Source organism: Procambarus clarkii, chromosome 1 (assembly GCF_040958095.1).
Source record: "Procambarus clarkii isolate CNS0578487 chromosome 1, FALCON_Pclarkii_2.0, whole genome shotgun sequence".
NCBI lineage: Eukaryota > Metazoa > Arthropoda > Malacostraca > Decapoda > Cambaridae > Procambarus > Procambarus clarkii.
Window position 1 is genome coordinate 54554458 of NC_091150.1, and position 72089 is coordinate 54626546.

The 72089-nt window shown below is 43.4% G+C and overlaps 1 protein-coding gene across 1 annotated transcript; it reads left to right on the top strand.

Moving 5' to 3' along the window:
- Window positions 1-12500: 12500 nt before the first annotated feature.
- On the top strand, window positions 12501-59412 carry LOC138363465 (uncharacterized). Its single transcript, XM_069322709.1, has 3 exons — window positions 12501-12519; window positions 15304-16694; window positions 59167-59412. The coding sequence occupies exons 1-3, from the start codon at window positions 12501-12503 to the stop codon at window positions 59410-59412; spliced, it is 1656 nt and encodes a 551-aa protein (XP_069178810.1).
- The last annotated feature ends 12677 nt before the right edge of the window (window positions 59413-72089 follow it).

Here is a 72089-nt window from a genome sequence, read left to right on the forward strand (position 1 = left end):
ATATATATATATATATGTATATATATATATATATATATATATATATATATATATATATATATATATATATATATATATATATATAAAACTTAAAACTCACACCCCAGAAGTGACTCGAATCCATACTGCCAGGAGCAATGCAACTGGTGTGTACAGGACACCTTAATCCACTCGACCATCACGACCGATCAAAAGCTGATGGTAGCCGAGGCTATTTTGCCCATCAGCCCGTCGGCACTCTGATGGTAATCTTGGGCATAGTATTTTATCAAATCACCTCATTCTTTGGGGCACACGTGAGGAACACAAATACGAACAAGCCTGAATGGTCCCCAGGACTATATGCAACGGAAAACTCACACCCCAGAAAAAAAAAAAAAAAATATATATATATATATATATATATATATATATATATATATATATATATATATATATATATATATATATATATATATATATATATATATATATATATATATATATATACAGTTAGACTCGGGGGGGATAGGTATTCTCAAGGCGACACAGTTAGCATTGCCAGCATTCTTATCCTCGACCAGTGCAACAGGTGAATTAGTTAAGGAAATACTACCGGAACACCTAAGAGACTCCATTGAGATTCATGATCCCAAATTCGCGGAAGGAGCCGGTCAGTGGGACACTCTCGTCAACTCTCATCCTCGACCGACTTTTCCAAATGACTGCAAACAGTCCAAATGGGATAGCCCCATAGTGGAGAACATCGCCACATCATTGCTGGAGGCAGCTTCCAGGAAGGACAAAGCGCGTCTTCTAGCTGTGCAAGCTCCCCATGCCGGGGACTTCCTGTTGGCAGTCCCTAATTCCGCCTTGGGCACCCGCCTGGACCATCGGACCCTAAGTATTGGTGTTGCTCTGCGCCTTGCCGCCCCTATCTCCACCGAGCACCGGTGTATTTGCGGCCATGCACGGGCAGACCAATACGGCAGCCATGGTCTCATCTGTCGTAAGACACAGGGAAAGATTGCCAGACATGAAGCAGTCAATGACATCATCAAGAGAAGTTTGGCTTCAGCTGGGTGCCCAGCACAAAGGAAACCTCAGTTGTGCAGGCCTGACAACAGCCAAAAACGCCCAGATGGAGTCACCCTGCAGCCGTGGAGGGAAGGTAAACAGGTCGTGTGGGACTACACGTGTGCATCCACATTGGCTGATACCTATCTACCTTATAGCGCAGCTGAGGGAGGCGGGGCGGCCACCTTCAGGGAGACCCAGAAAACTAACAAGTACAGGGACCTAGAACGTTGTTACAGGTTCGTGCCAATAGGCTCTGAGACTCTGGGCGCCTGGGGTAAATGTGCACTTAAGTTCCTGAAGGAACTGGGCGAGGAACTCATTGGGAAGACTAGAGACCCAAGAGCGGCCAGTTTTATGTTCCAGCGCCTCAGTGTCGCTGTTCAGAGGGGATATGCGTGCTGTATCTTGGGTACGCACCCGACCCCCGAGGAGCTGGACGAGGTCTTCGAACACTGATTGTTATATAAGTGTGTGTTTTCTGTAAACTGTAGCATTGCAATAAAATCAAATAAAACAAAAAATAATAGGGGTGGTAGGAGAGGAAAAGATTAAAGTATTCAGTGAGAATCCACAAGGTCTTCTCTGAACACTATTTATATTCTTCTTCGAGGATGTGGGTCCCTTTAATTAAACCAGTGGAGGTACCCCTATATATATATATATATATATATATATATATATATATATATATATATATATATATATATATATATATATATATATATATGTCGTACCTAGTAGCCAGAACTCACTTCTCAGCCTACTATGCAAGGCCCGATTTGCCTAATAAGCCAAGTTTTACTGAATTAATATATTTTCTCTATTTTTTTTCTTATGAAATGATAAAGCTACCCATTTCATTATGTATGAGGTCAATTTTTTTTATTGGAGTTAAAATTAACGTAGATATATGACCGAACCTAACCAACCCTACCTAACCTAACCTAACCTATCTTTATAGGTTAGGTTAGGTTAGGTAGCCGAAAATGTTAGGTTAGGTTAGGTTAGGTAGGTTAGGTAGTCGAAAAAACATTAATTCATGAAAACTAAGCTTATTAGGCAAATCGGGCCTTGCATAGTAGGCTGAGAAGTGAGTTCTGGCTACTAGGTACGACATATATATATATATATATATATATATATATATATATATATATATATATATATATATATATATATATATGTCGTACCTAGTAGCCAGAACGCACTTCTCTGCCTATTTTGCAAGGCCCGATTTGCTTAATAAGCCAAGTTTTCATGAATTAATTGTTTTTCGACTACCTAACCTACCTAACCTAACCTAACCTAACTTTTTCAGCTACCTAATCTAACCTAACCTATAAAGATAGGTTAGGTAGGGTTGGTTAGGTTCGGTCATATATCTACGTTAATTTTAACTCCAATAAAATAAAATTGACCTCATACATTATGAAATGGGTAGCTTTATCATTTCATAAGAAAAGAATTAGAGAAAATATAATAATAAAGGAAAACTTGGCTTATTAGGCAAATCAGGCCTTGCATAGTAGGCAGAGAAGTGCGTTCTGGCTACTAGGTACGACATATATATATATATATATATATATATATATATATATATATATATATATATATATATATATATATATATATATATATATATATATATATATATATATATATTTGATGGTTACAAGATATACATGGGTTGATACAAAAATAATAATGCAAAAAGGTGCTTAAAGGTTATGGATCTCTTGAAAAACACAACAATGGGAAACATTGATGAATGTCACAGACGGGTTCGATCATTGTTGCAAGTCAAACACTTCTTCGAATTCCTCTGAAGTTGGACTAGTGCCCAAGACGCAACAGGCATTTCCCCTCTGAATCGCAACACTGAGGCGCTGGAACAAGAAACTTTTTGCTCTCTGGTCTTTTGTAGCGCTGTTCAATTTCGATCATATATATATATATATATATATATATATATTCTGGGGTGTGAGTTGTTCCCTCCCTTGTTCGCATATATATATATATATATATATATATATATATATATATATATATATATATATATATATATATATATATATATATATATATATATATATATGTATGTATATATATGTATATATATATATATATATATATATATATATATATATATATATATATATATATATATATATATATATATATATATATATATATATATATATATATATATAGTTCCCATAGCATCTGAGACGCATGGCCCCTGGGGCAAGAGTGCCTTGGGATTTCTCAAGGAATTGAGTTCCAAGCTCATTGACGTCACCAGAGACCCAAGGGCTTCCAGTTTTTTGTTTCAGCGCCTCAGTGTGGCGATCCAGAGGAGAAATGCTTGCTGCGTCCTCGGTTCCTGTCCAGAAGCGGAGGAGCTTCAAGAGATCCATAACCTTTAGGCATTTGTCTTGTATGTTTTGTAACCTTTAAATACACAATAAAGGAAAATATATATATATATATATATATATATATATATATATATATATATATATATATATATATTGGTGTATACTGGCAGCAGGTTTTCTTTCAAACATGTTTCATTGAATATGACCGCATATTCTGTATTTATTATTTTCTGGTTTAGGGCTTCTATCCCTCTAACTATTTTCTTAGCATCAGGGCTTAATTGGAATAGGAGTTCTCCAAAACTCATTTTCGTACTTTTAAGGTGAAGAAAAGAAGTGATTTACTATAGAGTGTATTACACTTATTTGTATAATTTGCACGACGTTTCGAACCTCCATGGTTCATTCTCAAGTGAACAATCTTACAATACTAGTTGATTTTATACCCGCATTAGGTCAGGTGATAATACAATGAAGGTGAAAAACATGGGGGGATACATAAGGGATAAACATAGGGGCTGCAGAAGGCTTATTGGCCCATACGAGGCATCTCCTATCTAAACACAAAGATTAATCCAGTGTAATTGGCCTGTTATGTTGGACATTGTCTTCTGTGTTGGCATCGATATGTTCTTGTCTTGTCCTTACTCTCATGGTGGGTAGAGTAAATAGTTCCGTGATTTGGGTGTTCATGGTAGGTCGCTCTATTCTTATGTGAATTGCCTCAAGAATTTGTAATCTTCTTGAATCTTGGGTTTTATCTATTATGCAAGTATTCTTGTTCAACATTTCTCTTGTTAGAGTAATGTCATGGGCTTGTCTCATGTGATTCCTAGGGGCACCAGATTGAAGATGGCATGTCAAACGCCTCGTCAGCTTGGTCGACGTCATACCTATGTACTTACATTGAAGGTTACATCCTTCGTGGGGGCGAAAAAAAAACCAACAGACAAAAACCAACTGTATACTGCCGTTATGTAGATGACATATTCGTAATAGTAAAAGACTCAGATGAACTAATTGACCTAAAAAGACACCTAGAGAGAGAGTCAGTACTCCGATTTACACATGAAAATAGTGAAAATAACAGTCTGCCATTCTTGGATGTACTAATAACAAAAACAGGAACCTCTTTAAGCACCAACGTATATACCAAGCCCACCAACATAGGATTATGCCTGAACGGTAGAAGTGAGTGCCCCCAAAGATACAAAGCCAGTGTTCTCAATGCTTATATTCGTCGAGCGCTTACCCACTGCTCTGAATGGAGCAACGTGAGTAGAGAGTTTGAAAGAGTAACTCAGGTATTGGTGAACAACGGATATAGCAACGCGGAAATAAACGCTGCTATAAGAAGACACTTGGACCGTTGGTATAATTCAGAACCTAGAACAGAAACTACAACACCCCCAATAAAATTATATTACAAATCAACCATGCACAGTGAACATATAAAAGAGGAAAGAATAATGAAAGAAATAATCCGTAAAGGAGTAAAAAGCACTACTCCTAACCAAAACATAAACCTGATAATATTCTACAAAACCAAGAAGACTTCCGAACTCCTTATCAAAAACAGCCCGAAGCCGACGGAGAACCCTCTACAGCAGTCAAGCGTTGTATACATGTACACTCGCCCCCACGAAGGATGTAACCTTCAATGTAAGTACATAGGTATGACGTCGACCAAGCTGACGAGGCGTTTGACATGCCATCTTCAATCTGGTGCCCCTAGGAATCACATGAGACAAGCCCATGACATTACTCTAACAAGAGAAATGTTGAACAAGAATACTTGCATAATAGATAAAACCCAAGATTCAAGAAGATTACAAATTCTTGAGGCAATTCACATAAGAATAGAGCGACCTACCATGAACACCCAAATCACGGAACTATTTACTCTACCCACCATGAGAGTAAGGACAAGACAAGAACATATCGATGCCAACACAGAAGACAATGTCCAACATAACAGGCCAATTACACTGGATTAATCTTTGTGTTTAGATAGGAGATGCCTCGTATGGGCCAATAAGCCTTCTGCAGCCCCTATGTTTATCCCTTATGTATCCCCCCATGTTTTTCACCTTCATTGTATTATCACCTGACCTAATGCGGGTATAAAATCAACTAGTATTGTAAGATTGTTCACTTGAGAATGAACCATGGAGGTTCGAAACGTCGTGCAAATTATACAAATAAGTGTAATACACTCTATAGTAAATCACTTCTTTTCTTCACCTTAAAAGTACGAAAATGAGTTTTGGAGAACTCCTATTCCAATTAAGCCCTGATGCTAAGAAAATAGTTAGAGGGATAGAAGCCCTAAACCAGAAAATAATAAATACAGAATATGCGGTCATATTCAATGAAACATATATATATATATATATATATATATATATATATATATATATATATATATATATATATATATATATATATATATATATATATATATGCGAACAAGCCTGAATGGTCCCCAGGAAAATATGCAACTGAAAACTCACACCCCAGAAGTGACTCGAACCCATACTCCCAGGAGCAACGCAACTGGTATGTACAAGACGCCTTAATCCACTTGACCATCACGACCGGACATAATGAGGTGATAGCCGAGGCTATTATATATATATATATATATATATATATATATATATATATAAGCTTTATATGCTTCTATTTTCTTATTCTCGGGATTGAGAAGATAAATCAAGTTATCAAAATTCATGGTAAACAAGCTCTAATGATTATTGAATGGCATATTTACTTCAACATTTCGTTCCACTCTGAAACATCTTCAAGTAAGGAATGAATATAGAAAGGATAGGAATTATCAGGGGAAAGCATTCCGACTATATAGCACTTGGAAAGGGTCAGGATAAGGATTTGGGATGGGATGAGAGGAAGGAATATTGCCCAACTACTTAGATGGTCGGGATTGAACGCCGACCTGCATAAAGCATGTGAAAGGGGCAGTTGTGTGTGTGGGGGGGGGGGCTAAGGTGAAGAAATCACACAAAGGTGAAGAAATGGGGGGAATAATTGGGATGGATGCCAATCAAGCACTGGGTATGGCGGTGGGCGGGGAGAATTCAGTTGAGATATCGTTATCCGGTGATGTATGGTGAGGTCTGGGTCTGAGTGTAGGCAAGGTGTTGTATGGTGAGGTCTGGGTCTGAGTGTAGGCAAGGTGTTGTATGGTGAGGTCTGGGTCTGAGTGTTGGCAAGGTGTTGTATGGTGAGGTCTGGGTCTGAGTGTAGGCAAGGTGTTGTATGGTGAGGTCTGGGTCTGAGTGTAGGCAAGGTGTTGTATGGTGAGGTCTGGGTCTGAACATTGGCAAGGTTTTGAAGTCGCTATTTTGTATATTTAGGGTGGGTTCTTTTTCTATTATGAGTATAGCTTCCAGTATTTGCTGTCTTCTCTGGTCAGTGGTGGATGCCATGATGGTTGTATTGTCTACCAGCATGTTCCTAGCGAGTGTTGTGTTATGGTACACTTTACATATGGTTCCTAGGAGGCACTGCAGTTTGTAGATGGCGGGTCAGTCTTCACGAAAGCTTTGTGGTGGTCATACCAATATAAGTAGAGCGAAGGTGACATCCTTCACTGGGGCAGTAAACTGGTACACCATGTTTGCTTTTTGGAGAAGGTTGTATTGTTTGTTGGGGTTGTTCTTAAGTATTAAACCAACAGTCTTTTTGTTTTGTAGTAAATAATGAATTCGAATCTTTTATTTGGGGCTGTCGGTTTCACTCCATTTTTAATTATATTTTTAATTATTCTTTCTTCAGTTTTATACTGTTAGCTCACAGTGGATTTGTAATAGTTTTATGGGAGGGTGTGTTTGCTGTTGTGCGTTGTTGTTTTCTGTTATTCCATTTTTCTAAATATCTTCTGATATGGGTGTTGACTTCTCTACTCGTGTGACCGTTGTTAATTAATACTTGAAGGGTAATTAATACTAAGTAATCAATAGTGGGTCAGGTTAGTTATACCATACGGACCAGTAGGACGCCAGAGAGGTCCGGCAGGACGCCAGAGAGGTCCGGCAGGACGCCAGAGAGGTCCGGCAGGACGCCAGAGAGGTCCGGCAGGACGCCAGAGAGGTCCGGCAGGACGCCACAACGACACTTTACGAAGTCACGTGACCAATTACGATACCACGCTGCCCTGTACGACAGAACATGACATTACACGACGCCATACGATTTTCAACGACGCCACTTTACGAAGCCACACGACCATGCACGAAGCCACACGACCATGCCCGAAGCCACACGACCATGCCCGAAGCCACACGACCATGCATGAAGCCACACGACCATGCCCGAAGCCACACGACCATGCATGAAGCCACACGACCATGCCCGAAGCCACACGACCATGCATGAAGCCACACGACCATGCCCGAAGCCACAGGATCATGCACGAAGCCACACGACCATGCACGAAGCCACACGACCATGCCCGAAGCCACACGACCATGCATGAAGCCACACGACCATGCCCGAAGCCACACGACCATGCCCGAAGCCACACGACCATGCATGAAGCCACACGACCATGCCCGAAGCCACACGACCATGCATGAAGCCACACGACCATGCCCGAAGCCACAGGATCATGCACGAAGCCACACGACCATGCACGAAGCCACACGACCATGCCCGAAGCCACACGACCATGCATGAAGCCACACGACCATGCACGAAGCCACACGACCATGCATGAAGCCACACGACCATGCCCGAAGCCACACGACCATGCATGAAGCCACACGACCATGCACGAAGCCACACGACCATGCATGAAGCCACACGACCATGCCCGAAGCCACAGGATCATGCACGAAGCCACACGACCATGCACGAAGCCACACGACCATGCACGAAGCCACACGACCATGCACGAAGCCACACGACCATGCATGAAGCCACACGACCATGCCCGAAGCCACACGACCATGCATGAAGCCACACGACCATGCATGAAGCCATGCAGCCCTTTGGAAAATAATTTTCGAAAATTATACATAATTTTGCGTTTAGCCACGCCTTTAACAGGTTGGGTGTTTTGATTATATTGGGAATTATGCTAATTTACAGTACGGGAGTGAAGCATTCGTAGAGATGGGATTCGAACGAAGGAAGAGAGTGAAGAATATTTCGAACTCAATTAGTTGTGAGCCACATGTAAAGTTTTGTGGGTTTTTTCATTCATGCAAGATTGAAGAGCATTGATCGAAGAGTCAATCTTCAATCATTTGAAGATCGATTGAGTCCTCATAAACTATTACCTCATTCCATTCAAACGCCTAGCCCCCTCCAGACACCTAGCCCCCTCCAGACACCTAGCCCCCTCCAGACGCCTAGCCCCATCCTGACGCCTAGCCCCATCCTGACGCCTAGCCCCCTCCAGACGCCTAGCCCCATCCAGACGCCTAGCCCCATCGAGACGCTTAGCCCCATCCTGACGCCTAGCCCCATCCTGACGCCTAGCCACATCTAGACGCCTAACCCCATCCAGACACCTAGCCCCATCCTGACGCCTAGCCCCATCCTGACGCCTAGCCCCATCTAGACGCCTAGCCCCATCTAGACGCCTAACCCCATCCAGACGCCTAGCCCCATCCTGACGCCTAGCCCCATCCTGACGCCTAGCCCCATCTAGACGCCTAACCCCATCCAGACGCCTAGCCCCATCCTGACGCCTAGCCCCATCCTGACGCCTATCCCCATCCTGACGCCTAACCCCATCCAGACGCCTAGCCCCATCCTGACGCCTAGCCCCATCCTGACGCCTATCCCCATCCTGACGCCTAACCCCATCCAGACGCTTAGCCCCATCCTGACGCCTAGCCCCATCCTGACGCCTAACCCCATCCAGGCGATAGCCCCCTCCAGACGCCTAACCCCATCCAGACGCCTAGCCCCATCCAGACGCCTAGCCCCATCCAGACACCTAGCCCCATCCAGACGCCTAGCCCCCTCCATACGCCTAGCCCCCTCCAGACGCCTAGCCCCCTCCAGACGCCTATCCCCCTCCAGACGCCTAGCTCCCTCCAGACGCCTAGGTCCCTCCAGACGCCTAGCCCCCTCCAGACGCCTACCCTCCTCCTGACGCCTAGCCCCATCCATACGCCTAGCCCCCTCCAGACGCCTAGCCCCATCCATACGCCTAGTCCCCTCCAGACGCCTACCCTCCTCCTGACGCCTAGCCCCTTCCTGACGCCTAACCTCATCCAGACGCCTAGCCCCCTCCAGACGCCTAACCCTATCCTGACGCCTAACCCCATCCAGACGCCTAGCCCCCTGTTTTTAGGTGAAAAACACTTTGCATACGATTTATAATTGATGACATTCGAACATTGCTCAAAGAGTGCTTCGTTGCTGACGAACTCTGTTCGAATCGAAGCTCTGTAAAGGCTTCACCGACGTGAAACAAATCATTAACAACAGAGCCTATAAACACCTAGTCTCACCAAATTTAGGCCTAATTATACGCCAAATTATAATATATAATAATGCTAACTTATATTTTTTAATTTATCGGTTTTAAATAAGCTTTACGTTAACATTAACGAATGCGGCTTTGGGGTCAGCCGCTGCATGGACGAACCTAACCAGAGGACGGACTGGCGTAGAACACCACCACCACCACCAACGTGTCCAGTCTGTGGCTCATCTACATGGTTTAATGAACAATTTAGCGGCAGAAAATGGGTTTACTTAAGTTTGGGATCTATTCGGCCAGCCAGCCGTAGATCAAAGCACCAGACGAGGCTTTCTCTCAAACATGAAAACAAAAATGTATTAAAAGTAAAAAAAAAATTAACTGAGTCGTTAAACTATTATTATTATTATCCTTGAGGCCTGATTTATTAATATTATGGTGGGTTTTATTCTCTCGTTCTTAATTAACAGTGCGGTTGTTGGATTATATTTACACTTTTTTAATTATCTACATAAAATTTTTAATATATACTTATACATACATATATATATATATATATATATATATATATATATATATATATATATATATATATATATATATATATATATATATGTATTATTGGATGTATACTTGAAATCTTTACCGCTTCGAAGCACAAGATTAATTATTAAAAAAATCGAGATAAATTTATTCATTTTTCCCTAAAAACATACAAAAATTCTATATACATACTCCCCGTGTATTAAATGTTCGCTAATTTAATTATTATCTTATAAATTAATTAAATATAGCTTATATATAAATTATTACAATTAGCTAATGGCATATTTTTGTCCTAACTTAAAATATTATTCACAACAGTATAACTTTCTAGGGACACTGTAAATTATTCATCCCTTCATCATAAACACAATGGTCAAAATCCCTTGAAATCGGTCGCTGTTCACCTGTTTATGAACTGAAATATATTATACATTATCCACGATTACTTACGTTCAAATTTTTTTCGAACTGTGCTTCGCTGACAACCTTTGTTCGAACCACAATACTTTAAATGCTTCAAATACAGATAATCACAAACAGAACCTAAACACCTAACCTAACCTAAACACCTAAGCTAACCTAAACACCTAACCTAACCTAAACACCTAAGCTAACCTAAACACCTAACCTAACCTAAACACCTAAGCTAACCTAAACACCTAAGCTAACCTAAACACCTAACCTAACCTAAACACCTAACCTAACCTAAACACCTAACCTAACCTAAACACCTAACCTAACCTAACCTACCCCTAACTATATATAGACTTTAATATGTAATATTACTTTATACAGGAGAAGAAACTTATTTTTCATGCACAGTGCACAAATAATGCGTCCTAGGAGACGCTGTTTTAACAAACCTGGCCTGAGGACAGGTGTTAAAGTGTTTTTTATTCATAAAACAACCCGTTCTCGGATCAAGTCCATTCCATCCAGCGGACGACCCCAAAAACGCAGTCATAAATTTTAACATGCTGTTCATTCAAAACAGGAATTTTCTCAAATATAAATTAATATTATAATATATTTGCATATTGTGCATATTTATTCACTGGTTAAGTTAGGTTAGGTGTTTAGGTTCTGTTGGCGATTATTTGTATTTGTAGTACGTGGGTGAAGCATTTACAGCGTTGTGATTCGAACAAAATTCGTCAGTGAAGAACTTGTTCCGGAAGTGTTCGAACGTCATCAGTTGTTAGTCGTGTGTAAACCGTTTTTCATTCATAAACTGGGGGTTTGGCGGGTGCATGGAATGGACTTTGGGTCTTTGTTTGGAGGACGGATTGCATAATATCGGACGTTTTTGCTGGTTTAACGAGCATCTGTTCAATGTTCACATAACCTTTATTTTGAGAGCGGGCTGTTCAACTCTCATAAATAAACAGAGAGCTATACCCCGTTGCTTGGTGAATACACTGAGAGCTGACTTAAGTACTGGTCTATATACAGGAGTACATTATTCTAAATAACTCAAAAAAACTCCTGTGGTGTTCCCAGCTCTCCGAAAGGTTCACAAGAGCCCAACCTCAGACCAAACACTCCCACCCTCGCCCCAGCAAGGTGTTCCTAGTTTGAAACTGTTCCGTAAAAAGCCAGAGAGACTCCAAGACGCACTAAGCCCCGAACCTTTAGACTTCCCAGAAGCCACTCCTGTAACTTACTCCTCAATAAACATGGCATGGTACGTAATTTAGCCGATACTTCTCAAGCCATGAACTAGAGAGAAAGGGCCAACCTCCCGGCGGGATACATATATTGCCTCGCACACTGTATACTTCCCCCTTAAACAAACTGCACCAACCTACGTGTCTGTAGTTTAGAATCCAGTGAAGTGAATTAAAGACGATTTTTTAAATTTGTTATTTATTTAACGTGAAAAATATATAAAGTGTTGAACAATACATAGCCTCTTATATCAATGGCCTACACACAACTATAAGACTGAATTGCCATTGCCAAATGTTCAGAATGAAGATCAGAAAGACTGCCAAAGCGGTTCTGGTGCAGTTTGCGAGCCACGTGTTGAGTGCCCTACACCTGGCAACTGTGTCATGATGCCTCACGAGAGCCATTGTAAATAGAGAAGCAAGTTCATTTCAAGATATAATACGCGAGTATTTTGATGTATGGGTATACTAGTGTATGGGTATACTAGTGTATGGGAATACTAGTGTATGGGTATACTAGTGTATGGGAATACTAGTGTATGAGTATACTAGTGTATGGGTATACTAGTGTATGGGTATACTAGTGTATGGGTATACTAGTGTATGGGTATACTAGTGTATGGGTATACTAGTGTATGGGAATACTAGTGCGGGTATACTAGTGTATGGGTATACTAGTGTATGGGTATACTAGTGTATGGGAATACTAGTGCGGGTATACTAGTGTATGGGTATACTAGTGTGGGTACCCCGCTGTGCCCGGTCTCCCTGTATCCCCCCCCCCCTATTCACCCCCTCTTTTTCCAATCTCCCCATCCTCTTCTTCCCTTTTATCTCCTCCACTTTGTACTTTTCCCAACCATCCTCCCTCCCCTTCGCTCACCCTCATTTGCCTACCCTCTCCCCCATTCCTCCCCATCTTCCTACCCTCCCCATCACCCCCTACCTTCCAACCAACCCCCCCCACCATCTCCCTACCCTCCCTACCCTCCCACCCCTCATTTACCCCATCTTCTTACCCTCCCGCCTGACAGCTAGGTGGACAGCGCTTCGGATTCGTTGTCCTGAGGTTCCGGGTTCGATCCCCGGTGGAGGCGGAGACAAATAGGCAAAATGTTTCTTTCACCCTGATGCACCTGCAGGTAAATAGGTACCTGGGAGTTAGACAGCTGCTACGGGCTGCTTCCCGGGGGTTGTGTAACAAAAAGGAGGCCTGGTCGAGGACCGGGCCGCGGGGACGATAAAGCCCCGAAATCATCTCAAGATAACCTCCCCCCCCCCCTAAATTTTAGTTAAGATTAACTAAAAACTCCAGGGAAGTCGCAACATCCACCAATCCCCCCCAATCCCCCAATCCCCCCCTTCAATTCCCCCCCCCCCCCGACCGGCCTATTTCCTTTCCTTACCCCTAGACCATTCCCCCCCCCCCCTTACATATTTTTCGTGAGGCTGGCCCCAAGCGTCTGTTTTTTTAATTTGGCGCAAATAGACCTTCTCTCTAATAGTTAAAGATAATATAATACATACTTATGTATATATTGTTTGCGCAAAGTTGGAGGCTAGACGCTCGGCCTTGAATTTACGAAGTCTTATATGGTCTTCACAGTCCATATAAGAAGTCATCATAGGGTCTTCAAATAAATCGGGCGCGTGATTTCCGTAGAGTTTTCTGTGAACTTTTCTGAGTGCCGTGGGAAGTAAATTACAGTAATGAAGATAATGAGTGGTGGAGATGGTTATGGTGCTGATGATTGCATATACAGTGAAGATAGTATATAGTGAAGACGTAAGAAGAGGGGGTTTACATTCTAGTAACTCAAGGAGGTTTAGTTTCCCTTTCTGGGAAACTTTCCACTGAAAGTTTCCCAGAAAAACATCACGTCAGGCAGGTGTACCACCAGTGCTGCAGGTGTACCACCAGTGCTGCAGGTGTACCACCAGTGCTGCAGGTGTACCACCAGTGCTGCAGGTGTACCACCAGTGCTGCAGGTGTACCACCAGTGCTGCAGGTGTACCACCAGTGCTGCAGGTGTACCACCAGTGCTGCAGGTGTACCACCAGTGCTGCAGGTGTACCACCAGTGCTGCAGGTGTACCACCAGTGCTGCAGGTGTACCACCAGTGCTGCAGGTGTACCACCAGTGTTGCATGTGTACCACCAGTGCTGCAGGTGTACCACCAGTGCTGCAGGTGTACCACCAGTGCTGCAGGTGTACCACCAGTGTTGCAGGTGTACCACCAGTGTTGCAGGTGTACCACCAGTGCTGCAGGTGTACCACCAGTGCTGCAGGTGTACCACCAGTGCTGCAGGTGTACCACCAGTGTTGCAGGTGTACCACCAGTGCTGCAGGTGTACCACCAGTGCTGCAGGTGTACCACCAGTGCTGCAGGTGTACCACCAGTGCTGCAGGTGTACCACCAGTGCTGCAGGTGTACCACCAGTGCTGCAGGTGTACAACCAGTGCTGGAGGTGTACCACCAGTGCTGCAGGTGTACCACCAGTGCTGCAGGTGTACCACCAGTGCTGCAGGTGTACCACCAGTGCTGCAGGTGTACCACCAGTGCTAATGAGTCATATTTGTATGTTAATGTGAACTCTCGTCAGAGGTACACACTGTACCTGTACTCGTGTGTACTATCACAGAGGTACACTCTGTACCTGTACTCGTGTGTACTATCACAGAGGTACACTCTGTACCTGTACTCGTGTGTACAATCACAGAGGTACACTCTGTACCTGTAGTCGTGTGTATGATCGTATGAAGTACATTCTCCGAAGCTTTTGAGTTAATTGAAAAAGTACATATTTTCTCTGGTAGTGCTGTTCGTCATGAGATTAAAGTACCTATGATGAGAATCTATCTCTGAAATCTATATATCATTTTTAACTCTATAATCTCCCGGAGATTCGAACCCAGGCAACCAGTTAGTCTTATCATCAACGACATTGGTACTCAGACCACTGCATCACCGATTGTTTATAAGTGCTAATTGGCCATGTGATCTATCTAATAGATGATCGCCGGGACAGACAAGACAGAGTACGAGTGCTGTTGATGGGCAGACCCCTGGCGACCTGGGTTCGAGTCAATTAAGGGGTCATGGAGTTAGTGATATATGTGCTACCTTAGGTGTCAGCCAGGGTGGGTACACGTGTGTAGACCCACATTAGCTGTCTGCCCCTCTTCCAGATTCATCACCGTGGTTCATCACACTGGTTCATCACCGTGGTTCATCACACTGGTTCATCACACTGGTTCATCACACTGGTTCATCACACTGGTTCATCACACTGGTTCATAACCGTGGTTCATCACACTGGTTCATCACACTGGTTCATCACACTGGTTCATCACACTGGTTCATCACACTGGTTCATCACACTGGTTCATCACACTGGTTCATCACACTGGTTCATCACACTGGTTCATCACCGTGGTTCATCACACTGATACATCACCGTGGTTCATCACACTGGTTCATCACACTGGTTCATCACACTGGTTCATCACACTGGTTCATCACACTGGTTCATCACACTGATACATCACCGTGGTTCATCACACTGGTTCATCACCGTGGTTCATCAGACTGGTTCATCACCGTGGTTCATCACACTGGTTCATCACACTGGTTCATCACACTGGTTCATCAGACTCGTTCATCACACTGGTTCATCAGACTGGTTCATCACACTGGTTCATCACACTGGTTCATCACCGTGGTTCATCACACTGGTTCATCACACTGGTTCATCACACTGGTTCATCACACTGGCTCATCACCGTGGTTCATCACACTGGTTCATCACACTGGTTCATCACACTGGTTCATCACACTGGTTCATCACCGTGGTTCATCACACTGGTTCATCACACTGGTTCAGCACTGTGGTTCATCACACTGGTTCATCACTGTGGTTCATCACACTGGTTCATCACACTGGTTCATCACACTGGCTCATCACCGTGGTTCATCACACTGGTTCATCACCCTGGTTCATCACACTGGTTCATCACCCTGGTTCATCACACTGGTTCATCACCCTGGTTCATCACACTGGTTCATCACACTGGTTCATCACACTGGTTCATCACCGTGGTTCATCACACTGGTTCATCACCGTGGTTCATCACACTGGCTCATCACCGTGGTTCATCACACTGGTTCATCACTGTGGTTCATCACACTGGTTCAGCACCGTGGTTCATCACATTGGTTCATCATCCTGGTTCATCACACTGGTTCATCACCCTGGTTCATCACACTGGTTCATCACACTGGTTCATCACCGTGGTTCATCACACTGATACATCACTGTGGTTCATCACACTGGTTCATCACACTGGTTCATCACCGTGGTTCATCACACTGTTTCATCACCGTGGTTCATCACACTGTTTCATCACCGTGGTTCATCACACTGGCTCATCGCCGTGGCTCATCACCGTGGCTCATCACCGTGGTTCATCACACTGGTTCATCACACTGGTTCATCACACTGGTTCATCACACTGGCTCATCGCCGTGGCTCATCACCGTGGCTCATCACCGTGGTTCATCACACTGGTTCATCACGATGGTTCGTCACAGGGGGGTTGGCACCCTTTTGTTAGGCCAAGTCCCCGGCCCCTGCAGGGCTCACCTCAAATGCTTTGATGACGACACTAATTACTGAGGAATTTGCATACAAACTGCCTTTTGAGCTTACGTATAAGGACTCCGGATTTTCAATTTACATACAAAACTGGTCCATCGACTCGGGGCCGTTAATATACAACTCACGTTGATCCGAGTTAAAACCTTCCTTGGGCTCGTTTCAAAAGGAAGGTTTTGGCCTTCAAAAGGCCTTAAATAGGCCTGCAAAAATCCATTCGACTTGCAGATACACAACATATATTCCTCAAATGACCTTGATATTTATATATATCAGGCCAGTGGTAACTTTGAATGAAGGGAAGGGAATGACGGGAGCCGGTCGGCCGAGCGGACAGCACACTGGACTTGTAATCCTGTGGTCCTGGGTTCGATCCCAGGCGCCGGCGAGAAACAATGGGTAGAGTTTCTTTCACCCTATGCCCCTGTTACCTAGCAGTAAAATAACCTGGGTGTTAGTCAGCTGTCACGGGCTGCTTCCTGGGGGTGGAGGTCTGGTCGAGGACTGGGCCGCGGGGACACTAAAAAAAAAGCCTCGAAATCATCTCAAGATAACCTCAAGAAGGGAATATTGTAGGCCACGAATGGGGAGAATTATAGGCCTACATCATCCCGCGGATTCGCGACTTGATAATGGATTATAAAGCGACATTCGTCATTGATATAAGCATCCAAGCAATATAGCAGGAGTTCTATTACTCTCTAATGGATGTAACCCTTGAGAGCCGAGTAATGTTAATCTTGGTCAATTAAACTGCTCGTGCTGGCATTACTCAAGAAGTAGTTTGGGTGTAGTTTTCCGAGTTCATTACAACTTGCTGCCTGGTCTCAACCTGTTGTGTTGCATGTATTAACAGCAGAACTGTCTTCTTTAAGCTTAATGAAATAACGAGTCCAGGTGAAAGCATCAGTTGGTATATAATGATTGTGTATTAATATAACTGAAAGAAAAGGCAGTTTAAGAATAAGTGATATATTGTAGTGTTATAGTGTTTAGTGGTATAGTGAGTCTGAGCTGTAAATAAGGCGACTTGTCAGCGGGAAACGCATGGTAAACTTTGCTCTAGACTTAAGGTTATCATTAATTTTCTGAGATAAAGGGATGCTTTATTGACTGTAGAATTCAATTACCTGGTACTTGACTTGTGTTTCCTAAGGAAGTGTGACACACACAACTCTCTCAACTGCTGACTCTTAATTTGCACACTATGTTAACATTGTTTTGTTTCATTTTCCGTCATTTAATTGTTCAATATTTTTTTGTTTCAGTATCGAAAGAACTAAAACATTTTGAATAGTTATTTAGAATAACAATGATGTTTCTTCACATCACTAACACATGAAGTAAAAACTTCAACGCACAAAATCACCTTTAGTGCAATTTAAAAAAAAAACAGATGAAATCCTGCAAACGAAATCATGAATAATTTCCGTTCCTGCAAAGTGCAATGGATTCAGAGAACACTTATACTCAGTGATCTGCACAGCTCTTCACTTGTTCAAAATACAGCAATTAATAATAATAATAAAAAAATCTGTTCAAATGGACGGCCCCAAAAGTCCTTGTCGTGAGATATTTATTGACAAGTGTCCACAATAAATTGAAATGGTCTAATACATTAATCAATATAGCATTTCAAACAAATAATAAGTGCACAAAATTTTCATAATATCCAGTAAAACACACACACACACACACACACACACACACACACACACACACACACACACACACACACACACACACACACACACACACACACACACACACACACAAAATGGACAACCCGTGGCAAGAAGAGCATTACAGCTCAATCATGCCAGTTCAAACACGTGGGTACAAATAGATGAGCAAACACACACAAACACACAAACACCCACACTCACACACACAAACACCCACACTCACACACACAAACACACACACTCACACACGCAAACACACACACTCACACACACAAACACCCACACTCACACACACAAACACCCACACTCACACATAAACACACAAACACCCACACTCACACATAAACACACAAACACCCACACTCACACATAAACACACAAACACCCACACTCACACACACAAACACCCACACTCACACACACAAACACCCACACTCACACACACAAACACCCACACTCACACACACAAACACACACACTCACACACACAAACACACACACTCACACACACAAACACCCACACTCACACACACAAACACCCACACTCACACAAACACCCACACTCACTCACACAAACACCCACACTCACACACACAAACACCCACACTCACACACACAAACACCCACACTCACACACACAAACACCCACACTCACACACACAAACACCCACACTCACACACACAAACACCCACACTCACTCACAAAAGGGGTAACTTGATGCCATTATCTGACAAGGCATTCACTGGGGCTATTTGACAAGGAAGCATTGTCATCTAATCCTGATCAGCATTCACTGGTCTTAATGTAGCCCATAATTTCCATTAAGCGAATTTGGGAACGGATTTGAGGAATAGTTCTCAGAAGATCGGCTGCTGTAGTTACTCCTTATTCTTGTGTCCTCCCTGGAATAATGTTATTTTAATGAAAGTTTTCATATATTGTTGGGGGTGTCATCTTCGGCATGTATTATTGCATGATATGTATGGTTGTGTATGCTTGCTTGTGTTGCATGTATGTAGGTATGCGCATGTATGTGTCAATGCACGCATGTGTCTCTGTTTATGTATGTGGTACACACACGTTGCTGAGCCACAGCAACCTTCCCTGTACCCCAGTCCTCCCTACCATTCCCCACTCCACCATCTCCTCTTCCTTCCTATCATGCCCCACTTCCCCTGTCCCTTTGTCCTCCCCACCATTCTCCATTCCCCCCATCCACTCGTCCCCACCCTCCCTTATTAGTGCAGGGGGTAATGATGTTGGACGAGTTAGGAGTGAGGAACTAATACAGAGATTCAGGACAGCCATTAAATTAGTTAGAAGCAAGGGAGGAATCCGATCATATGTGGCATTCTTCCAAGAAAGGGAGTGGGAAATGAATGGATGTCGAGGGCACTTGGTGTCAATTGCCGGCTGGAAAGATATTGCAAATCAAATGCAATATCTTTCATAGACAACTGGGAACGCTTCTATGGAAGAAATGAAATGTATGCTCGTGATGGGGTGCATCTATCGAGGGCTGGGGTTGTTGCTGTTGCGAACTCGTTGGAACCAGTGGTTAGAGGTGTTTGTTTGGGTTTAAACTGTTAGTAGATAGTGGTATGGGAATTGATTTGGAGGAAGGAGGTAATAAAAGTATGTGTTCGTGGGAGAAAAGAATTGGCAAAATGATCAGGGAAAGAAAAGGGCCTCAAAATAACAATTCACTTAGGGTATATTACACTAACAGTAGAAGTCTAAGAAATAAAATAAATGAATTAAATGCTCTTGTCTGCACAGAAAAAATAGATATTATTGCACTTACCGAAACGTGGATGAATGTAGAAAATAGAGAACTATTAGCTGAATATCAAATAAATGGATTTAAACTATTTCACACAGATAGATATATTAGACAAGGACAATTTGAAATGTAGTCTCAAAGAGGGAATCAAAACTGAGCCACACACAGAAAACATTTGGATAGAATTAAACGAAAAAGCAAATAATATTATAATAGGAGTTATATATAGGCCACCAAATTTGGACAGAATGGAAGCAAAGCATCTATGGGATGAAATATCTAGAGCATCTAGATCTAACAGTATTTATGTCATGGGTGACTTTAATTTTAGTGGAATAAACTGGGTGAACAAAACAGGGAATAGTGAAGCAGAAGATTTTCTAGAATTAATTGACGATTGCTTTCTTACGCAACACATTAAGGAACCAACGCGGGAAAATAATATTTAAGATTTAGTATTAACTAACAGGGAAACACAAATTAATGACATCGAAATAGGGAGTGAGCTAGGGAACAGTGATCACAAGGTAATCAGATTTAGCATAGAATGGAATAGACCTGTAGGAGAAAATTCTGTTAAAGTGCCAGATTTTCGAAAAGCTGATTTTAATAACCTAAGAAATTTTTGGGGTCAAATAGATTGGAAAGTCTTGGGTATGGGGTGTGGGCCGGTCTTGGAGCGAGACATGAACCCAGCGATAGGTGACGTAAAAGGGGATTTCGATGTGGATTTAATATATAACTTATTTAAGAATATTCTAAACAAAGCACAGGAACGTAGTATACCATACAAATTGAATAGATCGAATACTAATGACCCAAAGTTGATAACAAATAATTTAAAGAACCTTATAGGTAAAAAGAAAGCTTGGTACAAAAGGATTAAGAATGGGGAAGTCAGTTTAGAACAGGAATTCATACAACTGGTTAGAAATGTTAAAAAAGAGATTAGGAAAGCAAAAAGAAACTATGAAGTTCGCATAGCAGAGCAAGCAAAGTCAAATCCTAAAGGGTTTTTTCAGTTATATCGAACTAAGACTAGGGAAAGGATAAGTCCATTAAAATCTGAGACAGGTCAAATAACGGATAATGACACGGAGATGAGTAGTATTTTTAACAAATATTTTATATCAGTATTTACTAAAGAAGAACTTAACAATATGCCTTCAGCCGAACAAGTCTATGTGGGTGGGGATGAGGACAGGTTGACTAGTTTAGTAGTTAGCAAGGAGGATGTAATTAAACAATTAGAAAAACTAAAACCAAACAAATCCCCAGGGCCGGATGAAGTGTTTGCCAGGGTGCTTAAAGAATGCAAAGAGGAGCTTTCCGAGCCACTGTCTACCATATTTAATAAATCAATAGAGTCAGGCAGAGTGCCAGAATCATGGAAGGTAGCTAATGTGGTACCAATTTTTAAGAAAGGAGATAGATCACTTGCGTCAAACTATCGGCCAATTAGCCTAACGTCTATTGTGGGAAAGTTACTTGAATCAATAATTGCAAATACAATTCGTCTCCATCTTGAAAAACATAAATTAATAAATGACTCGCAACATGGTTTTACAAATGGCCGTTCATGTTTAACAAATTTGCTAACTTTTTATTCCAGCATAGTTGAGGCAGTTGATAGTGGTAAGGATTGTGATGTTTTGTACCTTGACTTTAGCAAAGCTTTTGATACAGTGCCACATGAAAGACTAATTAAAAAAATAGAAGCTCATGGTATTGGGGGTGCTATATTAAGTTGGATTAGGGCATGGCTATTCATAAGAACATAAGAACATAAGAACAAAGGTAACTGCAGAAGGCCTATTGGCCCATACGAGGCAGCTCCTATTCTATAACCACCCAATCCCACTCATATACTTGTCCAACCCGTGCTTGAAACAATCGAGGGACCCCACCTCCACAATGTTACGCGGCAATTGGTTCCACAAATCAACAACCCTGTTACTGAACCAGTATTTACCCAAGTCTTTCCTAAATCTAAACTTATCCAATTTATATCCATTGTTTCGTGTTCTGTCCTGTGTTGATACTTTTAATACCCTATTAATATCCCCCCGGTTATGTCCATTCATCCACTTGTAAACCTCTATCATGTCACCCCTAACTCTTCGCCTTTCCAGTGAATGCAACTTAAGCTTTGTTAATCTTTCTTCATATGAAAGATTTCTAATTTGGGGAATTAACTTAGTCATCCTACGCTGGACACGTTCAAGTGAATTTATATCCATTCTATAATATGGCGACCAAAACTGAACTGCATAATCTAAATGGGGCCTAACTAGAGCAAGATATAGCTTGAGAACCACACCAGGTGTCTTGTTACTAACGCTGCGATTAATAAATCCAAGTGTCCGATTTGCCTTATTACGAACATTTATGCATTGATCCTTTTGTTTTAAATTCTTACTAATCATAACTCCCAGATCCCTTTCGCAATCCGACTTCGCAATCACAACACCATCTAGCTCGTATCTTGTAACTCTATCATCATTACCTAACCTCAGAACTTTACATTTATCAGCATTAAACTGCATCTGCCAATCCTTTGACCATTTCAAAACCCTATCTAGATCAACTTGAAGTGATAGTGAGTCCTCCTCCGAATTAATTTCCCTACCGAATTTCGTATCATCGGCAAATTTGCAAATGTTGCTACTCAAACCTGAATCTAAATCATTTATATATATTATAAACAACAGAGGTCCCAGGACAGAGCCTTGAGGCACTCCACTTACAACATTTTCCCACTCTGACTTGATTCCATTTATACTAACTCTCTGTTTCCTTTGGTATAGCCATGCCCTAATCCAGCTTAATATAGCACCCCCAATACCATGAGACTCTATTTTTTTAATCAGTCTTTCATGTGGCACTGTATCAAAAGCTTTGCTAAAGTCAAGGTATACAACATCGCAATCCTTACCACTATCAACTGCCTCAACAATGCTAGAATAAAAAGATAACAAATTTGTTAAACATGAACGGCCATTTATAAAACCATGTTGCGACTCAATTATTAATTTATGTTTTTCAAGATGAAGACGAATTTTATTTGCTATTATAGATTCGAGTAACTTTCCCACAATAGACGTTAGGCTAATTGGTCGATAGTTAGACGCAAGTGATCTATCTCCTTTCTTAAAAACTGGTATCACATTAGCAACTTTCCAAAACTCTGGCACTCTGCCTGACTCTATTGATTTATTAAATATGGTTGACAGTGGGTCACAAAGCTCCTCTTTGCATTCTTTAAGCACCCTAGCAAACACTTCATCCGGCCCTGGGGATTTGTTTGGTTTGAGTTTTACTATTTGTTTAAGAACATCCTCCCTGGTAACTGCTAAACTCGTCAACCTGTCCTCGTCCCCACCCACATAGACTTGTTCGGCTGAAGGCATATTGTTAAGTTCCTCTTTAGTAAATACAGATACAAAATATTTATTAAAAATACTACTCATCTCTTCATCACTATCTGTTATTTGACCTGTCTCAGTTTTTAATGGACCTATCCTTTCCCTAGTCTTAGTACGATATAACTGAAAAAACCCTTTAGGATTTGTCTTTGCTTGCCCTGCTATGCGAACTTCATAGTTTCTTTTTGCTTTCCTTATCTCTTTTTTAACATTTCTAACCAGTTGTACGAATTCCTGTTCTAAAGTGACCTCCCCATTTTTAATCCTTTTGTACCAAGCTCTCTTTTTACCTATAAGGTTCTTCAAATTCTTTGTTATCCACTTTGGGTCATTAGTATACGATCTATTCAATTTGTATGGTATACTACGTTCCTGTGCTTTGTTTAGAATATTATTAAATAAGTTATATATTGAATCCACATCGAAATCCCCATTTAAGTCACCTATCGCTGGGTTCATGTCTCGCTCCAAGACCGGCCCACACCCCATACCCAAGCCTTTCCAATCAATTTGACCCAAAAAATTTCTTAGGCTATTAAAATCAGCTTTTCGAAAATCTGGCACTTTAACAGAATTTTCTCCTACTGGTCTATTCCATTCTATGCTAAATCTGATTTCTTTGTGATCACTGCTCCCTAGCTCACTCCCTATTTCGATGTCATTAATTTGCGTTTCCCTGTTAGTTAACACTAAATCTAAAATATTATTTTCCCGTGTTGGTTCCTTAATGTGTTGCGTAAGAAAGCAATCGTCAATTAATTCTAGAAAATCTTCTGCTTCACTATTCCCTGTTTTGTTCAACCAGTTTATTCCGCTAAAATTAAAGTCACCCATGACATAAATACTGTTAGATCTAGATGCTCTAGATATTTCATCCCATAGATGCTTTGCTTCCATTCTGTCTAAATTTGGTGGCCTATATATTACTCCTATTATAATATTATTAGCTTTTTCGTTTAATTCAATCCAAATAGTTTCTGTGTGTGGCTCTGTTTTGATTCCCTCTTTGAGACTACATTTCAAATTGTCCCTAACATATATGGCTACTCCACCTCCTCGTCTAATATATCTATCTGTGTGAAATAGTTTAAATCCATATATTTGATATTCAGCTAATAGTTCTCTATTTTCTACATTCATCCACGTTTCGGTAAGTGCAATAATATCTATTTTTTCTGTGCAGACAAGAGCATTTAATTCGTTAATTTTATTTCTTAGACTTCTACTGTTAGTGTAATATACCCTAAGTGAATTGTTATTTTGCGGACCTTCTCTTTCCCTGATCGTTTTGCCAATTCCTTTCTCCCACAAACACATACTTTTATTACCTCCTTCCTCCAAATCAATTCCCATACCTCTATCTACTAACAGTTTAAACCCAAACAAACACCTCTAACCACTTCTTCTAGCGAGTTCGCAACAGCAACAACCCCAGCTCTCGATAGATGCACCCCATCACGAGCATACATTTCATTTCTTCCATAGAAGTGTTCCCAGTTGTCTATGAAAGATATTGCATTTGATTTGCAATATCTTTCCAGCCGGCAATTGACACCAAGTGCCCTCGATATCCATTCATTTCCCACTCCCTTTCTTGGAAGAATGCCACATATGATCGGGATTCCTCCCTTGCTCCTAACTAACTCTATGGCTGTTTTATACCTCTGAATCAGTTCCTCACTCCTGACTCGACCAACATCATTTCCTCCCACGCTAATGCAAATAATGGGATTGTTCCCATTACCAGCCATAATATCATTCATGTTGTTTATAATATCACCAATGCCAGCTCCGGGATAGCAAACCCTTAACCTGTTCCCCCTATCTCTAGCACAAAACGTTCTATCCAAATACCTTATCTGGGAATCTCCCACAACTAATGTTTGCTTAGGTACTTCCTTTACTTTCTGAGGGGCCTGCGCTTCCTTTCTCTTCGTTGCTTTCCCTTTTGCGCGATCCACAGTCTCTCCACAGCACTCGTCCTCCAAAACGTCAAATGAATTTGAAGTTGCTATGGCGTTTGAAGGCGGCTTTATCAAAGTCTTCTTAAGGCCCCTGTCTTTCGCAACTCTCCAAGACGAGGTCCCTTTACTGCTGGTCTCCTCCTTCGTTACTTCTCGTTGTTTTTTAAGCTGACGCACCTCCTCCCGCAGAGAGTCCAACTCTGTCCTCAGGGCTCCTACTAGAGTCACCAGGTCCATTCCAAAGGAAACAGAGAGTTAGTATAAATGGGGTTAAGTCAGAGTAGGATAATGTTGTTAGTGAAGTACCTCAGGGCTCTGTCCTGGGACCGCTGTTGTTTATAATATATATAAATGATTTAGATTCAGGTTTGAGTAGCAACATTTGCAAATTTGCCGATGATACGAAAATCGGTAGGGAAATTAATTCGGAGGAGGACTCACTATCACTTCAAGTTGATCTAGATAGGGTTTTGAAATGGTCAAAGGATTGGCAAATGCAGTTTAATGCTGATAAATGTAAAGTTCTGAGGCTAGGTAATGATGATAGAGTTACAAGATACGAGCTAGATGGTGTTGAGATTGCGAAGTCGGATTGCGAAAGGGATCTGGGAGTTATGATTAGTAAGAATTTAAAACAAAAGGATCAATGCATGAATGTTCGTAATAAGGCGAATAGGACACTGGGATTTATTAATCGAAGCGTTAGTAACAAGACTCTTGGTGTGGTTCTTAAGCTATATCTTGCTCTGGTTTGGCACCATTTAGATTATGCAGTTCAGTTTTGGTCGCCGTATTATAGAATGGATATAAATTCACTTGAACGTGTCCAACGTAGGATGACTAAGTTAATTCCCCAAATTAGAAATCTTTCATATGAAGAAAGATTAACAAAGCTTAAGTTGCAATCACTGGAAAGGCGAAGAGTTAGGGGTGACATGATAGAGGTTTACAAGTGGATGAATGGACATAACAGGGGGGATATTAATAGGGTATTAAAAATATCAACACAAGACAGAACACGAAACAATGGGTATAAATTGGATAAGTTTAGATTTAAGAAAGACTTGGGTAAATACTGGTTCAGTAACAGGGTTGTTGATTTGTGGAACCAATTGCCGCGTAACATGGTGGAGGTGGGGTCCCTCGATTGTTTCAAGCGCGGGTTGGACAAGTATATGAGTGGGATTGAGTGGTTATAGATAGGAGCTGCCTCGTATGGGCCAATAGGCCTTCTGCAGTTACCTTTGTTCTTATGTTCTTATGTTCTCCCAAACTCCCCCGTCCCCTCGTCCTTCCCCACCATTATCCCCTCCCTTGTCCCCTCGTCCTCCCCACCATCTCTCACTTCCGTCCCCTCGTCATCCCCACCATTCCCCACTCCCTCGTCCGATGCCTTCCCAAATGGTCCAAGGTTACCATCAGAAAATTGGGAACATCAAGTGATCTGAGGTTCCTATCACTGAAATATAAGAAAAACAGTTAAAAAATGAAATGAAAATATGAAAAAAAAAATAAACTATACTCACGAAATGAACGGTATGGTAAACAACTCAGCTCAATTCCAATGCAATTCACACAAAATAATTAAATCAAAATGAAAATAAATCAAAATCTATGAAAATTCAATTTATCAAAGCAATCAGAAACATTGAAATGAAATTGTAACATATCTAGTATAGCATGTGTGTTGCTCTTACATGCAACAGATGGCGCTGTTTTTCAAGAAAAGCATAATTTTACCTGTCACAGGTGTGGCATCTATACTTATACTTTCGAAATGAACGGTATGGTAAACAACACAGCTAAATTCCAACACAATGTCACAAAATAATTCAATAAAAAATAAAATAAATCAAAATCTATGAAAATAAAATTTATCAATGCAATCGGAAACATTGAAATGGAATTCGTGACATATTTAGTATAGCGAGCATGTTGCCATTATGTGCAACAGATGGCGATGTTTTAAAAAAAAAACATGTATTTACCTGTCAGAGGGGTGGCATTTATATAGTGGTTATATTAAAAGATGCGCCTATTCGAATGCAACGTTGTGTCAAAATTTCAAAGCAATCGGTGAAGAACTTTCGGAGATTACAGCGTGTGTTGCTCTTACGTCCAACAGATGGCGCTGTTTTTCAAAAAAAGCATGTTTTTTCCTGTCACAGGTGAGGCATGTATATAATAGATATATTAAAAGACGCGCCTATTCGAATGCAATGTGTCAAAATTTCAAAGCAATCGGTAAAGAGGTTTCGAAGATTTCCCTCACATGAAAAACACATGAAAAACTAAAATTTTCAGAAAAAGCATGATTTTTTACCACCACAGACGGACACCAGTAACAACGAGAGGTCACCAGTAACAACGAGAGGTCACCAGTAACAACGAGAGGTCACCAGTAACAACGAGAGGTCACCAGTAACAACGAGAGGGTCACCAGTAACAACGAGAGGTCACCAGTAACAACAAGAGGTCACCAGTAACAACAGGAGGTCACCAGTAACAACGAGAGGTCACCAGTAACAACGAGAGGTCACCAGTAACAACAAGAGGTCACCAGTAACAACGAGAGGTCACCAGTAACAACGAGAGGTCACCAGTAACAACGAGAGGTCACCAGTAACAACGAGAGGTCACCAGTAACAACGAGAGGTCACCAGTAACAACGAGAGGTCACCAGTAACAACGAGAGGTCACCAGTAACAACGAGAGGTCACCAGTAACAACGAGAGGTCACCAGTAACAACGAGAGGTCACCAGTAACAATAGGAGGTCACCAGTAACAACGAGAGGGTCACCAGTAGCAACAACAGGTCACCAGTAACAACGAGAGGTCACCAGTAACAACGAGAGGTCACCAGTAACAACAAGAGGTCACCAGTAACAACGAGAGGGCACCAGTAACAACGAGAGGTCACCAGTAACAACAAGAGGTCACCAATAACAAGAGGTCACCAGTAACAACGAGAGGTCACCAGTAACAACGAGAGGTCACCAGTAACAACAAGAGGTCACCAATAACAAGAGGTCACCAGTAACAACGAGAGGTCACCAGTAACAACGAGAGGTCACCAGTAACAACAAGAGGTCACCAGTAACAACGAGAGGTCACCAGTAACAACGAGAGGTCACCAGTAACAACGAGAGGTCACCAGTAACAACGAGAGGTCACCAGTAACAACGAGAGGTCACCAGTAACAATAGGTCACCAGTAACAACGAGAGGTCACCAGTAACAACGAGAGGTCACCAGTAACAACGAGAGGTCACCAGTAACAACAAGAGGTCACCAGTAACAACGAGAGGTCACCAGTAACAATAAGAGGTCACCAGTAACAACAAGAGGTCACCAGTAACAACGAGAGGGTCACCAGTAACAACGAGAGGGTCACCAGTAACAACTAGAGGTCACCAGTAGCAACGAGAGGTCACCAGTAACAACGAGAGGTCACCAGTAACATCAAAAGGTCACCAGTAACAACGAGAGGTCACCAGTAACAACGAGAGGTCACCAGTAACAACGAGAGGTCACCAGTAACAACAAAAGGTCACCAGTAACAACGAGGGGTCACCAGTAACAACGAGAGGTCACCAGTAACAACAAAAGGTCATCAGTAACAACAAGAGGTCACCAGTAACAACAAGAGGTCACCAGTAACAACAGGAGGTCACCAGTAACAACGAGAGGTCACCAGTAACAACAGGAAGTCACCAGTAACAACGAGAGGTCACCAGTAACAACGAGGGGTCACCAGTAACAACGAGAGGTCACCAGTAACAACGAGAGGTCACCAGTAACAACGAGAGGTCACCAGTAACAACGAGAGGTCACCGGTAACAACGAGAGGTCACCAGTAACAACGAGAGGTCACCAGTAACAACGAGAGGTCACCAGTAACAACGAGAGGTCACCAGTAACAACGAGAGGTCACCAGTAACAACGAGAGGTCACCAGTAACAACGAGAGGTCACCAGTAACAACGAGGGGTCACCAGTAACAACGAGAGGTCACCAGTAACAACGAGAGGTCACCAGTAACAACGAGAGGTCACCAGTAACAACGAGAGGTCACCAGTAACAACGAGAGGTCACCAGTAACAACGAGGGGTCATCAGTAACAACGAGAGATCACCAGTAACAACGAGAGGTCACCAGTAACAACAAGAGGTCACCAGTAACAACAAAAGGTCACCAGTAACAACGAGAGGTCACCAGTAACAACGAGAGGTCACCAGTAACAACGAGAGGTCACCAGTAACAACGAGAGGTCACCAGTAACAACGAGAGGTCACCAGTAACAACAAGAGGTCACCAGTAACAACGAGAGGTCACCAGCAACAACAAGAGGGTCACCAGTAACAACGAGAGGTCACCAGTAACAACGAGAGGGTCACCAGTAACAACGAGAGGTCACCAGTAACAACGAGAGGTCACCAGTAACAACGAGAGGTCACCAGTAACAACAAGAGGTCACCAGTAACAACGAGAGGTCACCAGTAACAACGAGAGGTCACCAGTAACAACGAGAGGTCACCAGTAACAACGAGAGGTCACCAGTAACAACGAGAGGTCACCAGTAACAACAAGAGGTCACCAGTAACAACGAGAGGTCACCAGCAACAACAAGAGGGTCACCAGTAACAACGAGAGGTCACCAGTAACAACGAGAGGGTCACCAGTAACAACGAGAGGTCACCAGTAACAACGAGATGTCACCAGTAACAACGAGGGGTCACCAGTAACAACGAGAGGTCATCAGTAACAACGAGAGGTCACCAGTAACAACAAGAGGTCACCAGTAACAACGAGAGGTCACCAGTAACAACGAGAGGTCACCAGTAACAACAAGAGGTCACCAGTAACAACAAGAGGTCACCAGTAACAACGAGAGGTCACCAGTAACAACGAGAGGTCACCAGTAACAACGAGGGGTCATCAGTAACAACGAGAGGTCACCAGTAACAACGAGAGGTCACCAGTAACAACAAGAGGTCACCAGTAACAACAAGAGGTCACCCGTAACAACGAGAGGTCACCAGTAACAACGAGAGGTCACCAGTAACAACAAGAGGTCACCAGTAACAACGAGAGGTCACCAGTAACAACAAGAGGTCACCAGTAACAACGAGAGGTCACCAGTAACAACGAGAGGTCACCAGTAACAACGAGAGGTCACCAGTAACAACAAGAGGTCACCAGTAACAACGAGAGGTCACCAGTAACAACGAGAGGTCACCAGTAACAACGAGAGGTCACCAGTAACAACAAGAGGTCACCAGTAACAACGAGAGGTCACCAGTAACAACGAGAGGTCACCAGTAACAACGAGAGGTCACCAGTAACAACGAGAGGTCACCAGTAACAACGAGAGGTCACCAGTAACAACGAGAGGTCACCAGTAACAACGAGAGGTCACCAGTAACAACGAGAGGTCACCAGTAACAACAAGAGGTCACCAGTAACAACGAGAGGTCACCAGTAACAACGAGAGGTCACCAGTAACAACAAGAGGTCACCAGTAACAACAAGAGGTCACCAGTAACAACAAGAGGTCACCAGTAACAACGAGGGGTCACCAGTAACAACAAGAGGTCATCAGTAACAACGAGAGGTCACCAGTAACAACGAGAGGTCACCAGTAACAACGAGAGGGTCACCAGTAACAACGAGAGGTCACCAGTAACAACGAGATGTCACCAGTAACAACGAGGGGTCACCAGTAACAACAAGAGGTCACCAGTAACAACGAGAGGTCACCAGTAACAACGAGAGGTCACCAGTAACAACAAGAGGTCACCAGTAACAACGAGAGGTCACCAGTAACAACAAGAGGTCATCAGTAACAACAAGAGGTCATCAGTAACAACAAGAGGTCACCAGTAACAACGAGAGGTCACCAGTAACAACGAGAGGTCACCAGTAACAACGAGGGGTCATCAGTAACAACAAGAGGTCACCAGTAACAACGAGAGGTCACCAGTAACAACGAGAGGTCACCAGTAACAACGAGAGGTCACCAGTAACAGCAAGAGGTCACCAGTAACAACGAGAGGTCACCGGTAACAACGAGAGGTCACCAGTAACAACAAGAGGTCACCAGTAACAACGAGAGGTCACCGGTAACAACGAGAGGTCACCAGTAACAACGAGAGGTCACCAGTAACAACGAGAGGTCACCAGTAACAACAAGAGGTCATCAGTAACAACAAGAGGTCACCAGTAACAACGAGGGGTCACCAGTAACAACGAGAGGTCACCAGTAACAACAAGAGGTCACCAGTAACAACAAGAGGTCACCAGTAACAACGAGGGGTCATCAGTAACAACGAGGGGTCATCAGTAACAACGAGAGGTCACCAGTAACAACGAGAGGTCACCAGTAACAACGAGAGGTCACCAGTAACAACAAGAGGTCACCAGTAACAACGAGAGGTCACCAGTAACAACGAGGGGTCATCAGTAACAACGAGAGGTCACCAGTAACAACGAGAGGTCACCAGTAACAACAAGAGGTCACCAGTAACAACGAGAGGTCACCAGTAACAACGAGAGGTCACCAGTAACAACAAGAGGTCACCAGTAACAACAAGAGGTCACCAGTAACAACGAGAGGTCACCAGTAACAACGAGGGGTCATCAGTAACAACGAGAGGTCACCAGTAACAACGAGAGGTCACCAGTAACAACGAGAGGTCACCAGTAACAACGAGAGGTCACCAGTAACAACGAGAGGTCACCAGTAACAACGAGAGGTCACCAGTAACAACGAGAGGTCACCAGTAACAACAAGAGGTCACCAGTAACAACGAGAGGTCACCAGTAACAACGAGGGGTCATCAGTAACAACGAGAGGTCACCAGTAACAACGAGAGGTCACCAGTAACAACGAGAGGTCACCAGTAACAACAAGAGGTCACCAGTAACAACGAGAGGTCACCAGTAACAACGAGGGGTCATCAGTAACAACGAGAGGTCACCAGTAACAACGAGAGGTCACCAGTAACAACAAGAGGTCACCAGTAACAACGAGAGGTCACCAGTAACAACGAGAGGTCACCAGTAACAACAAGAGGTCACCAGTAACAACAAGAGGTCACCAGTAACAACGAGAGGTCACCAGTAACAACAAGAGGTCACCAGTAACAACAAGAGGTCACCAGTAACAACGAGGGGTCACCAGTAACAACGAGAGGTCACCAGTAACAACGAGAGGTCACCAGTAACAACGTGAGGTCACCAGTAACAACGAGAGGTCACCAGTAACAACGAGAGGTCACCAGTAACAACGAGAGGTCACCAGTAACAACGAGAGGTCACCAGTAACAACAAGAGGTCACCAGTAACAACGAGAGGTCACCAGTAACAACGAGAGGTCACCAGTAACAACGAGAGGTCACCAGTAACAACGAGAGGTCACCAGTAACAACGAGAGGTCACCAGTAACAACGAGAGGTCACCAGTAACAACGAGAGGTCACCAGTAACAACGAGAGGTCACCAGTAACAACGAGAGGTCACCAGTAACAACAAGAGGTCACCAGTAACAACGAGAGGTCACCAGTAACAACGAGAGGTCACCAGTAACAACGAGGGGTCATCAGTGAGGGCCCTGGGGTGGAGGGGCCGCGTTTCAACAACTTGGCTAGAAATAAGACAACTGTTTCACGGTCATAAATTCTAGCCTCAACAGTTTGTTATCTCGCTTTCCGATTTCCGGAGAAATTAATGTTTGTCATTAATAAACATTATCCTGTTATCAGTGGGAGCGCCAAGGTAATTCACCACCTGGGATTTTTGCCTGATTTATTTGGCGTTGTTCCAACTTTACTTCGAGTGTGTGTGTGTGTGTGTGTTTTTGTGTCCCTCACTTAGTTGTGCTTGCTGGGGTTGAGCTCTGGCTCTTTGGTCAGTGTGTGTGTGTGTGTGTGTGTGTGTGTGTGTGTGTGTGTGTGTGTGTGTGTGTGTGTGTGTGTGTGTGTGTGTGTGTGTGTGTGTGTGTGTGTATGTGTGTGTGTGTGAGTGTTTCACCTAGTTGTTTTCACCTAGTTGTGTTTGCGGGGGTTGAGCTTTACTCTTTCGGCCCGCCTCTCAACTGTCAATCAACTGTTTGCTAACTACACTAACTATTTTTTTTTTCACACCACACACACACACCCCAGGAAGCAGCCCGTGACAGCTGACTAACTCCCAGGTACCTATTTACTGCTAGGTAACAGGGGCACTTAGGGTGAAAGAAACTTTGCCCATTTGTTTCTGCCTCGTGCGGGAATCGAACCCGCGCCACAGAATTACGAGTCCTGCGCGCTATCCACCAGGCTACGAGGCCCCTGTGTGTGTTTGTGTGTGTGTGTGTGTGTGTGTGTGTGTGTGTGTGTGTGTGTGTGTGTGTGTGTGTGTGTGTGTGTGTGTGTGTGTGTGTGTGTGTGTGTGTGTGTGTGTGTGTGTGTGTGTTTAAGGGTAGTTCCGCACTTGGTTATGAAGCATGTTAAGTGCAAAATTGATTGGATAGCTGCATTCCAGAGTTTATGGAGATTTTACAAGCGTCTTAACTGTTGGCGTAACGACCTGGTCAAGACCTCGTCGCCACCCGGCCACCGAAAATTAAGAATCTGTAGCTGTATTTATGGTTTTATTAACCTTGGTTCATGTGGCCTTAAGCGGCTACTTTAGACCTATGTTAACAGTTACACAGATTGTGTCAAGAGCTGTGTGGTACCACTGCTGCTGATCTCTCAGTAGCAGTAGGATGAGTTCCTGCTCCTGCAGCGGTTAGGACGACACCCTGGAGCATAGGAGCATACCTGGAGCATGGCTGCAAAGGGTTTCGGAAGTTCTTCTACTCCTCGAAAGTACAAGAACTCCCGAAAAAATTATCACTATCGACTTGTGATAATTTGATACAACAAGCCGTTGCTTAGAGCAGTCCACAGGCCCACATATCCACTACAGACTTGTTGGTCCGGCACTTCTGGCAGATAACCTATCTAATTATTTATTTGGAGAATATACATTTCTGTTCCGGTAATATTTATATAATGCTTGCTGCTTCAGGCTTCGATTCAACATTCTTAGCTTAGCGCTAGGACTGTTTATTAAAAAAATATACAACCCCCCCTTGGCCGCTCAGCCAATGGGGTATTGTATATTATGGTGAATTATATCATGTCAGCCTCTCAAGGAGGCGTAGCCTTGCCTATCGTGGGTGGATTTTTGTATTTTAACTGGGGGACGGTATAAGCGGTAACTAATACATATTTCTCTATAGGATATGGTCACATATCCCCAACAACATAGCGTCACAGTGTGCAGGCGAGTGGTGAACTGGTTGAGGAGTGTGAGGATGTGAAATCTTGTCGATTTTGGTCCACATTTGGGATGCTGATGTTGCATGATTGATGCCTTGTAAAAAAATGCTCCCAGAATTGGTTACATAGTTGATCACTTTGCTCTCTAATCTTTAAGTCTTTAAAGCTGGCTTTAAGTCTCTAATCCTTAAGGCTGGCTTTACAAAATAAGTTAAGGATATTAGTTGTTTCGTGTGTTTTATTCTGTTCTGCTGAGTCCCTTGCTAGCTGTTTTGGGTCTTGTGGATTTCACATAGTGTCACAGAAAGCTGTTATTTAATACTCAATGTTCTATAATACATTAGCGATGGTAAAAGAATATGAATTACACAATTTAAAAAAATACAGTATTTGAAGTGCATTTGTAAATTCCCATGGAGTGATTATTTTTTTATTTCAAAACTTCGGGGTTTGACATGATTTATGGAGTATGAACTGAGAACGGCAGCATGATCACTGATTAATTCATGCACGATTGATCCGAGGACACCATTGTTGATATTGCTGCAGCAATATTTGTCGCTATTTGTTGCTTTTTCGTTGGGAAATATCTCTTTTTTTTTGTTGGGCGATATGTAGTTTTTTGTTGGGATTTCTAGTTTTAGTTTGCCAGTTTGAAGGTTTTTGTTGGGCGATATTTAGATTTATTTATTTATTTATTTATTTATTTATTTATTTATTTATTTATTTATTTATTTATTTATTTATTTATTTATTTATTTATTTTGGGTGACTGTATGTGATGAATGGTGATTGGTGTTTTTTGTTTAGACATCATAAGAAGACATCATAAGAAGACATCATAAGAAGGAAAGTGAAAAGCCATGCAACCTCTGAAGAGACAACTAACACAACACCTATACCCCCTATTAGACTATTTTACAGGAACTTCTTTTCCACAGCTCATAAAACGGAGGAAAGGATCCTGAAAGATATTGTTAATAGAAACGTTATCCCTACAGACAAAAATCAGAAGATACAATTGACGATTTACTATAAAACCAAGAAAACGGCCAACTTACTCATGAGAAACTCTTCAGACACAAAGCACAACGCTTTAAAAGAGACCAATGTCGTCTATGCCTTGAAATGCCCACGTGGGGACTGTAAGCCTCAAAGAATTCAGTATATAGGCAAGACAACAACATCTCTTTCCAGGCAATTAACGATGCATAAGCAACAGGGCTCCATTAAGGAACATATAATCTCTTCCCACAACCAGACCATCACCAGAGAAGTCTTAACAAAAAACACAGAAATCATCGATAGATACAGCGATAGCAGGCGGCTTGATATCTGCGAGGCACTACACATTAAGAAGTCGACACCAGCAATCAACAGCCAATTAATGCACAACTATATTCTACCCACTTCAAGACTCCGCACCAATATAGAAACATCAAGAAATATGGGCCAATAGGCCCTTTGCAGTTACTTCCATTCTTCCCTTTAACTTACAAAATATTATACCCATTGTTTCGTGTTCTGTCTTGTGTTGAAAGTTTGTTTTCACCTCATCCAAAACTGTTGTAACATATCACCTCACCCAAATGCAGGTATAAAATTGAAGCTGTTTAAACTCTGTTTAGTTATAGTTGTGTGTGTGTAAACTGAAGTCTTTGAAAATGTAAAAAGTTATTACGAAACGCTTTCAAGTCTCGCGTCAGACTAGAAATAAAAATGAATTTTGGAGAATTGATTTTTCAGTTACCATCAACAGTGAAAAGAAATATAAGAAATATTGAGAAAATTCGTGTTAGAATTATTAATTTTACTTTTTTCGGTCATATTTAATAATATATGTCTACAGGAAAGACTGCTACCAATATATATATATATATATATATATATATATATATATATATATATATATATATATATATATATATATATATATATATATATATATATATATATATATATATATATATATATATATATATATATATATATATGTATGTCGTACCTAGTAGCCAGAACGCAATTCTCGGTCTACTATGCAAGCCCCGATTTGCCTAATAGGCCGAGTGATTTTCTATATTTTCAACAAATTAACATATATTAAAAATATGTACGTTAATTTGAAATATAGAAAAAATATAGAAAATTAATTTTCTATATTTCAAACAAATTTATTTGAATTATTATTATTATATTATATTAAGAACATAAATGATTGGCGAAGTTATGTTACATTAGGTTAGGTAAAGGTAGGTTAGATTAAGTTAGGTAGGCTTGATTTGGTTAGGACATATATCTACCTTAGTTTTAACTCAAATAAAAAAATACTGAATTCATACATAATGAAATGGATAGCTTTATCAATTCATAAGAAAAAAAAATTAAAAATATATAAATTCAGGAAAACTTGGCTTATTAGGCAAATCGCCCCTTGCATAGTTGCCAAGTACTGCATTCTAGCTACTAGGTACAACACACACACACACACACCGACTTGTAAAGGTGGTGTTTACAAACGAAACCTCGAAGGAGGATATTCTCGAAAGGAAGAGTCGACTGCAGCATGTGGAGGGATACAAGAAAGTATTCCTGCAGAGGGACAGGACGAAGGAGGAGAGAGCCAGGGCAGCAGAGGCAAGGAGGAAGCACAGGGAGGGAGAAGCAAACCAGGAAATCACAGCCCCCAACACAACAGTCCTAGAGACAAGAGGCGAACCCAAAACCAGCATCCCAGCAACACCAGAGGGGAGGGCAACCCCACCACCCCCCTCTGCATAGAAACCCTCCCTTCCCCTCACCCTACCTGCCCCCACCCAACCCTCCCTCCCCCCCCACCCCATTCTTACCCTGTCATCCCTTCCCCATTCCCATCATGTCCCCCCTCCCACCTTTCCCCCCCTGTCCCCCCTCCCACTTCATCCCATACCCTCCCTATACCTCCTCCCCCCTCACCCCATATCCTCCATGTCCCCCCTATCTCCTTAACCCTCACCCTACCTGTCCCCCCTTCCATGAAACCCTCACCCCTCACCCCAAACTCCCCTGAAACCCTGCAAACCACCTCACAGATCATCTCACCCACTGAAAAGCTTCCCACACCAGCACAATGCTCGCCAAGAAAGGGACAAGAAAATGAACTGAAGAAAGTGAGCTTCAAGGCAATGTACACTAACATAGATGGAATTACTAATAAAACAAGTGAACTCGGACAATGGGCACTAGAAGAAAATCCAGACATAATAGCACTCACAGAAACAAAGCTAACAAACACCATAACAAACGCAGTGTTTCCACAGGGCTACTATGTAGTGAGGAAAGAGAGAGAATGGAGAGGAGGAGGTGGTGTAGCTTTGCTACTAAGAGAAGGTTGGAGTTTCGAAGAGATGGTAATTCAGAACTGTGAAGGTTTCAGTGACTACATATCAGGCACCATAGCAACTGGAGGACAGAAAATTATAGTAGTAGTCATACATAACCCCCACCGAATGTCAGAAGACCCAGACAGGAATATGATAGAAACAACTTGGCCACCATCAATATAATAGAGAGAGCAGCTTCTGTGGCTAGCAGGAACGGATCCAGGCTACTAATTATGGGAGACTTCAACCATCGAAAGATAGATTGGGGGAACAGAGACCCACATGGAGGCCCAGACACATGGAGAGCTAAGCTGCTGGATGTGGCAACAAGAAACTTTCTAAGTCAACACGTCAAGGAACCGACAAGAACGAGAGGAGGGGATGAACCAGCCTTGCTTGATCTGATATTTACCCTAAATGAGTCGGACATAAGGGAAGTTAAGATGGAAGCCCCCTTGGGAATGAGTGATCATAGTGTATTGAGCTTTGAGTACCTAGTTGAGCTAGGAATTATCACCCCCAAAAAAGAACTGGGAAACAAAGGGCTGGCGTACCGAAAGGGAAACTACGAGGAGATGAATAAATTCCTATGGGATATTCACTGGGACACAGAACTCGGAACCAAGTCTGAACAAGACATGATGGACTATGTCACCCAAAAATGTCAGGAGGCTGTAAGCAGGTTTGTCCCAGCCCAACAGGAAAAAACAGACAAGCAAAGGAAGAATCCGTGGTTTAATAGGGAATGTATGAAAGCAAAGGAGCTGAACAAAAGGGCATGGAGGAACTTCCGTAATAACAGAACACCAGAAAGTAGAGAGAGATACCAGAGAACCAGGAACGAGTATGTTAGTGTGAGAAGAGCAGCTGAGAAAAGGTATGAAAATGATATAGCTAATAAAGCCAAGACCGAACCAAAGCTACTACACAGTCACATCAGGAGGAAGACAACAGTGAAGGAACAGGTGATGAAACTTAGGGTGGGCGAGGACAGGTACACAGAGAATGACAAAGAGGTGTGTGAAGAACTCAACAAAAGGTTCCAGGAGGTCTTTACAATAGAACAGGGAGAAGTCACGGAGCTAGGAGAGGTGGCAGCAAACCAGGTGACCTTGGAAAGGTTCGAAATTACAAGAGATGAGGTCAAGAAGCACCTATTGGAGCTGGATGTGAGAAAAGCTGTTGGGCCGGATGGAATCTCACCATGGGTATTGAAAGAGTGTGCAGGAGCACTTAGCTTGCCACTCTCCATAGTGTATAGTAGGTCACTGGAAACGGGAGACCAACCAGAAATATGGAAGACTGCTAATGTAGTACCAATATTTAAAAAGGGTGACAGACAAGAGGCACTGAACTACAGGCCAGTGTCCTTAACTTGTATACCATGCAAGGTGATGGAGAAGATTGTGAGAAAAAACCTAGTAACACATCTGGAGAGAAGAGACTTCGTGACAACCCATCAACATGGGTTCAGGGAGGGTAAATCTTGCCTTACAGGCTTGATAGAATTCTATGATCAGGTGACAAAGATTAAGCAAGAAAGAGAAGGATGGGCGGACTGCATTTTTTTGGACTGTCGGAAAGCCTTTGACACAGTACCCCATAAAAGGTTGATGCATAAGCTGGAGAAACAGGCAGGAGTAACTGGTAGGGCGCTCCAGTGGACAAGGGAGTACCTAAGCAATAGGAAGCCGAGAGTTATAGTGAGGGGTGAGACCTCAGAATGGCGGGAAGTCACCAGTGGAGTCCCACAGGGCTCTGTGCTTGGACCTATCCTGTTTCTGATATACGTAAATGATCTCCCAGAGGGTATAGACTCACTCCTCTCAATGTTTGCTGACGACGCCAAAATTATGAGAAGGATTAAGACAGAGGAGGACAGCTTGAGGCTTCAAGAAGACCTGGACAAGCTGCAGGAATGGTCGAACAAATGGATGTTAGAGTTTAACCCAAGCAAATGTAATGTAATGAAGATAGGAGTAGGAAGCAGGAGACCAGATACAAGGTATCACTTGGGAGATGAAATACTTCAAGAGTCAGAGAGAGAAAGACCTGGGGGTTGATATCACGCCAGACCTGTCTCCTGAAGCTCATATCAAGAGGATAACATCAGCAGCATATGCCAGGTTGGCTAACATAAGAACGGCCTTTAGAAACTTGTGTAAGGAATCTTTCAGAACATTATATACCACATATGTCAGACCAATCCTGGAGGATGCGGCTCCAGCATGGAGTCCATATCTAGTCACGCATAAGACTAAACTGGAAAAGGTTCTAAGGTTTGCCACCAGACTAGTACCCGAGCTGAGAGGTATGAGCTACGAGGAGAGACTACGGGGATTGAACCTCACTTCGTTGGAAGACAGAAGAGTTAGGGGGGACATGATCACCACATTCAAGATTCTCAAGGGAATCGACAGGGTTGATAAAGATAGGCTATTTAACACAAGGGGCACACGCACTAGGGGACACAGGTGGAAACTGAGTGCCCAAATGAGCCACAGGGATATTAGAAAGAACTTTTTTAGTGTCAGAGTGGTTGACAAATGGAATGCATTAGGAAGCAATGTGGTGCAGGCTGACTCCATACACAGTTTCAAGTGTAGATATGATAGAGCCCAATAGGTTCAGGAACCTGTACACCTGTTGATTGACGGTTGAGAGGCGGGACCAAAGAGCCAGAGCTCAACCCCCGCAAGCACAACTAGGTGAGTACACACACACACACACACACACACACACACACACACACACACACACACACACACACACACACACACACACTCACACACACACATACATATATATATATATATATATATATATATATATATATATATATATATATATATATATATATATATATATATATATGTCGTACCTAGTAGCCAGAACGCACTTCTCGACCTACTGTGCAAGGCCCGATTTGCCTAATAAGCCAAGTTTTCCTGAATTTATATATTTTTCCTAATTTTTTTCTTATGAAATGATAAAGCTATCGATTTCATTATGTATAAGTTCATTTTTTTAAATTTTAGCCAAAACTAACATAGATATATGACTGAACCTAACCAACCCTACCTAACTTAACCTAACCTAGCATAACTTAACCTAAACTAATATAGCTAAGTCAGTAATTTATGTTCTTAATATAATATAATAATAAAAGTTCAAATAAACCAATTGGAAACAATTTGTTGAAAAAAAAGAAAATCACTCGGCCTATTAGGCAAATCGGGCCTTGCATAGTAGGTCAAGAAGTGCATTCTGGCTAATAGGGACGATATATATATATATATATATATATATATATATATATATATATATATATATATATATATATATATATATATATATATATATATATATATATATTTTAACCTAGAAGGGGTACCACCTATGGTGCAAGTGTAGGGACCCATAGCCTCGGAGAAGAAAATAAAGAGTACTCAGAGAAGACCTTGTGGATCCTCACTGATCACTTTGATATTTTTTTCTCCTACCACCCCTATTCTTTTGGTATGTGTGTATATTTATCTAACTTTATTTGAAAATGTCATTACACAAAAAAAGTTACAATATTGATTACATGCAGGGTACAAGGCTGCTTGTCACAAGTTGAACAGCTCCTCCAGCTCCTCAGATGGCGGGCAGGAACCATGGATGCAGTGAGCATTTCCTCTCTGGATTGCCACACTAAGGCGCTGAAAAAGGAAACTGGCAGCTCTAGGGTCTCTAGTTGTTTCGATTAGCTTAGACCCCAACTCCTTCAAAAAGCTAGCAGCACTTTTACCCCAGGCACCAAGTGTCTCTGAGGCAATGGGGACAAAATTGTAGTGGTGCTCAAGGTCTCTGTATTTACGTGACTTGGCCACTTCCCGGTGATTGGCAGCTCCTCCTGCTTGTGGAGCACTGAAGTCAACATAGGTATTGGCTAAAGTTGAAACGCAAGCGTAGTCCCACACCAACTGTCTACCATTCTTCCAGGGGTTCACCGTGATTCCGTCTGGGCGACCGACAGGCTCATCAGAGTTGCGGGACATTAGGTAACGGGGCTCTCTCTCTGCTGGACAACCGGCTGTGGTAAGGCTTCTTTTAATAATATCATATATATATATATATATATATATATATATATATATATATATATATATATATATATATATATATATATATATATATATATATATATATATATATATTATATATATATATATATATATATATATATATATATATATATATATATATATATATATATATATATTGTGACGATAATCTCTTTCAAGAGAGATTGAGCCTGCTCTTCCCTTCAAAGTACGCAAAAACAACAGATAATATAGAAGATATATCCAGCAAGTATCTCCAAAACGTTTTGCCCAGAGAGCAATACGTATCCAGCACACCGGCACACCTGCTCGCCGCCACTACCACCGTAAACCAGCAAACTGCTTGTCCATCGCCTGCCTGTCGCTGATTGGCTGGTGTCCCATCGCACCTGCCTTCCACCCTCCGCCACTAGTTGATGTCTGGGCTGCAGCGGCCCAGAGTCGTCAGAATATTCCAGTGCTCCTTGCAGGTGACATCTCTCATTGGTAGACTAAGCCTTGGCTTACGTGTACTAAGGGAGGTGGCAGCTCGAAGCCAATATTCCGGCATCATCATTATTATTTACTTTGCTATTACTCACTTGTCTTAACGTAACTTTTCATTTGCCAGTGATTATTCTTATTATTTTGTTTGTTGACTTGTCTGTTATATTTTATGCTCAATTTTATTCATGTCTTGTTTTTCTAACGTAATTAAAATTTCATTGTTAAATTTACTTGTGTTTTGTGAATCTTCCCATTACTTTACCACAGACGAAAGTTCCAGCTTTTCTCTTTATTTTCTTTATGTGACGAGGCCCTGCCCCTAGCTTTTGAAACAGCTGAACACCAACGCTTTACCGTCACATAAAGTGGGGGCCTGTCCGGGAGCTTCACTCAGGTACTGGTGCCAAGTAGTAATTTATGGTAAGCGTATTTGGCTTTGGTAACGTAGTTTTTACTATTTTTCATATTCAATTTCAATTTTATTTTTATATGGTACTGTGTGTATTGTGCATTCCGAGAGTAGCATATAGTGAAGGTGAGACAACTTTGGATTACGTGGTGACTGTAGGCCTCAGTCATTCTCTTAATTGGTCATCTCTCCCTCCGTGTTATTACTCGTGTTTACCATCTTTTGTCCCTTGGATATTTCTCATATTTTCGACAGATCATCATATTGGTACCCTGGTACTGTGGTCTGCCCCGGGTCAAGTGCACCTAATCTTCTGCAATCTGACAGTAGGAGGATAAAGAGGGCCATAGTTCCTCTAGCACGAACTTTAGTTGCTGAATTGGGACCTCAGCAGCAGTTCTCGTCACCAGTTGACACCTCGCACCCCTACACGTCAGTCAGAGATGATGATACATACATTGCTAAGGAATTAGCTTTCTTTTTCAGAGCACAAAAGTTCGCTAATTCTGTAAGTATCATATTAATTTCAGTGGGAAAACTTGCTTATGTCCTATAGAGACTCGGCAAGGTATGCCTACATTCTTGGACTACCAATTTTACTTTTGAGGCAATTAACTGTTTCATTTGTTTTAGAAACTCAGTTTCACTTGTTTAGTAGGATTTTCTTGCCCTTATCCTCTTACATGAGTACCGGGTACAAGATTTCCCGCGACCTTGATTTAATTAATCATTTAACATCTTGTAATTAACTTTAATTGTTAAAGATTCCACAGGATAGGTACCAGTTGCCACGTTGTCCTGTTTCTGACATTCACTATATCACAACGGTATATTCGTTGTGCATTTATTTGCTAATTTCACAATGTTTCGTCTCCAAGCTTTCCGTGCAGATCCAGCAGGTGAAATAGGGACTTGTGCCAAGAGGACTGAATTACACACTCTTGCACATGAGTATCAACTAGAAGTTCCCTACCAAGCCAACAAAAAAGAGATACACAACCTGTTACTGGATCATTTCTTAGAGCAAGGTAAGATAGACTCTGAAACTCACGAAACTTACTTTATTGCAGATAAAACTGATTTGGCAACGATGAAACTCAAACTAGAGCTTGCCAAGATTGAACGTGAGCAGCAAAGGGAAGCCCTCGAACAACAAAGGGAAGCAGCTGCCATACGAAGGAAAGAACAAGAACGAGAGGCTGCCTTGAGGAAGGAAGAACAAGAACGTGAGATTGCAATACTCCGTGAACGTGAACGTATACAGCTTGAAACAAAACGACGCCAGTTGGAGATGCAACACGAACATGACAAGCAAAACGCAACTCTGGCTATGGAATGTCGTCAACGAGAATTCGCGTTGGAAACTTCACACCTCGCTCAACTCCAGCAAGCTACCGCCAATCTTCCCATCAGTTTTAATATATCACATGCAAGTAAGTTAATGCCATCATTTGTAGAAACAGAAGTTGACGTGTTTTTCACCACCTTTGAAACCCTTGCTAATCAACTCAGTTGGCCTGCCGACCAATGGGCCACACTTCTCAGAGTACATCTTACAGGTAGAGCTGCAGTCACACTCAGTACTTTGGCGTCTGAGAATGACTACCAGACTCTGAAACAAGCAGTGTTGGACGCCTACCTTCTCTCCACCGAAAGTTATCGAAGGAAATTCCGTGACCACCTGAAGGCAAGTACCACTACCTTTCTCGAGTTTGCTAACACCAAAAGGAGATATTTTATGAAATGGCTGGAAGCAGCACATGTCTCTACCTTTGCAGAACTCGTCAACCTGATGCTAGTTGAAGAATTCTTGAGGCGTGTGAATCCTCCTTTCCGTCTATATTTAGCAGATAAAGAAGAAACCGACTACCTGAAGTGTGCTAAGTCGGCTGACACTTACAGCCTCATCCACCGGCTGACACCAGAACCATCCTCCAGTAAGAAGTCTTGGTACAGTTACGAGAAAGTGAGTACCGATCAGGCTGGCTCGCAATTGTACTGTAAGTATTGTAGACTCTATGGACATACCATAGATAAATGTGGTAAGTCTCAATACAAAGGAACCACCGAATCACAAAAACCCAAACCAACTCCTCCTAAGTCCGGTAAGCCTGTGATGAATGTTGGTGTTCATGTTAATGATCTTTCTAATGATTTAGTAATGATTCTAATTTAGTAATGATCTAATGATTCAGTAACCACCTGTATACTGGAACTGTCTCTGCCAACGGTTCAAATCCGGAGGGACGTTTCAAATTGAAGATCTTGAGGGACACAGCGGCTCTTCAATCGATCATCTTGAAGTCGGCTGTGCCCAACATCGCCTACACCGGAGAAACTGTCTTCATCACTGACCTCACTGCTACCACTCCTTATCCTCTAGCCAGAGTCCACCTGGATTGTCCCTTCGTGAACGGAGAAGTCCAAGTCGCCGTCAGGGAAAAGCCTTTTCCCATGCCTGGAGTGCAACTTCTCCTGGGCAACGACTTGGCAGAAGACCTGCAACCGACCTACCTGATCGTCATGGACAAACCCCAGGTGTGTACCTCTGTGACGGATAATCCTATATTTGAGTATGTTCCAGCAAAGGTTCACGAGAGTGATGAAGTTTCTCCTCCGGTTTTAGTGACCACCCGTGCACAAGCCGCACGACCACAGCCAGCTGACTCTACTGCTACCGCTGTCCCTCAAGACCCTCAGAAACTACCCCCGAATCTGACCAAGTTGGAGTTCCGTAAGTTACAGAGGGAAGATCTTACTTTGACACCATTATTTTTCTAGGCTGAGACTCAACCCGACAGTATTCCTGGGTTCTTCCTAGAGAACGAGTTGCTCTACCGCAGATATAGACCCAGTAAACTGAAGGAGGAGGACGATTGGGCCAACGTCGAACAACTTGTGATTCCTGCCAGCCTGCGGCCCACTATTCTACACCTGGCCCATGGAGCACTCTCCCACTACGGATTCAACAGTCAAGACTACTACTGGCCAGGTATGGTAAATAGCGTCAAACAGTACGTCAAACAGTGTCATACATGTCAGATGGCAGGTAAACCGAACATCTCTTTTCCCAGAGCGCCACTGATTCCCATACAGGTGCCTGCGGAACCTTTCCACAGACTTATTATAGACTGTGTTGGTCCTTTACCTCGGACCAATTCAGGTAACGCCTATATCTTAACCATCCTGTGTCCTACCACCAGATTCCCCATAGCAGTTCCAGTAAAGAACATTACGGCTGCTACGGTTGTGAAGCACTTATTGAAGATCTTCACCCAGTATGGATTTCCCAGGGAGATTCAGAGCGACTGTGGCACCAACTTCACCAGTGATCTCTTCAAAAGGACACTGGAGGAGTTCAACATCAAACAGGTATTGTCCAGCCCCTATCATCCTGCTTCACAGGGTTCTCTTGAGCGTAGTCATCAGACTATTAAAGCACTCCTGAAAAAGTTTTGTAATGAAACCTCTAAGGATTGGGATAAGCAAATTGACCTGATATTATGCATATATAGAAGTCTTCCCAATGAGTCCCTAGGAGTATCTCCTTATGAGATGCTCTACGGACGTAAGTGCCGTACTCCTCTCAAGGCTTTCAAAGACTCTCTACGTGATGCCACCTTCAGTGAGCATCAGAATGTGCCCCAGTTTCTTCAAAACCTACAATACATTCTAGAGAGAGTCCACAGTTTTGCCCAAGATAATCTATTGAAAGCACAAGAGAGGATGAAGACTCATTACGACCGGACCAGCAAAGTAAGAAAATTTAAGCCGGGAGACTTCGTGCTTGCTTACTTCCCTATCCCAGGTTCTCCTTTACAAAACAGGTTTTCAGGACCCTACCGCATCAAGGAGTGCAGAAGCAACCATAACTACGTTCTAGAGACTCCAGATAGGCAGCGGAAGACCCAGCTGTGCCACGTCAACCTCCTGAAGCTATATAACGGTACTCCTCCCACTGTCATGCTTAACTACTCTACCTTTACAGAACCATACATCCACAGTGAGACCTTCCCTGCTTCTCCTCCCGAAAGCACTGACAAGGAGTCAGCGCTTTCTAATTCAGAAATCCTTACTGATATTCCCAACCATTTTCAGGACCATAATAGTGCTCCTTTGCCATATTCTAATTCCACTCTCACCTCGTCAGATAAGCCCTTCATCCTCCATGTCGCCGCCAGTGGTACCGGCATCGGGGGTGACCTAGTTCAGCAACGAGGCGAGGAGAATACACCTGTCAGCGACTACTGCTACAAGGAACTACGGAACAATTGGCAAGGAGCTACTCTTCATCATCCTGAATCTCCAGCACTTTACTCCATACCTGAAAAGTGCTCGGTCTACCATCAACACGGACCACACCACCCTACACCTCCTGCAGCAAGCCCACCTCTAAACTCAACGTCTTCTACAATGGGCTTGATAACTGCAGAAATTCAACCTGAAGACCCACTATACCAGGGGTCTGACAACATCATAGCCGACTCCCTCTCCAGAGTTTATGAAGTAGAAGCAACTCCACCTATTACTCCACCACATAACGACGTACTTCTTCCAGAACCGCAGGCTTCGGGGGAGAGTTGTGACGATAATCTCTTTCAAGAGAGATTGAGCCTGCTCTTCCCTTCAAAGTACGCAAAAACAACAGATAATATAGAAGATATATCCAGCAAGTATCTCCAAAACGTTTTGCCCAGAGAGCAAAACGTATCCAGCACACCGGCACACCTGCTCGCCGCCACCACCACCGTAAACCGGCAAACTGCTTGTCCATCGCCTGCCTGTCGCTGATTGGCTGGTGTCCCGTCGCACCTGCCTTCCACCCTCCGCCACTAGTTGATGTCTGGGCTGCAGCGGCCCAGAGTCGTCAGAATATTCCAGTGCTCCTTGCAGGTGACATCTCTCATTGGTAGACTAAGCTTTGGCTTACGTGTACTAAGGGAGGTGGCAGCTCGAAGCCAATATTCCGGCATCATCATTATTATTTACTTTGCTATTACTCACTTGTCTTAACGTAACTTTTCATTTGCCAGTGATTATTCTTATTATTTTGTTTGTTGACTTATCTGTTATATTTTATGCTCAATTTTATTCATGTCTTGTTTTTCTAACGTAATTAAAATTTCATTGTTAAATTTACTTGTGTTTTGTGAATCTTCCCATTACTTTACCACAGACGAAAGTTCCAGCTTTTCTCTTTATTTTCTTTATGTGACGAGGCCCTGCCCCTAGCTTTTGAAACAGCTGAACACCAACGCTTTACCGTCACATAAAGTGGGGGCCTGTCCGGGAGCTTCACTCAGGTACTGGTGCCAAGTAGTAATTTATGGTAAGCGTATTTGGCTTTGGTAACGTAGTTTTTACTATTTTTCATATTCAATTTCAATTTTATTTTTATATGGTACTGTGTGTATTGTGCATTCCGAGAGTAGCATATAGTGAAGGTGAGACAACTTTGGATTACGTGGTGACTGTAGGCCTCAGTCATTCTCTTAATTGGTCATCTCTCCCTCCGTGTTATTACTCGTGTTTACCATCTTTTGTCCCTTGGATATTTCTCATATTTTCGACAGATCATCATATTGGTACCCTGGTACTGTGGTCTGCCCCGGGTCAAGTGCACCTAATCTTCTGCAATCTGACAGTAGGAGGATAAAGAGGGCCATAGTTCCTCTAGCACGAACTTTAGTTGCTGAATTGGGACCTCAGCAGCAGTTCTCGTCACCAGTTGACACCTCGCACCCCTACACGTCAGTCAGAGATGATGATACATACATTGCTAAGGAATTAGCTTTCTTTTTCAGAGCACAAAAGTTCGCTAATTCTGTAAGTATCATATTAATTTCAGTGGGAAAACTTGCTTATGTCCTATAGAGACTCGGCAAGGTATGCCTACATTCTTGGACTACCAATTTTACTTTTGAGGCAATTAACTGTTTCATTTGTTTTAGAAACTCAGTTTCACTTGTTTAGTAGGATTTTCTTGCCCTTATCCTCTTACATGAGTACCGGGTACAAGATTTCCCGCGACCTTGATTTAATTAATCATTTAACATCTTGTAATTAACTTTAATTGTTAAAGATTCCACAGGATAGGTACCAGTTGCCACGTTGTCCTGTTTCTGACATTCACTATATCACAACGGTATATTCGTTGTGCATTTATTTGCTAATTTCACAATGTTTCGTCTCCAAGCTTTCCGTGCAGATCCAGCAGGTGAAATAGGGACTTGTGCCAAGAGGACTGAATTACACACTCTTGCACATGAGTATCAACTAGAAGTTCCCTACCAAGCCAACAAAAAAGAGATACACAACCTGTTACTGGATCATTTCTTAGAGCAAGGTAAGATAGACTCTGAAACTCACGAAACTTACTTTATTGCAGATAAAACTGATTTGGCAACGATGAAACTCAAACTAGAGCTTGCCAAGATTGAACGTGAGCAGCAAAGGGAAGCCCTCGAACAACAAAGGGAAGCAGCTGCCATACGAAGGGAAGAACAAGAACGAGAGGCTGCCTTGAGGAAGGAAGAACAAGAACGTGAGATTGCAATACTCCGTGAACGTGAACGTATACAGCTTGAAACAAAACGACGCCAGTTGGAGATGCAACACGAACATGACAAGCAAAACGCAACTCTGGCTATGGAATGTCGTCAACGAGAATTCGCGTTGGAAACTTCACACCTCGCTCAACTCCAGCAAGCTACCGCCAATCTTCCCATCAGTTTTAATATATCACATGCAAGTAAGTTAATGCCATCATTTGTAGAAACAGAAGTTGACGTGTTTTTCACCACCTTTGAAACCCTTGCTAATCAACTCAGTTGGCCTGCCGACCAATGGGCCACACTTCTCAGAGTACATCTTACAGGTAGAGCTGCAGTCACACTCAGTACTTTGGCGTCTGAGAATGACTACCAGACTCTGAAACAAGCAGTGTTGGACGCCTACCTTCTCTCCACCGAAAGTTATCGAAGGAAATTCCGTGACCACCTGAAGGCAAGTACCACTACCTTTCTCGAGTTTGCTAACACCAAAAGGAGATATTTTATGAAATGGCTGGAAGCAGCACATGTCTCTACCTTTGCAGAACTCGTCAACCTGATGCTAGTTGAAGAATTCTTGAGGCGTGTGAATCCTCCTTTCCGTCTATATTTAGCAGATAAAGAAGAAACCGACTACCTGAAGTGTGCTAAGTCGGCTGACACTTACAGCCTCATCCACCGGCTGACACCAGAACCATCCTCCAGTAAGAAGTCTTGGTACAGTTACGAGAAAGTGAGTACCGATCAGGCTGGCTCGCAATTGTACTGTAAGTATTGTAGACTCTATGGACATACCATAGATAAATGTGGTAAGTCTCAATACAAAGGAACCACCGAATCACAAAAACCCAAACCAACTCCTCCTAAGTCCGGTAAGCCTGTGATGAATGTTGGTGTTCATGTTAATGATCTTTCTAATGATTTAGTAATGATTCTAATTTAGTAATGATCTAATGATTCAGTAACCACCTGTATACTGGAACTGTCTCTGCCAACGGTTCAAATCCGGAGGGACGTTTCAAATTGAAGATCTTGAGGGACACAGCGGCTCTTCAATCGATCATCTTGAAGTCGGCTGTGCCCAACATCGCCTACACCGGAGAAACTGTCTTCATCACTGACCTCACTGCTACCACTCCTTATCCTCTAGCCAGAGTCCACCTGGATTGTCCCTTCGTGAACGGAGAAGTCCAAGTCGCCGTCAGGGAAAAGCCTTTTCCCATGCCTGGAGTGCAACTTCTCCTGGGCAACGACTTGGCAGAAGACCTGCAACCGACCTACCTGATCGTCATGGACAAACCCCAGGTGTGTACCTCTGTGACGGATAATCCTATATTTGAGTATGTTCCAGCAAAGGTTCACGAGAGTGATGAAGTTTCTCCTCCGGTTTTAGTGACCACCCGTGCACAAGCCGCACGACCACAGCCAGCTGACTCTACTGCTACCGCTGTCCCTCAAGACCCTCAGAAACTACCCCCGAATCTGACCAAGTTGGAGTTCCGTAAGTTACAGAGGGAAGATCTTACTTTGACACCATTATTTTTCTAGGCTGAGACTCAACCCGACAGTATTCCTGGGTTCTTCCTAGAGAACGAGTTGCTCTACCGCAGATATAGACCCAGTAAACTGAAGGAGGAGGACGATTGGGCCAACGTCGAACAACTTGTGATTCCTGCCAGCCTGCGGCCCACTATTCTACACCTGGCCCATGGAGCACTCTCCCACTACGGATTCAACAGTCAAGACTACTACTGGCCAGGTATGGTAAATAGCGTCAAACAGTACGTCAAACAGTGTCATACATGTCAGATGGCAGGTAAACCGAACATCTCTTTTCCCAGAGCGCCACTGATTCCCATACAGGTGCCTGCGGAACCTTTCCACAGACTTATTATAGACTGTGTTGGTCCTTTACCTCGGACCAATTCAGGTAACGCCTATATCTTAACCATCCTGTGTCCTACCACCAGATTCCCCATAGCAGTTCCAGTAAAGAACATTACGGCTGCTACGGTTGTGAAGCACTTATTGAAGATCTTCACCCAGTATGGATTTCCCAGGGAGATTCAGAGCGACTGTGGCACCAACTTCACCAGTGATCTCTTCAAAAGGACACTGGAGGAGTTCAACATCAAACAGGTATTGTCCAGCCCCTATCATCCTGCTTCACAGGGTTCTCTTGAGCGTAGTCATCAGACTATTAAAGCACTCCTGAAAAAGTTTTGTAATGAAACCTCTAAGGATTGGGATAAGCAAATTGACCTGATATTATGCATATATAGAAGTCTTCCCAATGAGTCCCTAGGAGTATCTCCTTATGAGATGCTCTACGGACGTAAGTGCCGTACTCCTCTCAAGGCTTTCAAAGACTCTCTACGTGATGCCACCTTCAGTGAGCATCAGAATGTGCCCCAGTTTCTTCAAAACCTACAATACATTCTAGAGAGAGTCCACAGTTTTGCCCAAGATAATCTATTGAAAGCACAAGAGAGGATGAAGACTCATTACGACCGGACCAGCAAAGTAAGAAAATTTAAGCCGGGAGACTTCGTGCTTGCTTACTTCCCTATCCCAGGTTCTCCTTTACAAAACAGGTTTTCAGGACCCTACCGCATCAAGGAGTGCAGAAGCAACCATAACTACGTTCTAGAGACTCCAGATAGGCAGCGGAAGACCCAGCTGTGCCACGTCAACCTCCTGAAGCTATATAACGGTACTCCTCCCACTGTCATGCTTAACTACTCTACCTTTACAGAACCATACATCCACAGTGAGACCTTCCCTGCTTCTCCTCCCGAAAGCACTGACAAGGAGTCAGCGCTTTCTAATTCAGAAATCCTTACTGATATTCCCAACCATTTTCAGGACCATAATAGTGCTCCTTTGCCATATTCTAATTCCACTCTCACCTCGTCAGATAAGCCCTTCATCCTCCATGTCGCCGCCAGTGGTACCGGCATCGGGGGTGACCTAGTTCAGCAACGAGGCGAGGAGAATACACCTGTCAGCAACTACTGCTACAAGGAACTACGGAACAATTGGCAAGGAGCTACTCTTCATCATCCTGAATCTCCAGCACTTTACTCCATACCTGAAAAGTGCTCGGTCTACCATCAACACGGACCACACCACCCTACACCTCCTGCAGCAAGCCCACCTCTAAACTCAACGTCTTCTACAATGGGCTTGATAACTGCAGAAATTCAACCTGAAGACCCACTATACCAGGGGTCTGACAACATCATAGCCGACTCCCTCTCCAGAGTTTATGAAGTAGAAGAACTCCACCTATTACTCCACCACATAACGACGTACTTCTTCCAGAACCGCAGGCTTCGGGGGAGAGTTGTGACGATAATCTCTTTCAAGAGAGATTGAGCCTGCTCTTCCCTTCAAAGTACGCAAAAACAACAGATAATATAGAAGATATATCCAGCAAGTATCTCCAAAACGTTTTGCCCAGAGAGCAAAACGTATCCAGCACACCGGCACACCTGCTCGCCGCCACCACCACCGTAAACCGGCAAACTGCTTGTCCATCGCCTGCCTGTCGCTGATTGGCTGGTGTCCCGTCGCACCTGCCTTCCACCCTCCGCCACTAGTTGATGTCTGGGCTGCAGCGGCCCAGAGTCGTCAGAATATTCCAGTGCTCCTTGCAGGTGACATCTCTCATTGGTAGACTAAGCTTTGGCTTACGTGTACTAAGGGAGGTGGCAGCTCGAAGCCAATATTCCGGCATCATCATTATTATTTACTTTGCTATTACTCACTTGTCTTAACGTAACTTTTCATTTGCCAGTGATTATTCTTATTATTTTGTTTGTTGACTTGTCTGTTATATTTTATGCTCAATTTTATTCATGTCTTGTTTTTCTAACGTAATTAAAATTTCATTGTTAAATTTACTTGTGTTTTGTGTATCTTCCCATTACCTTACCACAGACGAAAGTTCCAGCTTTTCTCTTTTTTTTCTTTATGTGACGAGGCCCTGCCCCTAGCTTTTGAAACAGCCGAACACCAACGCTTTACCGTCACAATATATATATATATATATATATATATATATATATATATATATATATATATATATATATATATATATATATATATATATATATATATATATATATCATGGTCAGCACAGCACCGTCCTCAGAACAGCATCAAATGTAATTGTGCAATATAATTATGTCATCAAAGGGTCAATACAGCGAAACAAACAAACGGCACCGAATGTAACTGGATGTAATTATGGAGTCCCGACCATTATCACACCAATCCGGCCTCACTGGGGCCACTCTGTGTTTGATGTGAGGTGATACACCATATTCCAATTACTCCAACGTCTTCAAGTCCACCTCGGAATATCTGACTAGCAATACGACGATAGACATTTGCCCGAGTTGCTCCTTTCGCGCTTGCAAGACTCGCTGTAAATCTTTCAATAAGATACGTTACATATGAGGAGGGTCAGAGAGGAAGGGCAGAGCGGGTATATAAAACATTAAGTATCACGAGGAATTCATGTTCTCGCGGTTGTACTCTATGGCCCGCTAACCTCGCCTCTTTGATCTCCGCCAGGTAGGCTCTGTCTAGCTAGCGTACCTAGACATGCAAGGAAACGTTAATTCCTCGCTCAGTGGCGTGAGAAACATGGTGCTCTTACTTCTCATGGTGTAGTTTAGTGTATGGTGCTCTTGTATAACACATTAATACATTTTAGCACTCTTCGAACACAACTTACGTTCGATTTTTTTCTCTTGAGTCCGAACATCGGACACAACTTGCGTCCGATAAAAAAATATTTGTATAAAATTCATTTATTATCTGATCGACTTCGGGATAGTTTCAAAATGAGCGCCTTTAGAGTACGCACGATTTGATATCAAAATGAAAGATGTAACACGAAACTTGATGTCAAAACACTTAAAAGATTATAAATACGTTTTTGGTAAAAATTTTAAAATATTTGTTAAAATTCTATTTATTTTGCTATTATTATGGGACTAGTTTTAAAATGCGCGCCTTTATACTCAGAACAATTTGATACCAAAATGAAAGATGTAACACGAACATTTGTCAGAACACTGGAAAGATATAAATAATTTTGTGATGATGAGCGTCCATAATTACAATATTTGTTAAAAATTCCAGTTATTGCTCTATTATTATGGGACTAGTTTTAAAATAAGCGCCTTTATACTCAGAACAATTTCATACCAAAATGAAACACGTAACACGAAAATTATAACACGGTTACCCATGTAAAGTTACACCGGTAACTTTAGGCTTTGCTGCGGGGAGTCACGCCGGGCTTTTGGACACTATATGCATATACACCTGTTGGGAATTTAATTGCGAACACAATGATACCAAAACGAACGACGTAGCACGACAATTAAGGTGAGAAAACTGAAACAAGTATACACATTTGGGTGTCGCCGCGCGCTCGCCGGCACGATCGCTTGTACGTCAGGACGTGACCTCTTAAGTTGCCGGCGCGCAGACACGGCGCGCGAAAGTGATTTATTATCTCATGCATCACAAAAAAGAAAGAGTTAATTTACCAAAAATACACTTATTATCAAATTAGTATTACACTTATTACTGGCATGTTTCAAATTAATAAAAAATAGACGTGTTTACAATTTTAATCAAACGAACACACACACACATACACACATCTGAGGAGAGTGGGGTCTGATAGCTGAATAGACAGCACCTGGGACTCGTAATCCTGTGGCCCGGGTTCGATTCTCGACGCCGGCAAAGACAAATGGGCAGAGTTTCTTCCACCATGATGCGCCTGTTACCTAGCAGTGAATAGATACCTGGGTGTTAGACAGCTGTTATGGGCTGCTTCCTATGCGTGGTGGTGGTGGGGGGGGGGGGGGAATTAGTTAGTAGTTAGTAACAGTTGATTGATTGATTGATAGTTGAGAGGCGGGCCGAAAGAGCAGAGCTCTTTCCCCGCGTAGCACCACTAGGTAGCAGTTGTGCTTAAACACAAGACCCCACATTCTACCGCGCATCAACATTCCTTAATGTAAAAATTTGAACTTTTCCAACGTCGGATTTTCACATTGTTCATTTTTTTTGTGTTAGGCCTCTCATCGCCGGGGGTTAATTTAGGCCACCACACTACCTTTATGATCAGTCAGCAATTGCATTTCAGCGCTGGACACAGTTCAGGACAATGTTGTTATTGATGCTGGAACTGTTGTTTCTGGTGTTGCTGCTACTGTTGGAACTGTTGTTTCTGCTACTACTGCTGCTGTTCCTGCTGTTGCTGTTCCTGCTGTTGCTGCTACTACTGCTGCTGTTCCTGCTATTGCTGTTCCTGCTGTTGCTGCTACTACTGCTGCTGTTCCTGCTGTTGCTGCTACTACTGCTGCTGTTCCTGCTGTTGCTGCTACTACTACTGCTGCTGTTCCTGCTGTTGCTGTTCCTGCTGTTGCTGCTACTACTGCTGCTGTTCCTGCTGTTGATGCTACTACTGCTGCTGTTGATCCTACTACTGCTGCTGTTCCTGCTGTTGCTGTTCCTGCTGTTGCTGTTCCTGCTGTTGCTGTTCCTGCTGTTGCTGCTACTACTGCTGCTGTTCTTGTTGTTGCTGCTACTACTGCTGCTGTTCCTGCTGTTGCTGTTCCTGCTGTTGCTGCTACTACTGCTGCTGTTCCTGCTGTTGCTGCTACTACTGCTGCTGTTCCTGCTGTTGCTGTTCCTGCTGTTGCTGCTACTACTGCTGCTGTTCTTGCTGTTGCTGCTACTACTGCTGCTGTTCCTGCTGTTGCTGTTCCTGCTGTTGCTGCTACTACTGCTGCTGTTCCTGCTGTTGATGCTACTACTGCTGCTGTTCCTGCTGTTGCTGTTCCTGCTGTTGCTGCTACTACTGCTGCTGTTCCTGCTGTTGCTGCTAGTACTGCTGCTGTTCCTGCTGTTGATGCTACTACTGCTGCTGTTCCTGCTGTTGCTGTTCCTGCTGTTGCTGCTACTACTGTTGCTGTTCCTGCTGTTGCTGCTACTACTGCTGCTGTTCTTGCTGTTGCTGCTACTACTGCTGCTGTTCCTGCTGTTGCTGTTCCTGCTGTCGCTGCTACTACTGCTGCTGTTCCTGCTGTTGCTGTTCCTGCTGATGCTGCTACTACTGCTGCTGTTCCTGCTGTTGCTGTTCCTGCTGTTGCTGCTACTACTGTTGCTGTTCCTGCTGTTGCTGCTACTACTGCTGCTGTTCCTGCTGTTGCTGCTACTACTGCTGCTGTTCCTGCTGTTGCTGTTCCTGCTGATGCTGCTACTACTGCTGCTGTTCCTGCTGTTGCTGCTACTACTGCTGCTGTTCCTGCTGTTGCTGTTCCTGCTGATGCTGCTACTACTGCTGCTGTTCCTGCTGTTGCTGCTACTACTGCTGCTGTTCCTGCTTTTGCTGCTAGTGCTGCTGCAATGCCATCAGCAACCACACTACCACAGCAGTGTACTGAAGCACGCCACCAACAACCACACTACCACAGCAGTGTACTGAAGCACGCCACCAACAACCACACTACCACAGCAGTGTACTGAAGCACGCCACCAACAACCACACTACCACAGCAGTGTACTGAAGCACGCCACCAACAACCACACTACCACAGCAGTGTACTGAAGCACGCCACCAACAACCACACTACCACACTCCGTCTTACTGTCAACAACCTTAGGCAAGAAATTGTAAGATGAGCAACTGCCACAGAAGTCTGTTCCACCTGCTCCAGTTCCCAAATTGCTTAAGGACACAGTCTCCCGAGGCAGAACCATCGCTCAGGGACGGGCTGGTACAATTATCCTTGCAGCAGGGGACACGCAGGTGCACCTATGACATGGAAGGCACAAGTGTACCTGCAGCTGAGACCCATACGTGTACCTGGTATTTTATATTTAAAAAAGCACTCTTTTTTTCCTCTCCTATTATCATCCAAAACTATTTTATATGTCTTAATCAAGGTCCCTTCAGTGTTTTGCAATTTTTCAGTGTCGATAGCTGCCGTTTCTGTAGCCTCATAACTCATTATCCCAGCATCAGGGTCTGGGATGGTCTGCTAGTGTCACACACCATCCCAGCGTCAGGGTCTGGGATGGTCTGCTAGTGTCACACACCATCCCAGCGTCAGGGTCTGTGATGGTCTGCTAGTGTCACACACCATCCCAGCGTCAGGGTCTGGGATGGTCTGCTAGTGTCACACACCATCCCAGCGCCAGGGTCTGTGTCGGGACGCTAACGCCCCGAGTGCGTTTAGCGTCCGTCTCCAGAATGTCATAATCTGTGCTCACTGTGTTGGTGCTGTATTCACTGGGGAAACTAAAATATTAAAATTTTAACTCATATATTTTCGTTGAATATGATTAAATGTAGATAACAAGTTCTTTATTATTAAATTCTTCGTAACCCGTCGCCTTCTCTTTCATAAAACATCTTGGTAGAAGAGCTAACTGAGCTCCGGGCGGCATCAGGGCCAATGTCAAGTAATGGCAGGTCTTTAATAATCAGACCAGATTGAACAGCGAGCCATTCCTTGTCTCTATACGCCGTGTGACCAACACACTACCATGGGAAGGTAAGGTAATAGCAGATGCGCAGGAAATTATAATTAAACAAAAACATGTTGAAAACATTTTCGTCGGAAGATCTTGTATCTGCGCACAGTCTTGTAATTCAGTAAAAGTAAAGCCGAAGGTTATCGTAGTACCGTTGGCTTCGCTCAAACAGAGATTCTGTAGCCAGTAGCCGTCACGGGAGGACGTGTCTCTGCTTGCTCCAGCTCTCTCTCTCACACCATTTCACTCTAGAAGGTCGGACCCCACTCCCAGCCTGGTGTTTTATATCGGGAAGAGTCGGTGGGCCTTCTCCAGTGATGTGATTTGGCGATCAGAGCACCACCCAGACTAACAGAGTTCTTCCATGGGCATTGCGTCCCGTTGAGGGGGTGTCAGCTGAATGCAGGGCTTTTGCCCCTCATCACCATGCATCACAAACGCTACAAAGTCCGGAGAACGCCCCCTCAATGAGCATACGTTCGGCAAGATCGGTCTCCTGAAGCTTCTTAAGGACATTAGTTGGAGTAACACCTATCGACATTGGCCAGGAAGGCACGGACATCGTATTCTACTTCTCAGGCGAAGAGGACCTCGACAAACTGATAAGTTTCAACTTCGACTTTAAAGAGCACCACCTCCTGTTAAACTTCCCACGTCAGTACCTTGCTGCACGTACAGTCTTTATTTATAAGCTCAGCCAGTGGATCGTAGAACGTGACCCTAGAATATACCTAGCATATACGTTCAGCTTTTTATGAACGACCTCCAAGCCTCAAACTCGGATCTGGTGATCCATCAAGCTCTCTTCGTCACCGACAACACATTGAAGCTCATCTTCGTAGATGTAGCCTGGGCTACCCGGGCTACCAGCAATGGTCTCTACAGCTTCGGCCTCCACATTCCGCCATTCCGGATGAAGAGGAAAAGATTCTACAACGTCTGCCAGTGCCTCCGGTGCTATGAGTACTCCCACTCTACCAATAAATATCAGTAGACCGTTCAGAAGTGCAGCATTTGCACCAAGGACCATCACTATTCAATCTGCACATCGAAAACTCCACGCTATCTACTCTGCGACGGCAATCATCCTGCAATTTCCCACCGCTGCCCCGGCAAACAAGAAGTCATCAAGAAACTGGAGAAAGCCAGGTCATACTCTGCAGCTGGCACAGCCTCAAGCACTTCAGCTCCACCCAACCAACCACAAGCCGAGTCAACCTTTTAACGTGCAAGCCGTCATCTTTCCGGAGCTTCCGAGTGGAGGAGGAACCACTACACACCGAATCAACAAATGGGGGACCCAGCTCCCAGATCATCAGCCACCCATCAAACCAGCAGTCTCCACCAACCAGGTGGACATAGCACTGTCCACCAACAACGGTCAGGATGATTGCTGGCTCCAACCCACAGGAATATGTGAGGATCCTGAACATCCTCTACTCTGCGAATGGTCTCCCAACCTTCACTGTCCCCGACGTAGTCTACACCACCCCGACTCCAGCCGCAAGTTCTCCTCCAGCGCCTGACCCGGTCATCACTGTGAGCGTGGCCCCCCTTACTGACCTGCTGCCTGCAGCTGCCTTGCTCGCTGCGACAGCTACCACAACGGAAGCAGCTCCTTCTCAACTATCGACTTCTGATACTGTTCCACCCATCGTCTGTGAGCCCACAGAACATTCTACTTCAGCGACAGGACCTGCTGCTGCTGCTACTCAACCTCCAACAGCTTAGAGCAACTTGTATTCAGTTGACTCATCAGACGACGACATCTCGGTTGGGACTTCACACTTTCCTCAATATGTCAACCCAATAAACTACCAAACCGATGAAAACTCGATCGCTAGTTCTACCTTTTCAACACGTAGCAAGATCTACATGAAGCCTGAAAAGATCAAAGGCCCAAACAAGAAGTCAAAACATTGGAAAAAAGAGCGAAGAAAGAAGTTTGTACCTTCCAACACATACCCACCGATACAGCACACCATCAAGGCAACTTACAAGACTGAGCCACTCCTCATCGCTCTCAACTCCCCATCAAGCCTTCCAAGCCGCCAAGCAGCCTAATGCCGTAAGAGTAAAGAAGAAAACTGGATCAAAATACTAGAAAACAATCGACTACTCCAATCCACAGTTAATCGGCCACTGATCTTTCTGCCTTCCTTATCGCCGCCCTCTTCCTGTTTCATGAGATTTCATCCTTGTCCTCAAGTTCTTCGCCCCCCAGCTCGCCAAACCCTTTGGTCCTGAAAGCGAAGCTTCCCTCTGAAGTCACCATCGGAGAACCCGGGTTCATTTCTCAGGCGGAACAGAAATCTGAAATGGTTTGGTACGTTTCCTTTCACCTAATGGGTTTGTTTATCTACCAGTAAATTGTTACCGGGAGTTAAGCAACTGTGATAGGGTTACATCCTGGGAAAGGTCAGAAGTGCGACCTTGGGCGGACCTTGATACAGCCTTAAAATACTTATATATACAAATGCTACCCGTCCCCTATAAAAAAAAATATATATAAACAAGAGCTGCCTCGCTTGGGCCAAAGGGCCCTCGGCGGTGTCCTCAACTCTCCTGCTCGTATATTGACCTAAACGCAACGGTTGACATGCTAAATGTTAATAATAGTAGAATAAAATCCAAAACAATCGCAGTAGAAAAGAAAATACATGAAGCTCGAAAATATATTCAACATATTCCGCTTCTGAGACAACTGTGAATGAGAACACACAGCGCTTAAAGATGAGAGATGTGTCATTTTTTCCGCCAGTCCAATATGGATGAAGGACGCAGCGGGACGCTGGTGCAAGAGAGAGAGAAAGCGAGTGTTAAAAAAAGACCCGAGATAATAATTCAGACTGTAAGCAAAGACTTGTCGCTACCCACCAACACCAGCAGACCTTCGCCGTTGATGAGAAACTCTGAGGACTTGAAGAGCCACACAGTCAGTAGCGGGTGAAGCCGAACAAAGGTATAAAGATCTAGGACTCCCCCGCCTCATAAAAAAAATGCTATATTTCATAATACCGAGGAAGTGGGACCCATTTGAGGAATGAAAGAATGATGCTGTAACCTGGAAGTGAAGCGGAACTTCATATAAACGTTGATGGTGTTGTTAATATTTTGTTACACATGACATATTATTCAAATTCTATTGTCAGTTCAGTGCGTGTTATTCATTCAAGTGTTTGCTTGAAACCTAAACTGTTTTCAACTAACTTTAAACGTAAGTTTACGACGGCCTTACGAGGGAGGACGCGAATATTGGTGAATTATGTCAAACGAAACAAGAAATTTAAATAAATTTGAATTCCACTCTCACGGAATCATTTTGTGACGTAGGTCTCCAAGAGAACTGAACTTTGCCGGTTTTCTATGTAATGTTTCAAAAAAAAAGTTCGTTATATTATGTGTTCCTTATATTTGAAGTTTTGTTTTTCTATCTGTGTTGCAAATAATCTTTAAATGGTAGTCTCTAAGGTAAATTGCTTTGTAAATTAAATTTTGCTAAATGTTGGTCTCATAATTCAATGGTTTAGGTTGCATATAATTCATAGGAAAATAGCATTTTTGTAAGATCATGATGAAAAGTTGGCCAGACCACACACTAGAAGGTGAAGGGACGACGACGTTCCTGGACCATTCTCAAGTCGATTGTAATGAAAAGAATGTTACATGATGAAAAGAATGTTACATGTAAACACCTCTACATATATGAGGGAAGATATTCAATTTAGTTTTAGAATTATTCAATTCTATCTGTTTTTAGGAAGTTTCAATTTACATCCACTCCAAATTCCTCATTCCAGTTTTATCACCCGTTACTACTAATTTGCATACGACTAGACATTCTCTTCAACTTGCCAAAGAACCTTGCAGTGGTAATGAACAAAATTTCGTCTTAAGTGACAATCGTTACTGTGCGACACTGTCGTAGAGCTCTGTGCGGGTCAGGGACCGGGCCGCGGGGACGTTGAGCCCCGAGATCAACGCAAGGTAACCGGTCCACCTGTGAGAGAAGCCGTCAGTTCTAAGCTTTGCCTAAAGAGTTAACTGATGCAGTAGCCTCTGGTGGAAACGTCTGGGTAAGGACAAGCAACCAATCCTCTCAGCCAATCCTCGCTCGCGTTTTTCACGCTCTGGTAACCAACGTTACAAATGCGTCGGAGTGATGGGTTCGGTGGGTTGTTGCTTGGGTTTCTGGTTGCGTTAGAAGGTTGGATTCCATATGTAGTGTCGCATCAAGAGAACGGGCTGTGACAACTCACATACTGCGCGTATGTGAGTTGGGGTAAGGTTGTGAAGGGGTAGGATTGTGAGGGGGATAGGATTGTGAGGGGATAGGGTTGTTAGGGAGTCAGGTTGTGAGGGGGGTCAAGTTGCGAGGGATCAGGTTGTGAGGGGGCAGGTTGTGAGGCAGAAAGGTGACATGAGGTAAAGAAGGGTTACGAGGCAGAGAGTGAGTGAGTTTGTGAGACAGAAAGATATAATATGAGAGATAATGGTTTCGAATTCGATAGAGGATAAGAGGTATAGAATGTGTGACGTAGAGAGGAGAGGTTGTCTGGTAGGGAGAAGCATCGAGGAAAATTGACGTCATGAGATACATATAATAGCTATATTTTCGGGTTTGAGGTTTAAAGTAGTGAGATTTTTGAATGGTAGAGTCCATGGCTTGTTAGGTACAGAGTAGAGATTGGTTAGATAAGCGACTGGAGTGGTGTGAGGCAGTGAGTGGTGGGGGTGGATGCTACCATCGTGTGATCAGTGTTTATTCATAGTCCAGTAGTTAACAGGTTTCTAATTATCCCTGTGTCCAGTGATGTACTCAATTGTGCTTGCGGGGGTTGAGCTTTGGCTCTTTGGTCCCGTATTTCAGTGAAGTATAGTACTTCATATAGTACTCCAGTATACGTCAGTGAAAGCGTTACAATATTACTAGGTATCTTAAGCGATCATTCCTGAGCATTGTATGCAAGAGTCCAGCTGCTCTTGAGCTTAACGTGTGATCTGGTGTAAGTCACCAGGGCGAGCAGACATGTCTGTGGACAACTGTGTGGCGGTCTGCACACCAGCCAGCCAGCCGGCTTGTCCGGCCTCTGCTTGATGCAGCCAACCCGCCCCGCCTGTGACTCAATCCTCGGCGAGGCGGTGGAGCCGGCGACATAATGGGGCTCCTATACACACCTCCCTTAAGGCGGGAAGGAGGCCACTGCACTCAAATTCAATTGTTTAATATTATAACCTTGTCTGCATGACGATCGTTAATGTGTAACAGATCAAGACGGAGGACTTGGCTGGCTATCAAATACCTGGCGGCCACAGGGTGGTGGTGGTGGTGGTGAGATTTGTTATCAGTGTGACATTTTCAGAGTTTCTGAGGAAATATGATGATGACTGTCCGTTTGCCTCGTGCGAAAGATTCGGTGCAAGTGATTCATTTACGTAAGATGTTGACGTATGTTGCTGCGAGGGATGCGCCCTTTGAAATGTTGAATGGAACTATTGCTTACACAATATAGACAAGTGGGAAAAGTTCGTCTGGATAACCATATTTGTGGCCTAACCAAAGTAATTTTTAATTGCCCCAGAACAGTGAAAAACGGAACTGAACCCGAAATATTCCTTCATCAGTGTTAGTGGCGGGTCACAACATTATATACACTGGACAGTAGATAACGTGCTTGAAGTGTGTGGGCACAATACTTGGCACTGTACGGCTGCCTGCCAAGTGGAGGCGGCAGACCGTATTAACTTTGTGATACTGACTCCCCTCCCCGCCTCCAATTACCAGAGGGACAGTGTACCTGACCCGGCACACTGAGGCAAGTGCTGCAGAACACTGGGACAACCCGTCCTCGGACGACTCACAACTGATTTCGTGCGAACACTTCCGGAACAAGTGCTTCACTGAGGAATTTTGTTCGAACCACAACGCTATAAATAATTCACCCATGTACTACAATTACAAATAATCGCCAACAGAACCTAAACACCTAACCTAACCAATTCCTATATATACACCGTATGCTAATATTTAAGAATATTAATTTATATTTGAGAAAATTCCTATTTTCAGCATGTTAAAATTTATGAATGCATCTTTGGGGTCGACCGCTGAATGGAATGGACTTGATCTGAGGACGGGTCGCAGAGAGTGTCGTTTCATAAGCGAGGGAGGCCAAGACTGTCCCGGCGAGAATGGTCAGGAAACTATGCCCGAGGTAGTTCTGCCCAGATGAGGGTGTCCAGGAGAGTGTTCCGCCTGAGGAGACCCCCATGAACCAGACACTGCAGCTGTGATGTGACGATGGTGTTGAGCTGAGTGATGTGACGATGGTGTTGAGCTGAGTGACGTGACGATGGTGTTGAGCTGAGTGACGTGACGATGGTGTTGAACTGAGTGACGTGACGATGGTGTTGAGCTGAGTGATGTGACGATGGTGTTGAACTGAGTGATGTGACGATGGTGTTGAGCTGAGTGACGTGACGATGGTGTTGAGCTGAGTGACGTGACGATGGTGTTGAGCTGAGTGACGTGACGATGGTGTTGAGCTGAGTGACGTGACGATGGTGTTGAGCTGAGTGACGTGACGATGGTGTTGAGCTGAGTGATGTGACGATGGTGTTGAACTGAGTGACGTGACGATGGTGTTGAGCTGAGTGACGTGACGATGGTGTTGAGCTGAGTGACGTGACGATGGTGTTGAGCTGAGTGACGTGACGATGGTGTTGAGCTGAGTGACGTGACGATGGTGTTGAGCTGAGTGATGTGACGATGGTGTTGAACTGAGTGACGTGACGATGGTGTTGAGCTGAGTGATGTGACGATGGTGTTGAACTGAGTGACGTGACGATGGTGTTGAACTGAGTGACGTGACGATGGTGTTGAGCTGAGTGATGTGACGATGGTGTTGAGCTGAGTGACGTGACGATGGTGTTGAGCTGAGTGACGTGACGATGGTGTTGAACTGAGTGACGTGACGATGGTGTTGAGCTGAGTGATGTGACGATGGTGTTGAGCTGAGTGACGTGACGATGGTGTTGAGCTGAGTGACGTGACGATGGTGTTGAGCTGAGTGACGTGACGATGGTGTTGAGCTGAGTGACGTGACGATAAACAATCTGTTGTGCCCTGGAGGTCGAGAATGACATGAGTGAGGATAAAAAAAATGGATTGTTGATGCAGGGGGCAAATATACCGTCTGACACAAAGTCTGGCCGATAAGGTAAGGAATTGATTGATTGTTGCGGCTAGTTTATTGTGCATCCCATACTCATCCTGTGAGCGGTAGCGCAAAAATGGATTACAGAGGGCACAAAAGATCTTTATCAGACCTTATTGGAGATGATTACATTAGCAATTGCATCTACCCTTCACATCTTATAATTATAATGTCAGCTAGTTAAAGAAAATGTTCCATTTCAATAGCTATGTATTTACAGTTAATCCTTATACGTTAATGGTAGGTCTCGTCGCTGTTACAATATTGTTTGAGCTTTGGATATATTACAGTCATTGGGGAACTGCTGTTTGTTAGTATTAGTCTTCACAATACACTACTTGATTCTTAATATCATATGTCAGTTTATCTACTGGAAGCGAAATATGGATTCAGTGCATGGATTTCAGAAATTTTATCCTAATAAGATGGCTTTCCATTTCATACAGCATGAGTTAAGATTTATCTCTAAATGACGCAATTTTGTTACAGATATAATGCTCAAGTGTGTGTCCCTGTCCAACCCATCCTGTTTAGACAGTACCTATTGTGACGGTTGTCAATAGTCACGAATTCGTACGTACTTAGCTGTTAGATAGTAGTATACTATCTAAGGGTGTTGGGTGTAAGGAATTCTATTAAAATACATGAAGCTAATATACAAACTTAAATATTCCTAGGCCTAGTATAGCACACACATGTACTATATTAGTTCTCAGATATCAAGTGTTAGGCCTAAGGAGGTTAGGTTAGCTTAGTTTGTCAAAGCAACACAAGTAAAAAAAATTTTTCCGGTTGGTCCAGCTCAATAGTTCAGATTTCTATTTTCTAATATCGTTGTACGTCGGTATATATACTATGGTCCTCATCGTTACTATAAGTACTACCAAAGCACGAGGATGGGCTGCCCTGTCTTTGTCCACACACGTTGCACTTTACTTCATCTAAATCCCTATACAAGCCCAAGTGCCAGAGATACCTGTAGCCAAGTGGTATTCGAGCTGTGATAACGTCTGTTAGTCTGCTGATGTTGTTACTTGCTCCATACACATGTTTTCCGTGACACATTTTATTGTGATGAACAATGGACCTGATTGTTATGGAACGTGTGAAATTTTCTGACGTCATCAGTCACACTCAAAAACCTCACAAAACTTACAAGAAGCTAACCCACACTTTTGATTTGAAACATATGAAGGACAAACACGCTATTTTTTTACTTTTGTTGTCTGTATCCTCTTGCCGCTTTGAGAGGCAACCACCACTGCCTACGGACCGCCAGCTGCGCACGACCAGTAGGCCGCGGGGTGATAAGGGGACTGGTGTTTACTTTTATTGTCCGTATCGCAGCATGGTGCTTACCAGACCAGCCTGAAGCACGAGCAGTTGAAGGCGGGCAAGTACTAGACTCGCTGGTGTTGTAGGTGGTCGTCTGGCTGGTCACGATGGGTCAGCCCTCTCCAACACTCGAGGTCCACCTCAGCCTGGGGCCTCCGGAAGGCGAAATAAGTCTGTGAAATAAAAGCAGGTGATTGGCGTGGAGGGTCACCGTGAACAAGGCAAGACGGAGTTGCCTACTTGTGGAGGAGGAGACAGTATACTCGATATACCACTTGCCAGCGGGGAGCTTAACGTTGAAGGCACCGCGCGGCGGCACGTTGTAGCAGCTCATCAGAGTAGAGCCGCTGAGGAAAAAATATTAAAAGGAAAATTAGGAAAGGGGACCGTTGAAGCATGGCCCTCGGGGGAGGATGGCTCTGCGGGCACGCGAACACCTCAGGAAACAGACCCGGTGACAGTGGCTGAGGTGTAGTTCCGTGTCCTATTGTTTCCTCAGTGTGTGTGTGTGTGGGGCGGATGGGAGGGGGGGGAGGGGGTTTGTGTGGATCATATTCTCAGCATTTAATTGTTACACTTTGTTTATTGCCTTGTAATGCAAGTGACAATGTGAGCGGCTGTGGGGTCGCACTTCACAGTTGTGGTGTTGTGTACAGTGAACCTTGCGTGGTCCGCTGGTTTGTTTTGGTTATCCGGAAACACTGTGAAATTCACTGTAATAATTAATGCACTGTGCCTTTAGTGGTGGGTGTGTTGTTCAACGCTTGTCTCTTTTTGTATATCTAGAAATATTGTCAAATTATAATTTTTCAATTCTTTTGAGGAGGTTTAATGATTTCTGGAGGTAACTGTTGTTACCTTGTTGTTCCTTATGTTGTGTTTCTACAGGCTGGTAGTGTTGTGTAACGGACTGCATATTTTGTGGGGCCCTTGTACTGATCTGGCCTCTCACTTGTTATGTAATTATGTCTGTATTTTGTACTGTATTTTGTGCGGGTGCATTGTGTTGCAGTTTTGTTATATACTGTTCATGTCCAGTGCTTCGAGTGTGATGTGTTTTGCATTGTGTATCTTTTCCGTACTTTTCCACTGTAATGCAAGTGATGGTACCAGTGATGGTACCAGTGATGGATTTGTATTTCTAATATATTTCTTAGCTGTGCTTATACTTAGCTCAGGTATGTTGTGCTCCTGTTTGTGTTTTGGTGGCCTTTCTTGTCGTGGCTTTGTACATTTCGTGTTGTGTGCATGGAACTGTTGTTCATGTTGTGCTCAAGTTGTGTGTCGTGTAGTGTCATGTTGCCTCAAGAGAGACAGAACACCAACATACAACATGTTGTATGTTGGTGTTCCGATTTCGGTTGTTTTGTGATCGCTGTGTTTGGAATCATGTTTGGTGTTTCTTAATTCGTGTGTATTGTTCACTTTATAAATAGAGAACAATAAGTTTAGCGTCCAAGCTGCCTAATGTTCTCTCTATCTTCTTACTCTAAATTCATGTCTTTCCTTCGTTGATAGATTATTGGCCTGACTGAGGCCTTGAATTACCATTGATGGCTTTCTTATTATTTCTCTCTGATAGTATTTAACTGCAATTTGTGGGGCCACCTTCCATTGAAAGTTAATAATAATATATTCTCCATGTATTTCCTCTTGATGTGTGTGTGTGTGTGTGTAAGAATGTTTGTGTCTGTATACTTATATACAAAGTAGCCATTATACAGCAAACATGACTACAAAACACAATCACATACACTCACAGCTGCTGGGAGTAAACAGTCGCGCATCAAACAGGAAACAGGAGCTGTATAGAGCAGTTATTTCATTCATTTGCAAATAATATTTAGCGATTTATGAAAACTGTTCTCGATATTGAAGCATAATTTATTTTTTAACCATTTAAATTCTGTTTGCTAGTCAAAATATATATGTACATGTGTATTTCCCTAAATTCTGCTCACCAATGTCATAACCTGCATGGCATGTTGTAAAATATATATATATATACTATGCAAATATTAAATTGGACTGGAAACCACACACACACACACACACACACACACACACACACACACACACACACACACACACACACACACACACACACTCATTCACCCACAAAGGGGGCCTGACGGTTGAGTGGGCAGCGCTAGGGATTCGTAACCCTAGGGTCCGAGGATCACTCCCCGGCGGAGGCAGAAACAAATGGCAGGGTTTCTTTCACCCCGATGCTCCTGTTCACCTAGCAGCAAATAGGTACCTGGGAGTTAGACAGCTGCTACGGGCTGCTTCCTGGTGGGTGGGTGTGTGTGTGTGTGTGTGTGTGTGTGTGTGTGTGTGTACTCACTTAGTTTGTACTCACCTAATTGCGCTTGCGGGGGTTGAGCTCTGGCTCTTTGGTCCCGCCTCTCAACCGTCAATCAACAGGTGTACAGGTTCCTGAGCCTATTGGGCTCTATCATATCTACACTTGAAACTGTGTATGGAGTCAGCCTCCACCACATCACTTCCTAATGCATTCCATTTGTCAACCACTCTGACACTAAAAAAGTTCTTTCTAATATCTCTGTGGCTCATTTGGGCACTCAGTTTCCACCTGTGTCCCCTTGTGCGTGTGCCCCTTGTGTTAAATAGCCTGTCTTTATCTACCCTATCAATTCCATGTGTGTGTGTGTGTGTGTGTGTGTGTGTGTGTGTGTGTGTGTGTGTGTGTGTGTGTGTGTGTGTGTGTGTGTGTGTGTGTGTGTGTGTGTGTGAAAAAGAATCAGTTGATTGACAGTTGAGAGGCGGGCCCAAAGAGCCAGAGCTCAACCCCCGCAAGCACAACTAGTTGAGTGCATATACACACACACACACACATACATACACACATTCATACACAACCATTCACTGGAACCCACACACACCTCCCTCTTTCCCCACCTCCCCAAGCCCTCCCTCCCTCCTCCAACTCTCCAAGCCCTCGCTCCTCCTCCTCCTCCACCCCCTCAAGCTCCCCGCACCCCCACCCCCCAATCCCTCCTTACTCCCCCACCACCCACGCCCTCCCTTCTCCCCCCCCCCAGCTCTCCTTTCTCTCCCACCCTACCTTCAATAATTTTAAATTCCATTCTTCTAGATAGGCCCCAAGCCCTGCCTTCCCCCCAACCTTCCCATACGAGATCCCCCCACCCTCTAACACCCCAGATCCCCCTTCCAAAGTCTTCCCACCATGGACCCTCCTTGTTCCTCTACTCCAGTGGAATTAACAGAAACTGAGGATGGGCAGAAGAGTCAGCTTCAGGGTGATGAACTCGAACATAGATGAGATTGCAAACAAGGCAAGTGAACTTAAAGAAAGAGCACAAGAAGTGAACCCAGATGTAATTGGACTCGCGGAAATGTAACTCTCAGGAATCATAACAAATGAGGTGTTACCCCAGGACTACACTCTAATAAGGAAAGAGAGGGAAGGAAGGGGAGGAGGCAGAGTGGCCCTACTAATGAGAAAGGAATGGAGTTTCAAGAAGTTGGTTATCCCTTGCTGCGAGAGGGTTCAGAGACCACATAACAGGCACCATAACGATGGGAGGACTATGAGTAGTAGTAGCAGCAATGTTATATCACCCTTCACCAAACGACAGAAAACCAAGGCAAGAGTATGACAAACAACATGGCAGTTAACACTGAGATGGCAGCCTCTGTTGTCTGTAGAAATCGATCTGCTCATCATGAAGGACTTCAATTATGAAAGGACAGACTGGGAGAACAAGGAACTGCAAGGAGGTGAGGAGCCTTGGAGAGTTAAACTATTGGAGGTGGCGACAGAAAAACATAACCCAGCATGTCAGGAGGCCCACAAGAATGAAAGGCAAGGATAAACCAGCGAGACTCGACCTAGTCTTCACTCTGAACGATTCTGACATAAGGGAAGTCGGTTTAGAGGCTCCCGTGGGAATGAACGATCACAGTGCATTGATGTTTGAGTATCGAGTTGAAGAAGGGTTAATGTACTCAAGGAAGGGCCCAGGATGGGCATACCTGGAATATACCCAAAAAGCTGGCATTTCAAAAGGGAAACTATGAGGAGATAAGAAAATTCCTAACCGATACAACGTGGAAAACAGAGCTCAGTGGAAAGACGGCTCAAGACATGGACTACATCATACAGAAGTGTAAAGAGGCAGTAGACAAGTTCTTCCTAGTTCAAAAGGAAAAAAAACAAATGCAGACAAGAAATCCATGGTTTAATCAGAGATGTAAGCTAGTACAGCAACTAAGTACAAGGGAGTGGAGAAACTATAGAAATAACAGGACACTTGAGAGCAAAGAAAGATTCCAGAGTGCCAGGAATGAATACGTCAGGGTGAGAAGAGAGGCAGAAGGGCAATACGAAAATGACATAGCAAGCAAGGCAAAGACTCAACCTAAAATGGACAGCCACATCCGGAGGAAAACAACAGTGAAGGAACAGGTAATGAAACTGAGGATAACGGCAGACAGATTTACTACAAACGACAAGGAAGTGTGCGAGGAACTCAATAAGAAATTCCAGCAGGTCTTCACATTAGAGCAAGGAGAAGTTCCAGTGAAAAAAAGAGAGGATAGTTAACCAGGCACCACTAGAGGAGTTTGTTATTACAAGTGCGGAGGAAAGGAAGCTTTTGATAGATTTGGATGTGACAAAAGCTATAGGTCTGGATGGAATTTCACCATGGATACTATAAGAAGGAGCAGAAGCACTGTGCCTGTCACTCTCCATATTGTATAACAAATCATTGGTAACAGGTGAACTGCCAAAAATTTGGAAGACTGCTAATCTAGTCCCGATATACAAGAGGGATAAATAGAATGCACTGAACTACAGGCCAGTGTCCATAACTTGTATACCATGCAAGTTGACGGAGAAGATTATGCGAAAACACTAGTGAAATATCTGGAGCGAAATAACTTTGTAACACATCATCAGCATGGTTCAGGGATGGCAAGTCATGCCTCATAGGATTAATTAAATTCTACAATCAGGCAAGAAAGAGAGGCATGGGTAGACTGCATATTTTTGGATTACCAGACAGCCTTTGACATAACCACACAAGAGACTAATGCCCCAGCTGGAGATGCAGGCACGAGTGAAAGGGAA

Coding starts and splice junctions, on each gene's coding strand:
- LOC138363465 (XM_069322709.1), top strand. Junction 16,695..59,166: donor CACACTGGTTCATCACGATG/GTTCGTCACAGG, acceptor ATATACGTTCAG/CTTTTTATGAACGACCTCCA.